Below are 71,258 nucleotides of genomic sequence, written 5' to 3'. Positions count from 1 at the left end.
TGTAGTCATTGTCATAAGCCTGGACACACTCGTGATATATGTTATATTTTACATGGTCCACAACCCAGTTATGATCCTATTGTTCTAAAGGAATATAATGAGTTCCTTCGAAATCGCGCAAGTAAACAGACATCTCCACCAGTAGCATATGGTGCTCAACCTAATCAACCATCCAATAATGCTTATATTGCTCGGACAGAATATGATGAGTTCCTTCAGTATCGTGCAAATAAGCAAACGTCTCCACAAGTAGTTTCGGTTGCACAACATGATGTCTCTGTTGCGGGTAATTCTTTTGCTTGTGTGTCGCAACCTAGTACTCTTGGAACATGGGTCATGGACACTGGGGCTTCTGATCATATCTCTGGTAATAAATCACTTTTATCCGATATTGTTTATTCACAATCTCTGCCAGCTATTACTTTAGCCAATGGGATCCAAACCAAACCAAAAGGGGTTGGAAAAGCCAAACCCCTATCTTCTGTCACCCTAGACTCTGTTCTTTATGTCCCTGGTTCTCCTTTTAATCTAGCATCTGTTAGTCGTTTGACGAAAGCCCTACATTGTAGCATAACTTTTTTAGATGATTTTATTCTCATGCAGGACCGCAGTACGGGACAAATGATTGGAACAGGACATGAATCACAAGGCCTTTACTATCTTACCTCTTCAAATTCCTTAGCAGCATACTCCGTTACTAGATCCCCAGATTTAATTCACAAACGTTTGGGACATCCGAGTCTATCCAAACTGCAAAAGATGGTGCCTAGTTTGTCTAGTTTATCCACATTAGATTGTGAGTCGTGTCAACTTGGGAAACACACTCGCGCTACGTTTTCTCGTAGTACTGAGGGTCGTTCAGAGTCTATTTTTTCATTAGTTCATTCTGATATTTGGGGTCCTAGTAAAGTCAGTTCCACCTTAGGATTTCGTTATTTTGTTAGTTTCATTGATGATTATTCAAAATGTACTTGGGTTTTCTTAATGAAAGATCGTTCTGAGTTATTTTCTATTTTCAAAAGTTTCTTTGCTGAAATACAAAATCAGTTTGGTGTTTCTATTCGTACTTTTCGTAGTGATAATGCCTTAGAATACTTATCCTCCCAATTTCAGGAGTTTATGACTCACCAAGGCATTATTCACCAGACTACTTGTCCATACACCCCTCAACAAAATGGTGTAGCTGAAAGAAAAAATCGGCATCTTATTGAGACCTCTCGTACTCTTCTCCTTGAATCCAATGTTCCACTGTGTTTTTGGGGAGATGCAGTTCTTACGTCTTGTTATTTGATAAATAGAATGCCCTCTTCTTCTATTCAGAATCAGGTTCCCCATTCCATACTGTTTCCTCAGTCACATCTCTATCCTATCCCTCCTCGTGTCTTTGGGAGCACATGCTTTGTTCATAACTTAGCCCCAGGAAAAGATAAATTAGCTCCTCGTGCCCTCAAATGTGTCTTTCTTGGTTACTCTCGAGTCCAAAAAGGGTATCGTTGTTATTCACATGATCTTCATCGATACCTTATGTCCGCTGATGTTACATTTTTTGAGTCTCAGCCTTACTATACATCTTCTGATCATCCCGATGTCTCTATGGTCTTACCCATACCTCAGGTTTTACCTGTGCCAACCTTTGAGGAATCTACGGTTACTTCTACATCTCCAGTTGTAGTGCCACCACTACTAACTTATCATCGCCGTCCACGTCCAACCCTAGTCCCAGATGATTCATGTCATGCGCCAGACCCTGCTCCTACTGCGGACTTGCCTCCTCCTAGCCAACCGCTTGCACTTCAAAAAGGTATACGATCCACTCGAAATACTAACCCACATTATACCTTCTTAAGTTATCATCGTCTATCATCACCCCATTATGCATTTGTGTCGTCTTTGTCCTCTATTTCCATTCCTAAGACTACAGGTGAAGCACTTTCTCATTCTGGATGGAGGCAGGCTATGGTTGATGAGATGTCTGCTTTACATAAGAGTGGTACTTGGGAGTGTCTCCCTTCCTGCAGGTAAATCTACTGTTGGTTGTCGTTGGGTTTATGCAGTCAAAATTGGTCCAGACGGTCAGGTTGATCGACTTAAGGCTCGCCTTATTGCCAAAGGGTATACTCAGATATTTGGGCTAGATTATAGTGACACTTTCGCTCCTGTGGCTAAAATTGCATCTGTTCGTCTTTTTCTATCTATGGCTGCCGTTCGTCATTGCCCTCTTCATCAGTTGGACATTAAGAATGTTTTTCTGCATGGTGATCTTTAGGAAGAAGACTATATGGAGCAACCACCTAGTTTTGTTGCTCAGGGGGAGTCTAGTAGCCTTGTATGTCGATTGCGCAGGTCACTCTATGGTCTAAAACAGTCTCCTCGAGCTTGGTTCGGGAAGTTTAGCACAGTAATTCAGGAGTTTGGCATGACTCGTAGTGGAGCTGATCACTCTGTGTTTTATCGGCATTCTGCACCAAGTCGATGTATCTATTTGGCTGTTTACGTTGATGATATTGTTATCACCGGTAATGATCAAGATGGTATCACCGAGTTGAAGCAACATCTCTTTAAGCACTTCCAAACTAAAGACCTTGGCAGATTGAAGTATTTTCTAGGTATTGAGGTTGCTCAGTCTAGATCAGGTATTGTTATTTCTCAACGCAAGTATGCCTTAGATATTCTTGAGGAGACAGGAATGATGGGATGTAGACCTGTTGACACTCCTATGGATCCGAATGTTAAACTCCTTCCAGGACAGGGTGAGCCACTTAGTAATCCTGAAAGGTATAGACGACTTGTTGGAAAGTTGAATTATCTCACAGTGACTAGACCTGACATCTCTTTTCCTGTGAGTGTTGTAAGTCAGTTTATGACTTCCCCTTGTGATAGTCATTGGGAAGCAGTTGTTCGTATTNTTTGAGATACAGCTGTTCAGGTTTTGGTGATCTTAGTAGCTTGTGTATAACAGCAGCTGCACTGTCCGCCTTTCCTTCAATCTTCTCCATAATCACGTCTTTATCATAGCCCAAGTCGTGAAAAGAATCAAGACCAATAAAAGCTGCATCCATGACCATTTCATGTTACAATTTCTAAGATGCATTTAATATGTCTAAAAAGAATTTAAGACAGTCTGTTGCTAATTAGGTATCACTATTCAACAAGTAACCACATGATCTCTTTCAATTTAACAGATTGTGAAATTGCAAGACTAGTTATAGCACCAGGAACAGAAAGTAAGGAGAAGTTCGGGGAGAACTCCAGAGACATAAGGAGCAGAAAAGAAATGTCAGGACTACATTTAAACCATCCAAACTGAAGTAACAGAAACTTGCAAGAGTTGCACCATCATCAATTTTTTCTTTTTTCTTTCATTGACCCTCTTCTTAAAATAAGTTAATAACTAGTTTTTCTCCTTGAAAATTGAAACATTGACTTGAAATTGCCAGAGAGATGACAACATGGACCTGGTGCCAGCAATCAATATTCCTACTCTTTGGTTCACTTCTTTCACTCACATTCACACTACGCAATCCTATAGCCATAATAATTACGCAGAGTTAAATCAGAAAAAAAAAACACTACTTCAAATACCTCACCTCTATTAGCCACTTCAAAGGCTTACCTTATAAATGAATAAACTTCCTTTCTGGTATTTGTCTTATTTCTTATACAATTATAGACAGTCTGTGTTTAGTCCAGAAGATAGTTTAAAAGAAATGCAGCCTTCTCTGTAAAATCTAAAAGGTTAAGTTCTACAAATTATACACATGTTGCTCTAGAAACTGGCAAGAGATCACAGAAAAACCTTCAAATGATGATCAAATCAGGATGATTCAGCATTTATCAGAAATCCCCGATATATTATAGAGTATTCTTTTGAAAATTAATGCAGAACTTTGATCATACATAAAATAAAGAAGACAATGTGTAAGAACAAGAGCATCTACAATGTCAACATGCTATGAAACTTCCCACTTCAATTATCGTTTTCAATAATCAGTTGCAAAAAGAAAAAACAATATTGAAATCTTTTAAATTACACTTTATGGAAAGTCACAGTCAGTTTAATAGATTTTTCGGTGAATATTTGACAGTGCTGCATTAACACCATATTAATTTGTAGAGACAAAGAGAAAGCAAGCAAATATAGCAGAATATATAACAGATATGCAATCTCCGCAAATAGTAATCTTTAGGTTACAAGGTTCAAGATCATGATTCAAAGAAGAAGTTACCACTGCCTTTTGCATGCGTCCCTGGAATTTGAAAAATATTAAACATAAAGAAGAGATAATAAGTTAAGAGATGGTTACATGTCAAGATATCTCTAATTAACACGTTTAGATCGTGGCATCTAATGCAAACATGCCAAGCAGTTGGTTTGAAATAGGCATGGTTCATGATGCACATAACATTGTTTTTTGATTTCATGTGCCAGTTGAAAAATTTCCGGACTACATAAAGCCAAACCACTGCAGCAACACAGTAGCATGACAGAATCTTGATAACTATTATAGAAAGCTGAAGGCATGAGGTGTAGACAGTAATGTAGCATACACGCATCAGATGAATTAATACCTCCCAAGTTGGACATCTCAAGCTCAATATTTGATTGCTTAATATTAAGTGACTCCACATTTGCATCGCATTGTCTGATGCATAGCCCATATCTGCAAATATCATCCCCAAGTTTCTGTCGAGAAACACACTCAAGTTTAGTGACAGTCTACATAGCAGTAAATGCAGCAATGAGAGATAGCGAATAAGCCAAAAAAGAAAGATAGATATGTGTCATTCATGCAGGACCTGCTGCTACTTCTAGTCCTTCTATTACTAATATTACTACATCAACTACTACTACTACTACGTGGAACAAAAGCCAAAGACACTTATAGCACTTGGAGACATACATTAAAATGATCGGCCAGATCCATCAAAAGATGTGTTCCAACCTTCACACATTCAAAAAAAGACCATTCTTCCCTCCACCAAAGAAAAGAATATTAATGGTCTTGTGAGACTATCATTTTGATACAAAAACACATACCTGTAGTCTGTCTTTCAGATCCATGGAAGCACATGAATCGTTGAAGATCATTATTCTTCCATCAAAGGTGTTATGACACACCGTCTCTGGCCCTTTACCATTTGAATCCTCAAGAAGCAGAATCTCTTTCTTGGGACTTCTAGGTTGGGTAAGTTCATGTGTACGGATTACAGTTTTCTCAACATGCACCTGCAGATAGAAGTATGAGGCCGTGATACCAGAAAAATAAAAAGGTAAGTCACCTAGAATACAACCTCTATGCTTGTCTGCAGCTCGTGGAAACGAGAGTGACTGGCTACAAAGCAGAAAAACCCTTCGTTATCTGGAAGAGGGATAGAGCGGACAATGCAGCGTCCACGATGGAAGCTGTATCTTACATTGTCTTCTTCCCTCAATGAGTCCTGCCTTATCAGAAGGGTATGAGAGTGGCCATCTTCCACTTCACTATCGATATCTTCATCCACTTCACCAGCAGAATTTATAACCTCAAAAACAACATCTTCCAAATGAGAACCAGCAGCACAAACTTCAGGTACCTGATGTAGGTTGGGTGCACTTTAATTATTAAACCATTTTATCATTACCATAACAAACAAACAGTTCTCTATCCCATAATTTTTGTCCATCTTTGAGACTTCAAATTCTTAAAGAGACATGATTCAAAATGTCAAGAAACTGAAAAGCCAAGTAATTTCCAGTTTCAAAGATTGAGAAATTAAATGTTATTGGCTCCACTCTTCTGTATGTTAAGGGAAATGCAAGAAAGCAAAAAACTCGTGCAAAGTTTGTGACACAGAGAAGTTGAACTATTGGCAAAACATATAGGATATGAGGAGGAGTATTGACAAACCTTGGATGCAACTCGCAACGATCTCCTATCAGTTTGGAACTCTTTCTTGAAAACTACTTCATCGCCAGACAAAACAGAAAGGGAAACTGTGGATAGAAAATATAGGTTAAAAGACTGGGGACCATATTATCTAGATATTCTTCAAACACCACTTTCTCCACTCTTTCATTGCCCACCAAAATAAAGGGCCTTAACACAGATATGGAAAAAACAAGTTGTGGTCTTGTGGATACTTATTGGTAACTCCATCTTTGTTCTGCAAAGTACATAATTCAAGAGGTTTAAAAGTCGATAAAAAAAAGTTATTGGTTAAAGGGCAGGGGACCATATGATCTAGCTATTCTTCACACACCACTTTCTCCACAACATCACTGCCACCAATACAGAGAGACCTTAATACAGCTATGGAAAAAAAAAAATACTAAAGTGGATCCTTAATGAGAGCTCCCTGTTGGTTCTGCAAAGTACATAATTCAAAAGGATTAAAGGTCTTCCTTTTCAAAGGTTATTCCCAAAACACATTGGCTATTGTCTCCTTGTAAGTTCTTGGGCAATCTCCACCCTCATGAGATCTATTTTTAGGGTAGAGGCCCAAGGTCCAATTTCTTAACATGGAAACAGAGCCACACTATGTTGTCCATGCTCGATTTCCAGCCGCCAGTGTGTGTATGTGTTAAGTGTCCTAAATTGGTAGAGAAAATGAGTTGTTGTTTCTTTCTATGATCTTGGATAATCCTCACCTCATGGCCTAGTTTTTGGGATTGAGTTAGACCCAATGTCAATTTTAACAGTTCCACTAAGAAGTTCCAGTCAGTATAGACAACTGGAGTTACTGCAGAAGCNACCAATACAGAGAGACCTTAATACAGCTATGGAAAAAAAAAATACTAAAGTGGATCCTTAATGATAGCTCCCTGTTGGTTCTGCAAAGTACATAATTCAAAAGGATTAAAGGTCTTCCTTTTCAAAGGTTATTCCCAAAACACATTGGCTATTGTCTCCTTGTAAGTTCTTGGGCAATCTCCACCCTCATGAGATCTATTTTTAGGGTAGAGGCCCAAGGTCCAATTTCTTAACATGGAAACAGAGCCACGCTATGTTGTCCATGCTTGATTTCCAGCCGCCAGTGTGTGTATGTGTTAAGTGTCCTAAATTGGTAGAGAAAATGAGTTGTTGTTTCTTTCTATGATCTTGGATAATCCTCACCTCATGGCCTAGTTTTTGGGATTGAGTTAGACCCAATGTCAATTTTAACAGTTCCACTAAGAAGTTCCAGTCAGTATAGACAACTGGAGTTACTGCAGAAGCAAGGTTACCAGCACTCAGCACATTGCTATGCAGTAATACTGTTAGCCTGATATACTTTATGCCACCACAAAAAAGTTATGCAGAAGATGAATCTTTGTACATGACAGTAGATAATAAACACAAAACCTTTATTACTGCAACATTGACGTATGTTGAAGTACATACCAAGTTTACCATACCCTGCTGTTACTTTCAAGGTTCCACTAAGGTTTACACACCCATGATCATCAACCTACATCACGAAATCTAATGAATGTAAACAACTTGAAAGTTGAAAATAGCAAAATAATATGGAAATAAACAAGTTTAAAAGACCTTAGACATCAAAAATCAATTGGCATGAACCAAGCCACCAACCCAAATAAAGGGGCATTAACTAATCCACGTGACTCAAGGTGTAATATTTAAAATCTTTTGTGCGTCTATGTGCAAACGAACAAGTATACAAGTTACATAGCACAATAGATGGTACAGCTAGAATAATTCCTAATTGGCTCAGACCTCTTTGAAGATATCTACTTTTTTAATTTTAGCTAAGCCCCAAAAATAAATTTATAAAGGAACCATACCAAACCCAATAACACCTTGATTGGTCTTAAACCAATTATATTGTGATAGGTCAAACTTGAAAAGAGTGATTCCCGATTTTTGGACTTTTTTTGACAAAAAAGTTGAATACATTAGTCATCTTCAAACAATAAACATTTCTCTCCAAGTATCATCATATAAGGTCCCCGCTTATCAATGGGCATTTGAACATTGATAAGTTACGAAGTGAGACCATGGTCTCCAATGAAATTTGTCTGGCAATGATTAAACTAATTAAAGCATAAATTAGGAAGAGAACATTATGCTTATCATCTGTAGTTTTATTTCTTAATACATCTGAATTTTTGAAACTTCTTGTCAGCTCAGAAGTATGAGACACTTTGAAATGACCCCAAAACACAAATCTCGATGTACATAATCAGATCGAACAAGTCAAATAGGAAAGGCAATATTTCTCACTCTTCAAATTGCTAAAAAGATGGTAATAAATGAAGAAAAGAAAGTGTAGACTATCTTCTTAAATGTGATTTTCCCTCTAACAAACTAGAACAATGGATGTGACAACCCAAAAGAAAAAGAAAACCACCTTATAAAAAGAATCTCCTTTATCTAGTAAATGTAATCCTTCCAGCGTCAGCTTGATGTGCTCATCTTTTCTCATATGGTTACCATATTTGTCAAATGTCTGTATCAAATAAAATAAAATAATAATATACAACAAGACAAAATGCAAGCAAAGAAAAAGAGCTACCAGGAAAGCCTACTGGAGCTACATACACTAATAAACCAGAAAACAAGAATAAACAAGTGGGACATGCGAGATTTTTTCCCTTCAGAAAAGAAGTGAACAAGATATTATTGATTATCAAGCAGCTGTTAAGTTAGCTATTGTTGCTGTCAGCAGCAACAAGCATATGGTCTTTTTCATATCGTACACAGTCATTGATTGATTCTTGTGATGCAAGATTGCCATTGTTCCGATCAACATTGATGTATAATTAAGAAAACATGCAGTATGCTGATGCAAAATGATACAATTGGTTGATTTGTACAGATTTGCTTAGAGAATCGCACTTTATAAACTCTGTCAAGGAAGACAAACAGGCAAGTAATAAGCAAGATAATTAAGACGGCCACACTGATTCCAGTGAGCAGAAGACTAAGTTCAAAACCGAACTGATCAATCCTATTCTTGTGAGATCCTTTACCATTTTCAGGTCCCATTAGTTTCGGTTAATATCAATCCTGTAGTAATTATTAGAGGATATAGCAATGCTCATTGACAAACATATGGGACACTATAATACGTAGATTAAAATCAAGGATTACTGTATGTACATTTCATGGGAAAAAAGGAAGACTGTATTGACCTTTCAGGGAAAAAAGTAAGGGTGACTATATAATGCACTATCAAGGAATGCTTACCGGTCACAATGAACTTATGTCAAACTGTCATACAGGGAAGCAAAAAGTGGAGTCACTAGAGCTTGCTTCGAGCAGCTTTGGTCCACATGTGGTTGCTTTTTGTGTTAAACCACTACCACAAATATCATATCCTTTAAAGAAGGAGAAAGGAATTTGCACTCTTCATTTAAACTCAACACAGAGATGCAACATAAAAGTAATCATCATATTATACTTCTCATCAAAACCTTAAAAACAGGCACTAGGTTTATTCCATCATAACTCTTTTGCAATATTCAACATTCTCCAAGATGATTGGACCACCAAAGACATCAAAAAATCCAATCTTCTGGTACTAGCTTTGTCTTCTTTGGCTTCCTGATTTTACTATCCTATACCAGACCTTTATTTTCTAAAAATAAATTGCATATTGTACATCTTTTTTTAAATGGTACCCTCTTTTCTCTCTATTCCAAAAAAAATCTAATAATACACTTGCGAAAAAAATTCTGTTATTATACTTCTCGAGGACACAAAACGATACTGTAGTTAACAGTGCTTTTCACAATTTCAAGCATGAAAGGATTTTAAAGAACTATTCACTGGAACATAGATCTGTGTCTTGATAGAAATGATGAAATTTGCTTCATGTGACACTCGAATACACCTTATGGTGATAGTAAGATATTGAATTAAAATATAATTAAACAGACCTCAAGAGCAAGCTCCTTAAGTACCATCCCAGGAACCAATTTCTTGCCAAAATCTACAGGACGCAGAAGGATACGTTGCAATGGTCCTGGAATAACTGTGAACGGAGGGAAAATAAATAAGAAATAACAGAATGTTATATATCCCAAATAATGGACAACAAGATAGGATTAACTACCTGCACATGGAATAGCTACAAAAAATGGATCCTCCTTTGAATTTATATGTAATGTAGCTTTATAACTTGGTCGAATCATATCCAAATCACTACTTTCAATGGTTACATTCTGTAGAGTGGAAATTTTTGACACAATTATTCATTCAAGAAGATTTGTTAGGTGTATTGAAGAGGACACGAAGCAGGAACATAAAACGTCACCTTAAACTTCATGGTATATCTGTCATGTGTAATACATTGGTCATAACTGCATTCGGATGAAATAGCTCTGCCGCCAGAACTTAACTTCATCTCTATCTCTGTCTGCGACTTGAATGGTATACGATTGCAGAATCTATCACAACAAGCAACACTGAAAACCTCTGGAAAACAAGAACCAACCCTGCCAAAGATACACATTTGGACAAAATCAAACATAACTTTGACAAGAAGGAGCAAGACTTGCTTATAAACAGGTGAAAGAAATAGTCAGCTTGTCCGAGAAAAAACCAGATGCTGATTCTCAATTTCTAATAAATAAGATACTTAAGGTAAATGGAGGTTCTCTCTCTTTCTTTTGTCTTTTATATACAGATCTGTACACATCTTATGTGTATATATGAACACTCTCTCTCTCTCTCTTCCACTGCACCGACGTCCTGCTTCTTCTTCTTCGTCACCAATCAGCGCCGGTCAGCGAAGCTCCGATCAGCAAGCAGCCGCCAAAACCAGCCGGCAACCGGGCGCCGGCCAGAAGGCATCACGAGGACCAGTTCCGATCGGCGAGCTTCGAGCTCCTTTCTTCTGTTCGCCGTTGCTCCGGTGAGGACGAAAACAACTAACAGGACCTCCAGCTGCCCTGAACAGCGACCGGCGAGCAGCCAACTCCGGCGAAGGCAAGGCATCCACCGGCGAGACTGACCAGATCTGGCCGGAAAAGCCCAAAGACCACCGGAATCCNTCTCGCTTGTTCTTGGTTTTGATGTACTTGAGCTGAGGGTCTCTCGGAAACAGCCTCTCTACCTCTACGAGGTAGTGGCAGGGTCTGCGTACACTCCACCCTCCCCAGACCCCACCTAGTGGGATTTCACTGGGTATGTTGTTGTTGTTGTAAGGTAAATGGAGAAAGAAATAAATGTTGCACGAAGCTCTTAAGTCGTGCTGAATAATTGGTGTACAAGTTTATCCAAAATAGCTTCACAAACATTAGAAGGAGGCATAATTAAGAAAACAGCTCAAACATCCTGCTGATGATTATGAAACTACTTTGTGATTTAACTATGACACGATTAGTTTCTATTTCCTATACATCTCACAGCTTGATAAAGTTCTTAATGGACTAAATGAAAATCGATTAATTCATAGACTGAATGCATAACAATTAAGAGAAATGAGCATTCAATATTGTTGAAATCCTAAAATTTAACAAAAGTCTCTTCTCTTACAGCTAAAACAATATATGAAGCAATTCAGAAATTCAGTATATAAAGAGGTCTTGAGTTCTAATCTCACTACCAACCATCAAGAAAAATATTTCTATGTGCTTAGCCCAAGGAAAAGAATCAGCCAAACAAGCATGTTGAAGAACTAAAATAAACAAATAAAAGAGACATATCTTTTTACCTCTCTTTTGCTTTTATCAGTCTAGACATTTCTCTGTTTACAGAAAATAGCATATTTTGTTGATTTAATGCAGGGTGACTAATTACTTTCTCTGTCCTTCAGATGATGTTTCCTTATAATTTCAAGCTTAAGAATTGTATGAAAATAAAGAACATCAAAGATATCTCATGTACATATGACAATCTTATGACTCGGTGATGGACATTTTTTCATTTTGCACAACTTATATAAGAAGTTCATTTAGACTTGAGAGCCCCACCTTACACTGTGTGTACTCTTCCCATCACTTACAAGTTCCCAACTAGCAGCCTCAGACAATGCTTTCACGCGCACTTCTTTTACAGAAATTGTACGACTTTCTATCTGAAAAGAAGAGATCCAACCGCAAGGAAAATCAAGTGAAATACATTATTCCGTATATATTAAAATGGAGATATGCAGATCATATAACTTACAAGAGAAAATCGAAATAGATAAATGCCTGCTTTCTGAAAAAGATTTGGTGACTTCTTCTTCAGGGGGAATATATATAAACCATGAAATCCTTTAAGCGATGAAGGATTCAATTGCCCAGAGTAAATATGTCGTTCTTTCTCATTCTCATCTGCTTTAAATTTTATCTCTAGAGTCATCTCAAAATTTTCTTTCATGATGTATTTCTGATCCAGATTTTTGGATGCAGTAACAGAACTAAAAGAAGCAGGACGAACAACTGCAGTAATCTCCTCTGGAGGTTCATGTCCAGCATCAACATCCTGAGGTAGCGCCTGCCATTGCAACCAAATGAAGCAATTCAATAAAAACATATTAATATGTGGTACAATCTAAGATCATACACAGCTGAAATTTGATCAATTTCGAAGATATTCAAAGCATTAAGCACAGGAAACTTAGAAGGAAATGGAGAAACATGCTCCACTTGATACACACGCACAACAATTTCTACTAGGCTGAATAAGATGAAACCCTGTAGACCTGTTCAGGTTAATTTCGATAAGTGAAAAGACTACATAATCTGACTTGGATCCCAAGTAGATGTAGTAAACGAATCTATAGAGTACGATAAACGAAAATTAGCAACTAATCAGAGGATCACCTATGTCAGTTGGTACTTTATGTGCAAACGATCGGGAGAGGATGTGGATCACCTTTGATTACATTGTCAGGTTGCTTCAAGGTTATAGTGGGTGATTCTTAGATGGGTTGGACAACTGTGGATTATGCTGGGGACAATAAAGGACGCTTTGTTCAGTGGGACATTGTATTAGCTTTCATGTGGGTAGTGAGGAGAGAAAGAAAAAGAAGAGATTTTGAAGGAATTGAACATGAATTTGTACATGAATAATAGCCCTCATTTCTTTTTTGGTGCATACATGAGATTCCCATCTGTACAATGATTGGATGTCTATTGTAGAGAACAATTTATTTTTGTAGGTTCCTTTTTTGGTTGGTATATATCTTATATACAAGAGTTTGTAGCTTTTATTAATGAAATTAGTCCTTGATTTTCAAAAAAAAGGACGAAAAATAAACAAGTGGTTAGAAGAAGCAAGCTGTTTTGTTAACTAACCCCCTTAATGTCCAATTCCTGACATTGCTCGGCATCCAATATATCAATTGATGATGGAGTGGTTTTCTCTTGGTGTTTCAAAATTTGGTTCTCCCAATCTGTATTATCAACAGCTAAGCACTGCAAAAGATGACATTAATTCTTCAGGAAAGATGGACTTGTAGAGAGAAAGAAAGAGAGAGAGAGAAAGAGAAACATAATTGAGCAACAGAAAATATGATAACCTTTCCAGCGTCAATCACACTAATCGGCAAAGATTTTGAATCACGGATTTCAAAGCAAGCACATCCTTTATCAAATGTGAGGCGACAACCACTCTCAGCAGGGACATGTAATGGCCTGTAAATGACATGGTAAAGACAATTTTTAAGGTAACACTGGTTGAAGGAGGGAAACACACCATGAAAAGTAGTGGTATCAGGTATGAAATATAAGGAGTGAATTGCAAACCTGCAGATGATTCGAGCCTCCCCTGAAACATATTGAGAAAAATGTTACAACACCAAGCCAATGTCAACAGATAGTACCAGTAGAAACTAAGCTAGCGTTTGGGCATAGATTTCCAAATATTTTTGACAAATATTATTTGGGTGAAATTTGGATGAAATCTCACCATGTGTTTGGCCGTAGTATTTGGGAAACATATTTCATTTTTTTTAAGAAATATGATTTATACCCACAAGTTTTACAACCCATCATCACTTCCACAACAAATCTATTGGATCTTCGTTGCAACAAATAACAAGTAGTGTCCGTGACATTGAAGGAATGCGGTAGTTCAGAAAGTGCAATAAGCATCATTCCATAAATTGTGCAGTAGACAAAGCACATGACTTTGTTAACCTGAATCGATTGTTCATCTTTCCATCACTGCTTTGGTGTTTACGTAGAAAATTATGTAATACAACACAAACAACTACTGTAGAGGATGTTTTTGTAAAAGATAAAAGTTTGGTGTAGAATTTGAATTTTTAAAAGCTCCCAAATAATGAGATTTAGCCCAAACACTAGTTTTTTCTAGTATTTGAGAATTTGGGTTATTTGCCAAAAATATTTGTCAAATAATGACAAATAGTATGGACAAACACTATTTGTCAAATTCTACTTGGAAAATCTATGGCCAANTTCCACAACAAATCATTTGGATCTTCGTTGCAACAAATAACAAGTAGTGTCCATGACATTGAAGGAATGTGGTAGTTCGGAAAGTGCAATAAGCATCATTCCATATATCGTGCAGTGGACGAAGCACCTGAATCGATTGTTCATCATTTCATCACTGCTTTGGTGTTTACGTAGAAAATTATGTAATACAACGCAAACAACTACTGTAGAGGATGGTTTTGTAAAAGATAAAAGTTTGGTGTAGAATTTGAATTTTTAAAAGCTCCCAAATAATGAGATTTAGCCCAAACACTAGTTTTTTCTAGTATTTGAGAATTTGGGTTATTTGCCAAAAATATTTGTCAAATAATGACAAATAGTATGGACAAACACTATTTGTCAAATTTTACTTGGAAAATCTATGGCCAAACAGGTCCTAATTACCAACCCACAGGATTAAGCATACAAAAGGGCATGCTTCATGAACCATATAAAACTTACCGCCTGAGTCCCCCTGCCATCCTTCAAGGATAATAAATTCCAATGTGGCGAAAATGTTGTTCTTATGGAAACCCCTACAAGCTCCCTTCAAAATTTTAATCTTTTGCCCTGCTTTCCAAGTTATGCCTTTCCTCTGGAAAGCCTTATGAATTCTTAGAACTAAAAGACAAAAACAGGGAAACAACAATGAGTATCAATTGTAACTGAATCACAATCTTATATAAGGTTGTAAGAATTTATCATAAGGTTCCCTATTTTGTTTTTCAATCTATACCATCTGCAGAAACGCCAAGCTCTTTCTTGTGTGAAGGGCCAATTACAAAAGTAGGTTGATCCTCTCCACAGTCAATCTCCTCGTCATAGCGATCATGCATCTGAAACAGCCAGTCCTGATATAGCTTCTCCAATTGCAAGAGAGATAACTTCTTCCCATCTTTGGATATCTCAATAGAAACATCTAAAAAGGATTTGAAACATAAAGGACAGAAACCTCATTGCATAATTGTGGGATATCATTTCAACAGTGCGCAACAAACCATAAGTCATTACCATTCTCTTTATCCGAAGGCTTGTTGCCAAAGTTCCTTAATGCAATGGTGCAAGGATGGTGATGTGCTAAGTCAGTCTGGTAAAATGCATAGAGAAGATTTCATCAGATAAAAAAATATATATGGTTGTCCGCAAGGTTGTCCTAGATAAATAGAAGTAGGTGAACGAGCAACAATACCAAATGCACGTTGAGTATGAACTTGATAATTTCTGGTGGTGTTAAAAAAATCAGACCAAAGATGTTGGGAATAGAAAAAATTTGACTTCCTAAGGAACTATTACTTGCATATTTTGAATTCTCTAGTCTACAGAACAAGTATTTCTACTGTTTTCCACATAGTTAGTTCCTCCCTTGATATATAGACATGTATATAAATATTCTCATTTTGAGTTCCAGGAAGTGAGTTTCTGTTTGTACACGTGCAATAAAATCCTCAGTCAAGTCGTCAGAATGCATTTAAGAAAGTTGTCTTGTACCTTTGACGGTGTTGGGTTGAAACCAGCATCGGTTTCTGCAAGCAGAATATTGCTCTGTGATGCTTGGAAAAATGACAAAGCAATTGCTTATTCATTAATAAGAGAGCACTTGTTTGGTACAAATGGTTTTATACCTATGAAGCATTTTACTCTAAAGCAGCATCTCTTCAGGACTTCAGCCCTATCACTTTTTCTTAGCTTTGGTTCCATAAAGGGAAGCCAAGACTGAAAGAAACAAAGCAGAAAATATAGTTGACATTTTTTAAGCTTGAGGGCATAATAAAAATAAGGAGAAAAAGTTAAAGATTGGGCAACAAGACAAAGGCAAGTGGTTCATATAGAATAACACAATATACACTGATTCTAGTAAATGACATAAATATAGGCACACATGTTCTTTCTTTCAAAAGTTGGAGAAATATTATCATGAAGGTATTCTTTGGCAGACTGTGTAGTGACGGAATACAAGACTGGCGAATTATAATTTGTAAAGTATGAATAACAGAAAGATTCTGATCTTACCCAACGAGCATCTGGAAGTAGACGACCCAACCGACGGACAGAAACATGGCTGAAAGTTTCAAAATTCTCGGTAATTCCATACCCATCTGCCTCTAGGTTTTCCAATATCACCTCAATACTCTCTTTACCCTGCAATCAAAAGCATGCAACATCCTTCAAAATGTTTCAAGAGCAGGCTCTTCTTTTTCTTATAAAGTGTAGTATCTGTATGACATCAAAAAGAAATTTCAAGGTTCAATGACACATAACAGAACTATACAATATAGTTTTACCTGCACCATCGGAAAATAAACACACCTCAGGCGAGCATGTGCTTCGAAGGAAGATTTTGTTCCTGAGAAAATTTATCTCAGACTATATAATGCACTATGATAACAGGATTTGAGAAAAATACTTGACAGGTGTTTGTCGTGACAAATGATGCACATGTTACCTGAACCAACTTTCAAACCATTGCTATCCTTTACATGAAAGCTAAGTTGCATTACAAACTCTGGACCATTGCAGGACAGTAAGTTTGTGGTTGCCACCTCTCCACCTTCAATTTCAGCTAAATTAGTGCCATTGACCTGCGAATTTGCATAAGCGGAAAAATCTGCTTAAAAAGAAAGAGATTGTCTACTAGAACAATAATTGGCAAAGGGTACTCTGATTGAGATTTCCCCAAAAATATTAGAATTTGCTTTAATAAAATTGGTAAAAGAAGCTCTGATTGAGATTTCCAAGAGATTTGACCAGCATACCACTTATTTTGTGGTGATAAGAAAACAAACAATTCATAAGTTATGACAGAAACATAAATAGTAGCTAAAAATTCTCACTCAAATGATCGTTTTCCTATTTATATGATCAGTAAAGCTTATCTCTAAGACTCCATGAAAAAGGACCAGGGGCAACTCTTATTGAAATTCATTGAATATTAAAAAAAAGAGAACAGCTACAAGCATCAGTTAGAAAGAAAACAACTAGGAAATGCCACATCTGCTTAGACAACTAATTATGTAACAGACAGAATTGAATTTCTTACCAGAAAAAGATCCTTAAGAAATTAGGTATTGATTTCCTTTCCTTTTTAGAACATGTATCACATAGTTATTTAAACATCAATAGCTCAAGTTGGGTTCTCTCTCAAACTCTCTTCTTTCTCACAGAATAATGGACGAAATGAGGAACAAAGCAGTAAGATAATGGAAAGAACAGGTACTGAGGAAGAGGATCAACTTGGCCAACGTAATTCACAAGTAACAAGATTGGTTCACGACATGCAAGATCAACACACAACCAAAATACCAAATGATAATGTGGCATGCCAACATAAGAGGTCATGATGAAAAATAAATTCCACATTGGAAGACATTTACACTACAGCTCATTTTTCAACTTTCAGAAAAGACCCGAAAAAGAAACCCTCAACAAGATATAGACATTAACAATGCCAGAAAAAGGTGATGTTTAAGTTGAGGAGTGTAAAAACACATCCATTGAGGAACTCGATGTGATGAATTATAGGAAAAAGAAGCTCCACATTAATTTTAAAGATGAGACGTAGTTCGATGCAATCATGTATGTAATAGGTATACTAAAGTCCAAGGGGAGATTTAAGGTGATTCTCAACAAATAGCAATTAATCATCTGATACTGATTGGTTCCTGGTTTTCCAACAAGAACACCAAAAATATAAAGGAGTTCCTGAAGTGTACAAAAGTGTCTGGCGTCTGTTTGCCTTTACAAAGACATCAACTGCAGGGATTAATAAAATTATCCCTGGGTTACAACAACATATAGACACTGCACCTGGGAAATTTTAGTAGCTCTGTTGGTTGGCTATCTAAACTTTCACATTGTTGGTGAGAGTGCGATTCCCCGCCTTGGTGTCTCCTCTCCCCCATTTTCCCTTCCCCTACCCCTTTTAAAAAATAAAATAAATATAGATACTATACCTGAAACTCAATAGGCATCACAGTTTTTCCTGTTTTTGATACTTCATCGCACTGCCCAAAGAAATAATAATGAATAAGATACAAAAGGGTAGATGGCACAGGATAAATCTTGTAAAGGCAGAGATTATCATCACATCACCACATGCACCAGACTATGCTACCATCATCAGCTACAATGTTTGTTGATCCACAAACCATTTTATGTGACCTTCCAGCTCTCTAATGATTGTCATCTAACTAAAATAATAGTTATACAATGACTATTTGACATTAAATTCTGGAAATGAATTCTGAAAGTCTGAACAATAACAACTACTATTATTCCTCAGTGCCAATCAGTTGGGTAGAGACCAAAGTTTGACAAGGTCAAGTAAATTCGATACCTGCAAAGTTCATATACTAACAGTAGGAAATTTGTAGTAGCATACACTGAGCAAAATCCAAATAAGAGAAAAGGAGTGTGAACTGTGTAATACAGCAATGCCTGTTCGAAGGGGTATTACAAAAGTTCGAGTACAAATGGAATAGGTAATAAGCAAAAGAAACGAAAAATGATGCTTAAAGCAACAAGTAATAATTTCAAAATTGCAATACCCGGACCCCCATATATACACACACACACACACACACACACACAATGTTATGAATCAACTTTGAAAGTAAATAACTGAATTGGTCAAGGGGCTGCTACCTCTTAAACCAACTTATCAGAAAAACTCTATAAGCCACTAACCTGTATATACGGGAAGTATATATCTTTCAGTTTGTATTGTAATTTCTGTACGCTTTCGCTTCTCATCTTTGGATAAAAAATTTCAACCTGTCAATAACGTTAGCAACAACTGTGTTCAAAGCTCATCATTTATACTTTCACTAACAATTCCATACCATGTTTGAAACTGATTTCATGGAAGTATTATCATATACCAAAACAACTAAGCATTTAAAACATCAAAATGCTAAGAGAAGCCTAAAGCCCTAAACCATAAACCTTTAACGGTAATAGACATTTGTTATTCATAAAAATAATTTGGACAACACCACAATAACAACCCATATAAAAAAACAATTTAATAAAAGGTATGATTATTCAGTGACTTGAGAAAGGCTCAGTATATGGATACAACCTACCATAACACAATCAAGAACCCATACAGGTTGCAAGAGAAAGTATCTATTAGGATATCAATCATATCAAGCTAAATGTTAGGATGGGAAATGAACTCAAAATTGACTTCATAGGAAGTCAGTCCAAAAATCTACTGTGTAGGAAGATGATACTAAAGAACTTCAATAATCAAAAGATCAGCAAGAGTCCAGAAGAATATTTTACTTTAGTGAAGCTACCATCAACTGAGTCTCTTAGTTCATCTTCCAAGGGGTCTCTAACATTTCCATCAGTCTAAATGAAAGAATATATAAACGTAAGAAGATAAGATAAAGAGATAGAACTTATACTAGCAAAAGAAGCAAATGATAAGAAGAGAGTAATATTAAACAATGATGAGTACCCTCCAAGTTTGTTGAGACGAAGAACAGCGGAGCAAAGAATCTCTCTCAAGATGTAACACGAATACTTTCTTACACTCCTTTGTCTTTGACGAAACTGAGGCTCCTCTACAGAAAAGGCAGCATGAAAACAAGTAAGTCCTTGCTTTTTGTCTAAAATGAAGTCATTCTAAACTTTAGCAAGACATACCGTCCTAAATGCATAGATGCAATAGGCCCTCCATAACCAAACATACCAAAGTAAGGCTGTAAAAGCAACCACCATATCAGATAACATATAAGCAAAAGTCAACCAAGAGGATAAAGAAACTGCTAGATATAGAAACAAAATATTGTTGGATTCCCAGTTTGCTGGTTGGATGAATTAAGAATCACATTATACAAGGTAAAAGCAGCAGTGGTTTCTATTAAGAGAGAAGGAGCATCTGTAGAGAAAAGAGACTAAAAAGGAAGACAGAATTAGTATAAGTTGGTAAGTTTTCAAAAATATATCAAGAGGCATAGTTATATATTCCATTTAAATACTTGTAATCATCTTGCTGCCTTTTTCTTTCTCCCTATAAAAGACTATTAATTTATGTCTTTCTACTATTGATGGCTAGTGACTATGAATTCAGTTTTTGCCTCCAATAGGTAAACTTGCAACAGAATTATGCAAAGACTAGTGTTTTCTATGGGTTAATTTCACCACCTTCAAATTGACATATAAATTTCCAGAGAATTTCTCACAGCTATTGTAATATAAGCTTTACAATGAACACAATTGCAAAGTAAACTAATATCAAAGTGGCATTTGAAAAAGGTATCTACTGATAACTCATTAGCAGATGACTCGTAATAACACCAAGGAACTTCAAGTAGAGGCTGCTCTTCGTTAGAAATAACTAGAAACTCCAATAAATATATCTGAACTAATATAGCCTAAACAGTGATTGTCATTATGTGATTTTTGCCAAAACTGGTGCAATTTTTTGTATAAATACCCATCCTATTGATCAAGGGAAAGCCAGTCTTCGAAAACAAAGAATTTGAAGACACTATACCTAATGGTAAAAAATGAACATATTCATTGATCATTCAAGGTTTTCTGAATCCAATTCAAAATCGATATTATCTCCTGTTACTTTATTCATTTTTGTTCAAAACATTCATGAGATAACATACAGGATACTTCACATTGCCAAATTGCAGGGGAATGACAAGACCAAAATCAAACATGAGTTCATTGATATGTAACTGCTTGTCTCTTAGTTCAGGCTGGAACGGTTTCTAGCATAGAGATTTAAAAACTCAACAAAAACCGCAGAAAATAAATATCTAGTGCTGCATATTTGAAACGTATTTCTAATAAAGATCTTTTGACTACAGCTAAGCAAACTGTGTATTGGAATGATGCAACAACCGTTAAGTATGGAGGTTTTCCTCCTATGCCTCTGTCTCTCGATAATCTATGAAGAGAAGCTCCCATTTTTCCCCTGAAACACATACAGCAACACGTAATTGAAAACCACAAAAGTGCAGTAAAATACAGTAGCAGTAGAAGAACTTACGACGTAATTTAAGAAAGCAACATCACTTTGCCAAGATGGTTTTAAGATAGAAATAAAGAGAGAATTGAATAGTTGCAGTTAAGGTGAAAATTAATAAAATACATGCAGCTTTTCACTGCACCAACTTTTCAGATCTATTTATCGGATTTGCAGCCAATACAAACTTGGGATACACGGTATCAGTACTACAGAAGTGTTTACATCTCTCATCGCATTGTCAAAGAAGTCACAATTTCTTTTGATATCCTTTTTTCAAAAACAAAAAAGAAAGATTGTCATTAAGCGCATATCTATAACCAGTTGTGTTCCTTCAATTCACGACAAGTTCTTTCAAAACAAAATGATAAGCATCAGAACAAATATACCCAACATGAACTTCTTTTTTTAGTAAGTGCAGATAGACCTAACATATGCAAATAGCAGAAACAAAAACAGGCCTGATTTTTCTGAAGTTATTATTAAAAGTACGACATATGAAAGCAAAACAATCTATCAATATATGAGAGAGATCGTAAGGCATCATAAGCAATGATCTAAACCAGTCGAAGAAGAGAGAAATTGAGGCCATTCAGAGGAATAGATGTTCATCCATATAACTTAAAACTTGAACCATCCAAGACAGATTTCTAGTATTTTAGTGCCAACCTCAAGAGGAAACGCTTATGCAACCCATAAGATAATATCATCATAATGTAGCTCTTAAGTTCACTGATGCTTTAATAATTTTGATAACTAACAAGATCCCAGTTATAACAGAGAAAAGAAATTACCATTTCACTATAGAGTTTTCAGCACTTCCATCCATTCCAAGGCCTGTGTCAAATATTGTAATCCTGCTCTTAGTTAGCTCTAGACTGCAAAATAAGAGATATAGTGGACAGTTTCAGGGGAGTATGAAACACGAGCTACAGGTAAATACAAAGAAACAGCCGTAGGTGCCATTCGATACAACACATTATTACACAAGTGAAAGCAGGTAAAAAGAAAGAGAAGTAGGACCAAACAGGAGCAATAACAGGATATCCAATCTTACTAAGTTGTAGGATTACAAATAACTAGAATAGCCGAGCTAAGCAACTACTGTCAACAGCAGGTCAAACAAATAAATGTGAGTACATGCAGAACACTATAAGAATATACCTGCACTATAAGAGTAAATTTAACTAAAGAGAGACAAAAAAGAGGCAAGTATCTAACTTTCCAAATATTCAATTATACATCCTTGGAATTCATTGTTATGCTAAAAAACAAAAGGGTCATTTAGTTAAGAAGTTAAATGAAGCATGAACTGAATTGAATAAGAAAAATTGGAAGCATCCTGTACAGGTAATATCCCAAGAGAGAATGGATATTGTTGACAAGGCACACTTACAAGGTATTAAAATGATCAGAAAAGTGAGTTCAAAGTTTCTTGGGGAAATAAATTAATCAATTTCAGGAAAGATTGATGTGTACTTAATTTACTTTCAAAAGATCGGGACACAAACAAGATGACACGTTAAAGAAAAGAGTTTATTTCTGCATGTCGGGATCGCCATTTTAAGAGAAAACTTGACAATCATTCCCCTAATGAAAAATATACATGAATAACCTCAAGTATATTTTGGCATCAGGGAGAAAAATCCTATTTCTCAATTTAACTCAAAAATATGGCTTGTCTTTTTTAAATTAAATTTCCTGACTTGGAGAGACATCAATAACAAACTTCCAACTGAAGACAAAATAGCAAGACTTGGAATTAACATTGTTTCCATTTGTTGTTGTTGTGCAGGCACCAATAGAAGAGCAACAGGAGAATCGGCTGAGCACATTTTCTTCTCTGGATACTTTGCTGAACAGATTTGGAGCTTCTATGCAAGAGGTCTAGGCATCAACCCTAGGACAACATCACTGAGGAGCCTTCTCTACTCCTTCTGGAAATATAAATGCAAGTACTCCATAGCTTCGTAAACCACTAAGATAATGCCCCCTATTATTATGTGGGAACTGTGGAGATCCAGATGGGGAGTCAAGTATGAAGATGAAAAACTCTCGATGCATAAATCTATCACTTTGATCAACCCCAGTATCATCCAACACTCCAAACTACAGTTCCCTAAAATTTCCTTCCCTATAATTGGCCCAGCTTTATTCACCTCTTGGGTCTTAAACTGATGGAGACCATCTCTACTACTGTCAAATGAGAAAAACTCCTACATCCTTTTGTCAAACTTAATACTGATAGTTCATGCATAGAAGGAAATTGCGGAGGAGGGCAGTGAAAGACAAGGAAGGCAAGGTGATTATGGCGTTTTGTATACCTTTGGAAGAGGTGATAGCAACTGGGTAGAAGCCAATGCATTCTTGTTTGGTCTTAACTGGTGCATTCAAAATGATCACCCTAGGATCATAGGGGAAACTGATTCCCTCTTTCTTCAGAGTTGTATTCAAGGCAACTGGCAAAGCCCTTGGAAAATTGAAGACACAATTAGTAAGATCAAGTTTTTGCTGGACACTCACCATATCCATACGACCATACCACTCACTGCATGAGGGAAGCTAACAAGGTTGCTGACAAGCTAGCGTCCCTGAGTCACAAGAGTGGAAACAATTGTATCTACACTAAGTATAGCTCCTTACCTAGACAAATCATAGGCCTAGTTAACATCGACAGATGGCAAATACCATCTTTTAGAGTCAGGAAGAGAAACCATGGTGTTATCATCTTTGATCCGCCATGAAGAAACAACTCTATTGCCACTTGTGTCCGCCCAATCTTTTGCTTATTAGCCTAAAAGGCTAACATATACAATATATACTGAAGAAGACCAGGCCTAGTCCTCCTTCTTCCTCTGTATCCTCTTTGACCGTGGCAATACAATCATNCCCTTGGAAGATTGAAGACACAATTAGTAAGATCAAGTTTTTTGCTGGACACTCACCATATCCATACCACTCACTGCATGAGGGAAGCTAACAAGGTTGCTGACAAGCTAGCATCCCTGAGTCACAAGAGTGGAAACAATTGTATCTACACTACGTATAGCTCCTTACCTAGACAAATCATAGGCCTAGTTAACATTGACAGATGGCAAATACCATCTTTTAGAGTCAGGAAGAGAAACCATGGTGCTATCATCTTTGATCCGCCATGAAGAAACAACTCTATTGCCACTTGTGTCCGCCCAATCTTTTGCTTATTAGCCTAAAAGGCTAACATATACAATATATACTGAAGAAGACCAGGCCTAGTCCTCCTTCTTCCTCTGTATCCTCTTTGACCGTGGCAATACAATCATGACTCTTTTTTTGTTTTTAAAAAACAAGTATATTTTGGCATCTTTCGAAAAAAGAAATTAGTCTTTAGCGAATATACACCATCTCAGGACTTTAATAACTTGCAATTTAAGAATTTGAATTGATTATAGGCTTTCTTGAGCTATCCAACTACGAAATTCCTTACCTTATTAATCTTCTCTGGTCTGTAGACTTAGACCATACTGCCTGCAATGAATTATCCTGATACACCATTGAAATGAAGTTAATGCTTAAAATGATCCACATAAATAGAGAAAGTTATACAATTAATCGGAAAAATAAAAGTTATACGCAAAAGATGCTTACGATCAAATCCGCCAGTGCAGTTTCAAATGTATACTCTTCAGGCAGTTCCTTCAACAAATCAGTATCTGGTGTAAGGTCCCACATATTCTGCAAAGTGAAAGCGTACACTCAGCTACATAAATTCTTAACACAACATATATTCTTGAATAGCATTCCACCAACCTCATATTTATCTGCTTCAGCTGAACCATCCTGTATAGAAAATGCAAGTTAAAACAAAACAACAAATGGGAAAACTTACTAACAAAACAATTGAGAAATCAAAAACACAGAAGACTTTACATACACAGAGCCTTATCATATGAGACTTGTTGGATTTAAACTTTCTGAAATCCAACATCTTCGTTATCCTGTTCTCAAAAGCATCTACAAAATGCAAATCCTTGCTAGTCCAATTAATCTGTCTTTTAGGCTTAGGTGACTCTGTTCTTCGCCCAAGATTTTGGTATTCTCGCCTCACTAAAATAACAAAATCCTCAACAGGCATTTCACCAGGTGGTCCAGGTACTTGCAACTCTAAAGTTATTCCATTAGGCAACAGAACCCGAAAATAAAAAACTCTTCCTTCATTAGTACCCACTTCTTCATCTGAATCAACTTGGATTCTTAAAACCCTAGATGACTTCCTTCTCGGCGTTTCAGCCGAAAAATCTTCACGCTGCCTTTTACTCGACCTGCCACATAACAAAAACAAATACTAGTAAAACTTGATCAACCTTAAACAAAGTGAAATCATCTTAGTTTTTCAGTTCTTCCTATACAAGAAAAAAATAAAAAATAACACGAACATACATATAACGAAAATGGAAGGAATTAAACATCAATGAAGCAAAATGAACGGAATTTAAGCCGGAAAACGGGAAAAAGAAGAGATTTTGACTGATGATTTGACTTGAGTCTATATGGATGTTTACTACACGTATGCATGGAAAATGAGATCGATGTATATGAAATTTTTTGTTGTATATATACATATATGTGAAAGAAATCTTTGATTTATGAGACTTACATTTTTATCTTCCGTTGAAGCTAGCGGCAAATGGCGATTTGCAGAAAATGGATACCGGAAAGCTTCACAGAGAAGAAATTGAAAATAAATGGGGTTTGAGTTTTGGGAAAAATGGAGAAGGAATAGCGAAAGACTGAGAAGTGTGGGTAGTTTATACTATCATGCATCAAAACAGGCCTGAGGAGCTATACTGTCCAGGTTGCACAGTACATCTCCATTTTGTCCCATCTGGCGCTGTGAAGAATATTTACTAATATTAGTAGTTTTTTTTTTAATATACGGTGAGCTAGCGTTTAATTATAGATTTTGAAAATTTTAAATTTCAAAAATTAATATTAAATTTATTTTTAGTGTAATTCACTTTTACTAATTAAAATTCAAAAGTTTTTTTGAAGTGAAATGCACATCCAAACTTATTTTTGAGTTTCAAAATTTATGATCAAACGAAAGCTATATCAAGCACGATTAGCGTTTGTGTTCTTGTAAATATAAGGGTATCCGTTTGGTTTGAGGAAATATAAAAAGTTAAATAGTCAATAGATTACTTTTAAGAAAAGTTACTGTATCATTTATGATTGAACTAAATAGTAATCAATAACTAAGGATTGTAATGATGAGTTATTTTGAATATAAAATGATTTTTTAACTTATTATAAAAATAAATAATATAAAATAAATTACAATGTACACCCTCCATTTCTATTTATATGTTACCATTTTCAATGTCACGTTCCTTAAAAAACTAGGTAAGTTCACTATTGTACTTTTATATAGTAATATTTTTTTGAAGTCAAGTTTTCGATAAATGAACATAAATTAATTTATTTTGATTAAATAAATTGACCAATTAACATAAAAATTAATCATTTAGTTTTCTCATGTTGGCCAAATATATATTTTCAATAATCAAGGTTAATAACTCTCAAACGTAAAATAAAAAGAATAGTGTTATTTATACATTGATTTTGTGAATTGACAAATATTAAGAAACATCTAATGACAGATAAATAAGAACGGAGGGAGTAGCAGAAAACCTAAAACACAATTCCAACCATTGTAATAGGTGTGACGCCCTTTCTTTTTCTTAGTCGGTGTTGGAAAAAAATCATCTTATTATAATTTGAAATAATTTAACTTTAAAATTTCTTTTTTAACCTTAATAAAACCATTTATAACTATACATAAATATTGTGTCAAATCAAATGGTGTCACGTGAAATAGGACGGGAAGAGTCTGGAGAGACTATAAAGTTAAAAGAACTCGACGTGTCCGGAAACGATCTTATGCCACGTGTCCTATAGTCATTTGGAACTCTTGGCGTTAAAAGTGTGAGTTGGAAAAAAAAAATGTAAAGTGGGGCCACAGGTAATCTGAGCTGTCAAAACTGACACGTTGATGGACACAGTCCGCTTTTGGCGTATCAGCTTCTCTCATGATTTTAGTCTGTACGTACGTTTCTCCTTCTGTAAAATTTATTACACATCTCCATTTTATATTTATAATATTTTTTTGGTTTTATTGATCTCAATCGAAAGGAGTCGTTTGGCAGTTGATTAAAGTTATGCATATATTAATAATTTAAGAATTAATTATAAATGAACTGATGTATTAGATAAGAGAAGTGGAGGTTATGTATTAGAATATAAGGCTAGAAGGGAATCGAGGGATAGAGTAATTGTGTAGAAGGTTAGTGTTTGTCGTAGGATTAGTTGTGTCCTTATAGTTCTTGTCATGTGTTGTTTATTGTGTTTCGATTATCATATTATTTTTGTTGTTACTATTTTGGTTCTTATGCTTTCTCTATTGTATTCTTCTTCTTCTACTTGTATTTGATACACTTGAATCAAAGGTCTTTCGAAAATAATTTTTCTACCTCTACGAAATAGTGGTAAAGTTGAGTATATTTAATCCTCTTCGGACCACTCTTTATGAGATGAAGTAATATTTGTAATCATGACAATTAGATGAAGCTTACAAGCTATCCCATCAATTTGTCTTGGTATTCACAACGTACAGATTTTCAGTCAATTTTTTTTAATTAGACTTGCAAAAACAAATTTCTACACAAATATCAGAAATGGAAATAAAATCAAACACAAAAAAATACTATCCTTTTACGCAAATCACCCAATAATTTCTCATTTATCTAGCTGGAGAATGTGTACATCAACTTAAAGGTTCTTTTCTATGATCACCAGTCACCACATGCATGATTAAAGCATTATAATTAATTTTTAATGTCACTATAAGTCTAATAAATATTCAGTAACAAGTCATACAAGACAAAATAATTAATGCTTTTAAAACTCATTACCTCCCACAAAAGGCAATTGTCACTACCCAACTATGACATTAATGTTTTCCATGGAAAACTTTTCCTAAGAAAACATTGTTTTGAAAAATAAATGAGTTTTTTTTATGGCTTAAATTTAACTTATATACACAAATAATATTAGATAAAAAAAATTCACTATGAGATTAAGAGAAAATTAATATCCAGCAATAATCTCTCTAAAAAAGTGAGATTCGTTTCTTAAAAATAGAACAAGTACTTGATACAACAAGAAAAAATAACATGATTATATAGTAGAGTCATAAGGGGTACTTCGACTTTTTGTCCTACATGTTACTTTATAGAGAGTGAAACCGTTCTAGTTGGATTTACCTTTGGGCTTAAATGTCGATTCAAAGAACTAGTTGATAAAAATTATTTACGTTGTCGATGAACATTAATTAAACCCCATTGTTCCTTTTGTCTCAATCCAACCTATTTGCTTCCCAAAAAGCCAAACTGGTACCAAAGCAGCATCATCCTCATCCTCATCATCATCAAATGGTTGTGCCTTTGTGAATTCTTGTGTGTCCACTTCATGATCATCAATAGTTTCTTCTTGTTCATGATGATTGAGTGCTAAATTCATTGGCATACCATCAATATTCTTAACCACATCAATTACAAAGGCATTGCAATTCTCTTTTGTTCCATTCTTGAATTCACACAAGTTGAAAACGATTGTATCTTTTGCTCGTAGACCTTTATCTTTCACAAACTTATTCCAACCTTTTGTGAAAACAAAACTTTGACTACTTTTCCAATAACAATACCTAAACTTCCATAATCTCCTCAAGGTATCATAAAAGATCATCTCCTCGTCTTGGATTTGGGGAAAATACTTTGTTGCATATTTCTTTGGAATCACAAGCCTATTAAGCTTTCCAACGTCACTTGGAGTTAGCTCTTTCTGAAAAAGCTGTTTGTAGGAGAATTCAGCATTACCCTATAAGCAATATTGAAATCATGAAATCTAACAAGAGGAGTAAAAAAAAATAACACAAAATGTTATACCTATAAAGCTACATTAAGAGTATTCAACAATATATACATGCATTAGACCTATTTACACCAAGAGGTTAAAAATATCCATCTATCAAGTTATTTGCCTTATTTCTAGATTGTAGATTAAGTTATACGGTATGTATACATCTTTATATGTTATAGCATGCAATTATAGAATTTCATATTTTAAGAAGGCTTACTTGTATCCTTTAGATATTCTTGTAGGTGACCTGATAATATACAAAATATTTTACACTGATGTGTATATAATTTAAACTCTTACGAATTTTTGAACTTCATGTGGAATGTTACCAAAAAATATCTCTAGAGTGACATGCAACAATAACATGTATACCCAATGTAATTTCATAAATAGGATTCGAAAACCAGTGTGTACACTTACCTTACCCTACAAGGTAGAAGAATTATTTTCAATAGAACCCAACTCAAGGTTAAAAAGCAGTTCAGAAAAAAAAACCAAAAGGGTGAAGAAGTCAAGACAAGAAGCTAAAGAAAACAAGACAAAATATACTAAAAATGGAACAAGTACTATCACAAAGTAATACGATAATGTAAGTGCTAGAAATAGTAAATAGTGATAGAAATGGAATAATAAGAAACTCTCAGAGTAATACTACAACTACCAATATAAAAGGCTAAGTGAGGTAACTCTACTTAACTAACCTTTTATTCTGATCCGTATCCTCCATAATCTTTATCTAGTATGATGACATGATAGCCTAAAAAGTACCATATATGTATATAAATTCAAAGATATTTTTTTTTTCTACTTGCATAGTACATTATTGTTTTCTTACCTCATTCACTTTTTGTAAGGTTTTCAAAGATTGAAAATGATCTTCAAATTTCTCTTTCAAATACTCATCAAACCTTGAAGTATAAGAACCTTCTTTGATCATTCTTAGAATATCATCAGTTGAAAATTGTGTCTGAAAATTAGGTTCTTGAATTGTGGAATTTGTCCAAGACAAATTTCTATGTGAATGATCTGGTCCAAGAAGTCTAATAGCAGCACTATCATAAGCCATTGCTGCTTCAGTTTCAGTTTTGAAAGTACCAAGCCAAATTCTTTGATGATTTGCATATATTTGAGCTCCCCAATGACCATTATTTTGCCCTACAACACCTTTGAATTTTGAACCTGAAATGCAAGCTTTTCCCTCACGTGCATTAATGTTTCGCTTTTTCGGTAATAGATGATTGCTTGCACTTGAATCACAATCACCAACCGTTACGTTGGTCGTGCTTGATATTAAGTTCGTTTCGTCTTCCATAAATCCTGAAAAAAAATTAAAAAATATTTTTTAAAAAAAAAATTGTGAAAATATTAGAGATTGATTTCAAAAGTTAATTGTTCAAATACAAAGATCGGAAAATGAAAGTAATAATATTAACCATGACTCCATGAACAACAATAACATATTGAGTACAATTTCACAAGTTGAGTATTCTAAAAAGAATAGTGTGTACGCAGATCTTACCTCTCATAGAAACTCAGATCAAAGACAAGTATATCAAAGTAGAACATAAGTGATGACAAAATACTAAAAATAGCATGATAAAGCATTCTGGAAAGAAAAATAAACTACAACATATAATAATACTATAATTGAAGTATAAGAAATAACATATAGTAACATAAATTGAAGTTTCGTCCAACGTTCACCTTCTTCAGTGATCAAGTTAAAACATTCAAAGTCGACCTACCACCTTTCTCAACGAAAAAATAATCCTAGACAACGCTCAAATCTCTACTAATATATGCTATAAATTTATCTTCATCGTCTCCTTCATAACCTCATATATAAAAATACTTATTTCTCAGTCTCAAGACAAGTGTTTATATATCCATTTAAACTATTTGTCTTCATTTAGGATTATCAAAAAAATTTACTATCAAAAACGAATTCCAATCTCTAGATTATCACAAGATACTTTTGTCAAACACCATACTAAATGTAAATGCATCTATAACGTTCAACCTTAATTACAAGTAGTTAGTAGATATAAAATCAACTTAAAATTAATTATTTTGTTGACGAAAAAATTAAACAACTGACAGTAATCATGATAATATCATCTACTTACAAATTACAATAAACACATTATCAGATCGTTAATCTACCCCAGTTTAATTATTGTCAATTATATACGTTTTGTATAATTAAGTAGCCCCAAAAAATAAAGATTCACAAACATATTTTTTCACTAAAAAAACTTTTAAATCATGGCTACAAATAAACAAGTATTATTCTAAACGAAATCCACTAATTTCTAATTATCTGGAAACACATAATACCATACTATTTCGAAATCAACTAATTTCTAAGTACTAATTACTTGAAAAAAAAAATCATGTTTTCATATAAGGATTTAAACCAGTTTTCTTTTTCTCCAAAATAAATAGAAACAAAATTCATGTGAAAAAAATATTAGGAGAATGAACAAGTAACAAACCTGATTATCTCAAGTACTAACAACAAGAAGCTACGTGAATTTCACAAAACCAAAAAATTATTCTTATGATGATAGAAGACCTAAAAGAACAATATATATCTCTTTTAATTTTATATAATTATACCATATAGATTGTAGTTAATTATGGATAATTAATCAATTCAAAAGTTAAATTCGTAATTGATGGAACTTCCAAACTTGTATATGGTATGTTTCCTTGTTATTCATAGCTCAATATTTTCGAATATCTTCTTTTTATATAAAAGAATATTTGAACAAAAAAAAATGGTAAATAAGTTTACCAGAAATTGGAACCAAATAAAAGTCAGAATTTCATTTTCTTTTTATATTATTAAAAAGAATTGCATTCAACAGTCGAACTAGCTCCCAGGGGGACCAAATATGAACCAAAATTAAAATAAAATCATAATTGTCTTTTTAGTCATATATATTGTCTTAAAATACTAGTACAATTGTTTCATAAATAATTTAACTCATCATTGTAGGATATTTAGCAAACTAAAAGGGCAAATACTGCTTCATCCAATTAGAGAAGCCTGCCCTATTATTGTCCAATATTCTCTATTTTATCATTTTGGAATGAAGGTTAATTCTGAGGCGAATTTAGAATTTTAAACTTGTGAATTTTCACTAATATATAATAATAATCGTATAAAAATACACTTAAACAAAGCGCTTTAGGGGCCCTTTTCTTGTCGTGGGATCAACCACCCGTTTAGTTATGAATTTTCATCAAAAGATACTTGTAAGTCTAAATATAATTTTTAATATAATTACATAATCTATTGTAACGACAGTGGGTTCATGCGAATCCACACTACATAAAAAATGATCATTAGCGGCAATTAATTCTTAATTGTCGCTAAATATGTATTTTTAGCGGCAATTAACACTCTTTGTATATGTCCCTAAAGCCTTTAGCGACATTGATTCTAATGACACTTAACTAATGTCAGTAAAGACTTTAACACTCTTTATTAATGTCAATATTTATTGCCGCTAAAAATTGGTTTGAATATGAGTTATGATGGGATAAGTTATGTTAAGATTAGTTATGATGGGATAAGTTGTCCTGAGATTATTTCTTATTGAGTGTTTGGCTTGTTGTATTCAAAATAATATATATTGATAAATTTTAAGAACAAGTTGTTTGTTTACAAAATTACCTTCACTTTATTTAAACTTTTTAATTTTTTCTTTGCGAGCTTTAAAAAATATTATTATACATGGTATTAAAAATAATGTAAATATACATAGATGTACAAAATGATGTATAAAAAGGATTTAAAGGGATATTGTAACGACCCGGAAAATGATAGAGTGAAACTAGAGCCTCACATGTGAGTTTGGAGTCGAGAACTTAATGAAATGGTTATAATTGAATTTGACCCAAAAAGTTCTTAAAATGTGCTTCGGAAGTTACCGGAAACTTGTTTAGCTGTATATAAAAAGATCCGTTTTGTTTTTCGAGAATCCGACTTCATATTCTTGTTTAGGGGGTCAAATTGAGTGGGAAATGGGTCTAACCCAAATTTTAGAGCAACCGTATCAAAATCCGAAATTTCCAAGTGAAGCCTTTTTCGAGGGTCTACTTTGGAGGGTCATATCTCCTATCACACAAATAATTGGGTGGCCCATAACATATCCATGGAAAGCCCTTTGAGTTAGCTACCTAACACACTTCGTTTCACCTCATTCGGAGTTCCGACGAAGAAGTTATGCCCATTTTCGTAAAATCTGTCCGGCACGAAATGTAAATTTCCAGTGACCGAAATTACTGTTCACCCGCCTGTTGGACCATTTTTTTTTCAAAGGACATATATTATTTCCTAGAAATTATAAAACCCTTTTGACCAAAATTCTTCCATTTAAATCACTCCAATTAGGAAGAAAAAAGAAACCCTCTCTCTCTCAAAAAAAAAAACTCTCTCAAAACCCCATGGAAGCTCAAGGTGAAAGATGGAGCTAGGGTGGATGGTGGCTGCTGATTTCTTCTCTAATTTCGTTTGGTTCTTGAAGAATAAAGTATGGGGACTCTTCATCTTTGATTCCTTCTTCAATCAAAGAGTCAATCCAAAAGATTTCAAAAGTTGTTCAAAAACTCAAAATCCTAATTTCGATTCTAGCATGGGTTCTTGCATTAAATGTTTTTTTTAATGATGATTTATGTTATTATTGATGGTTTTAAGAAAGGAAATTCCATGAACCCATGTCTTTGCAAGTTTCCTANAATAGTTATCGAAAATAAAAGAATGTTGAATTTTTTGATAGGATTAGACTTTTGATTATTCCTTTAATTACTATATTTTAAAAAATAATTAGCATATATATTAGGAATTACTTTTGCATATATTATCCAATAACTAAAAAATGGTATGTCACGTTGATAAATATATTAATAATTAGTACTATTTGACAGTTAATTTTTTTTTTCTTAATTAGGAATCATACCAGAGAGAAAAATAAAACAAGAGTATAACAAAGAACAACCCAATGATATCCATTTATTTAGCTAATTATTTTCTAGTTATATATATTACCAACACATCTGAAATACGCCTTATGACAAGTAACAACGATAAAATTATTTTTGTATGTTATTAGAATTGTGGAATTATATATATTTTACTTGAATTTTTTTATATTTATTTATTTCCTTATTTATAATTTTTGTTCATTTATGCATATGGAAACCTTTTCTCTTACCAAACAAACTTCAACCACTCAAATTCACTTTACTTTTAAATTAATAATTAATGTGTAAAAAAGAAATTATGCTATTTATGCTATATATAAAGGAATAATTAAGGTGAAAAGTGGTTATCACAAAGCTTAATTTGAACAAACAATCATGAGATTATTAAGGAAGGTGCACCATAAAAAGCTTCTATTTTCTCCTAATATTTCAACAAATGTCACTTTAAATGCAAGCAAAAAACTCTCATCTCATCTACCTAATTAATAATATTAATCACACCTTTAATTTTTTTATCCATTTCAGCTCCAACAATCCCCTGTAATTTAATTAATGTTAATTAATTAAGATCCCTAAATATAAGTGTATGGAGTATTTGATATTTCACTCATGCTTTGTCTAAAACTGCATAATTTACATTGTTCTAGTTCATTAAGTACATGTAGTGAATAGATCGATGGTTAGGCAAATTAAGTAATTAACAAATGATAGGAGTTACTAATGAACAAAATACAATAATTTACATAATTTGTATGTCATTATCACACGCCCGTGAACCTTCTAATTAGACAATTGTACTCCTTGCTCAACTTGTATGTTAGTTATTGTTTTCGTGTTCGATGTTCATGCTGACCTCTGATTAATTTAGATTACGCCACGTAAGTAAGACTCGTTTAAGGAGACACACTTCATAACAAGATTTTTTTTCAAATCTCAGGACTTGAACGCGAGACTTGTAATTGAAAATAAAGAAATCTTATTCATCCCATCACAACACTCGTGCTCAACTTGTATGTAATCAATAGTTGGACTGTCTTGTTTCAGCAGGCACTACACCTGACTCCCATTAAGGTATGTAATCTTTTGGTGCAACATTAAACTATGTAAGTCTCAACATATATATATATATATAGTCTTCTTTATTTATCAATTAAAAAAAAGTACTCACACCCAACCTTGTGACCTATCAGGCATCAGCTAATGAAACTTGTAAAGATTACATTTGATCATGATTCAAATTTCAACAAAGACAAAAATACTAAATAATTTTTTTCTACACCATTGTTATGAAAAAAATTACAATAAGGACGTCCAAAAATGCATCTCTTTTAATTTTTCCATATTTAGTTGGTTGAATTATTTTTTTAAAATATTTTCTCTAATCATTAAAAATTTTAAAAAAAAACTTTCCAAGAAGGAAACAAAAAAAAAAAATTCCATAAATAATCGAAATACGCTCGAACTAAATCGAACACCATGTTACTAGAAAGAGAGAAAAATTACAATAAATGAATATTAAGTGCTTATATATATTATTCAGGAGGAACCAATGAATGTCCAAAGACCCGTGAATAGGGGCAAAAATAGTGTAAAAGATACTCGTCCATTTCAATTTATTTATCTTATAGTATTTTTTTTATAGTCCATTTAAAACTTAAAATAACATTTTTTTAACAGCTCTTTTTAAGAACATTTTGATACATTTGACATATGATTTAAAAATGTTCTTTATTTTGTCAAATTTTGCGCCAAGTCAAAATAAGACAAACATATTGAAACGGAGGGATTATACGTAATTAAGAAGGCTACTTTAGTGAGGCCAACTGTTTGTTTGTAGTAATAAAAGAGGAGAGTAGTATTGTTTGTATATATATGGGCTAAACAATTGGAAAGGTACTCTTCTTGATCTGACTCCGTGAGAATGATAAATACTAACGGCAAAATAAGCAGGTTTGCACTTACTACTCTTTTTATTATCACCAAACTATTTTTCTTTCTTTCTTTCTTCTTCAGTAGGTTACTTGGGAAAGTTCTGTTTTTTTGTTGTCTTGATGGTTATGATCTGCTGAATGTGTGTGTTTTTTGTGACAGAAAGGTCAATTCTTTTGGCTGAATATGGGCAAGAAAGGAAGTGGTTGGTTTTCATCTGTGAAGAAAGTTTTTAAACAGTCTCCTAAAGATTCACCAGACAAGAAGGTTAGCTTTTTTCTTTCACATCTTATGCAGGGGTAAGGGGTTCATTCGAACACCTCGTATATATGTTTAATCTACTTGACTTCTTCGTTTTTCATATCTTAAACATCATTAGTGAAAATTCTGACTCTGTACTCGTCTTATGATCTTCAAGATCAATACAGAGAAAAAGAAGAACAAAAACAGAATTTTGATATCACTAGAATATATTTTAGAGCAAGATATTACATGTTTAGTTAGTTCCTAGTTGATTTTCAGTATTATGATCCAAATTACCATTGATTTGTTCTTGTCTTATGTTGATCCATGGTAATTGTTGTTCCCTAAAAGAGGATTTATTTACTATTAATAAGACAAATGCCAATGATAGCAATATTATAGTTACACTAGCTTCTCTTGCTCTGTGTCATTTTATGGTATCTTTTGATAAAATCTGTTATTTTATTTGGAGAAACATGATCCGTGAGAATTCATGTAGGGTGCTGAAGCATAGTTATTATTGTTACGACAAAGTCTATCGTACATCAAAAGCTGCAATCCATAGGCTTTTTCCTCTTCAAGAAATAAATTGCATAGTTATTTACTCAATTTTTGGTTACTACTGGTCCCCCTTACACCAAATGAGTTCATGACCTTTAGCTTTCACTCCACCTATATTTTCCCCACCTATATTCATAATTACATGTGCTGCTTACGTTACTTCTCCATCATGACTCACTACCATCACTCTGATGTTACAATCTCTTGTCAAAAAAAAATCATATCTCGAGTCTTTAATGTTAATTAAGCGATAATTAATGGCACGATGACCGAGGTGGTTTAATTGTTGTATCATTTTTTTTCAGAAGGAAACATTAGACAGCAAATGGCAGCAACCTGAACCTCCTGAAGTTGTGTCACTTGAACATTTTCCAGCAGGGAGTTCTCCAGATCTTATTAGTAATGGAGGGAGCAACGTTGATTCATCGTCTACTGTAGCTGAGGATCATAACCATGCCATTGCTGTTGCAGCTGCCACGGCTGCAGCAGCTGAGGCAGCTGTTGCAGCTGCTCACGCGGCTGCCAAAGTCGTCAGATTAGCTGGTGGCTATGGCCGCGTGCAGTCTACAGAGGAAAGGGCTGCCACGCTTATTCAGTCATACTACAGGGGATATCTGGTAAAATAAAATCCTAGACAAATTTTTGTTTATGTAATCTGTTACTCAATTTTATCTCAATAATCTTTAATTTTACTGATTTTGTAGGCAAGACGAGCTTTGCGTGCTCTGAAAGGATTGGTGAGGCTACAAGCACTAGTGAGAGGACATAATGTGCGAAAACAAGCACAAATGACAATGAGATGTATGCAAGCATTAGTACGTGTTCAGGGCAGAGTACGAGCAAGGAGGCTCCAGTTAGTCCAGGAGAGGCTAGAGAGCAAGCTAGAAGAAGCACGAAGACACGCTGCTGAAGAACAACAACACAAGCACACCAGCCCCATCAAGAAGTCAGGGGCAGAAGGTTGGGATAACAGGAACCAAAGCATGGACAAAATCCAAGAAAGCAGTAGGAGAAAATTCGATGCTGAAATGAAAAGGGAAAGAGCTCTTGCTTATGCCTTTGCCTATCAGGTTAGCTATTCCCTTATCGACCTAACTTACTAAAATCGTTGATTTCTCAGATGGTTGCTCAACTAATAGGTATTATCTCAGAAAGTCACTTTTCTGGAATAACTATTAGTAGTTGAGTGACGACCATCTGAGAAATCAACTCCTTACTAAAATGAATTATAAATTTTAGTCAATTGATAAGTTCTAATGTTGTGGTACTATTGTCATTGGTGTTGACAGCAAAAGCAACAACAACTATTGCACATTGATCCACATGGTGAGGACGCTGAATTTTTTGGAAATGAGCGCGAAAAGTCACAATGGGGTTGGAGTTGGCTGGAGCGATGGATGGCTTCTCAACCATATCAATACTCAAGACACATTGTGCCAAGAGACAGCTCCTATGTGACACCTTCCACAACAAGTGACATGTCTGAAAAGACAGTTGAAATGGACCTAATCACCGGGCCATTGGACTCGGAGACCATCAACTCAGCCCGTCACACTTTTGATCAAGCTGAAACAAGCCCATACTCAGCCCGGAAGGTTGGTCACTCAAAATTTGATAATGTCCCTAGCTACATGACCCCAACTAAGTCTGCAAAAGCCAAGGTGAGGAATCAAGGCCTTGTTAAGCATCGTAGCCCACCAGCAGCCCAATGGAATGCATCGAAAAGGAAGGGGGCACACTATGGTTTGGGCCTTGAATCAAGTTCAGGGGCAAGTACAACAGCAATCTATCAAGCCTCAAGAAGCCCAAGCCCAAAAACTAGCGCGAATCGCAGTAGTGGACATGCTAATAAATGGATGGCAACTTACAGTCCGGAATCAAGTGGCGATGATCGGGCTTCACCATTAGGACCACATCCCTGGAGATATAATTTTAGTTGATTTTTTTTTTTTGGTGGTAAATAAAGTACTGATAAAAAATGCTGTTGCTGTGTGCTAATAGCTTATTGTTTTTGTTTCTGTATCCTATTTTGAATTTAAGTTGGATGGTTAAATATATATGAAGTTTGAGTTTTTGCAATGGATGTAATATATGATAAATGTAATCTTGTTTGGAATTAAGACGTAGTTTTTATTGTTGAAGTGTATGACAAGTTTAATACTACTTACTCTTTCAATCTTGAAGCATTTCAAAATATTTTAAATCCTTTGATAAATGACATATTACTTTTAAGGAATTCAAATTCATCTAACTATCAGAATTGTAAACTCTCATTTGATACTTTTCTATCATTTTAATTACATCAATAGTTTCTTTGGTCGCTATTTTTTTTTTTAATTACAGAGCTGTTTGCATAAATTTGTGTGCACTTCATTTCATGGGGTACTTATTAACTTTCACCAGCAACTACATCGAGTAACTCTATTCACCAAAACTTACCATTAAACATCAAAGTTTCGAATTAAATCCTAACACAGTTGAGGATTACCGGAAAAAGATTGCAAGTTGGAACATTTTGTTTTGAGAACAAACTGTTTTACTCGTCAAAAAGTAATACTACTTACTAATTAAAACTAAAAAGGTACTTAATTAATTTAGGGTATACGTCAAATGTGAAAGCTATATGTGTTTTCTCATAGCTTTGTGAATTAGAGAGGAAGGAAGGAATCAACTTTTCACCATTAATTGGACCAAAAATTTGGTTCTATATATATGGCTTTAGGAGAAAGCAAAGGGAAATGAATATTTAAGATGAGTAGGTAAAACTTAAAGTGATTACAATAAATCATATCAACTTTCATGGTGAAGCAATTTAATAAAGTAAAAATATGTATTAATTCATCATGTGTTTGAGTGAATAAAGTTTACATGCAATATCATAAATTTATTACTTTCTCAGTTTTAAAAAGAATCAGGATATTTTTCTTTTTAGTCTATTTTTTTAAAAATGATTTTTTTTTCTTTGGCAATAATTTAATTTCAGCTTTTCAGTCGACATGTTTAAGACCACAAGATTAAATGACATTTTGGTACATTTGACATAAATTTAATCTAAGACCACAACATTAAAAAATAGTTTTTATTTTCCTAAACTCCATACCAAATCAAACCAGGTTATTTTTAAAAAAATATATAAATGTCAAGTGCAAATAAACTAGATAAAAACAATAAAATGTTGTTTTAGTCAGGATCAAACCATGGTCGTGTGGACAGTCGCACTACAAACTGCCCTTTTATGCTTTCAATGGGGTACTAATAGTTATATTTAGTTTCTTTTAGTTTGTTAAAATAGATATACATATATATATATAATTTTTTTTTCAAATTAACAAATATAGGTGCATCCCCACCTATACATGTGATCCGCCTCTGGTCTTAAGACCTTGAAACTCTAACCATACAAGAACAAACAAAAATTGAATTCAGGTGAGAAAGTTTTCTTATTTTCTTCGTAAGCTTCCAAAATTAATAATTACACTTCAATTTTAAATAATTAAAAAACTAAAACATAGTGCTAAATAAATCTTGCCAGCCATATTTATCCAATTAAATTCATCTCAACCAAAATCATGCAAAATAAAATAAAATTCCTCACGTAACAAAATAAACTTTCTTATGGTCTTTTTAACTACTGCGTGAAAAATAAATTTAAGCAAAGAGTAATTAATGTTTTGATGAAAAATTCATGCAACAGCCTTTATTTTGAGGACTCTATTTATACCTTAATAATCTATCAGTGATTGTTAATGGATTACCTTCTGTTTTGGATAGTTGTTACCTATATTGTATTTATATTTTAGTGTATTATTAACTTAAATACATTTTTTGTTTTAATTGTTACCGAAAATTTATTATTGTTAAATTCGTCGTTATATAGTAAAAAAAAAATACTGTAATATTTTATATAATCATCCGATCAATTTAGTGTAATTGTGTTGTGTTACCATAAATTTATTTCCTCATTTCGTATTTGATTATTATCTAATAATCTTGATTTAGTCCTTTATCCTACATTTTTATAATAGTTCTACCATATATTTTACTTTTTTGAAAGGATTGTTGTACATTTTACTAATATGACATTAGATAACAATGAAAACAATATAACCTATCCATACATTATATTCATTAAAACAGAACATCACAATACTATAAGAAAACACAATCAGCAACTCAATGCCTTTAAAAATGAGGCCTCCGTTTAGACCCCCAAATTTGGAGGTCCCAATTTTATTTTAGTAAAATGAGTTTTTTTTAATAAAAAAATTATACTATATCTTTTAATTTATTTGTCTTTTTTTAGTTCGTTTCAAAACATTAAAGAATGTTTTTTTTTTGTCAATTTTTAAATTTAGCTTCTACATGATGTGCTTAAGATCACAAGATTAAAAAATACATCTATATATATAGTTTAAGACCATAGATAAAAAAAAAAATAAAGATTTTTATTTTAAAAAAAATATAACTTTGCATCTCAGAAATTAAAAAAAATTTAGAAGTTTGGACATGCAATATAGAATTTTTGTGTTGTATATTTTCTCATAAACATAAGAATCCCATGAGTTTATTAAAACAACCCCAATTGTTTATTCAATCTTATCAAATAAACAAAAATTTATAAAATCGCATAATAAATTATTATAAAACTATTTGTACTTCTCCACTTAATTGTTTCATCCAACTTTAATTCAATAAAAAAATTGAACATAAATTGTGGTGTACTAATCTTTAATATAATTCTCCCACCTGGTACATACAATCTTGTCACGTTGAACTTGCATTTCTTGATCATATGACCGAGAAGACGAACCGACATTGTCACTTTGAGCCATTTGTTGGTCAATATCATTCACAACTATATTTTCATGCTCATAGACCATAAATATTTCATCACCCATTTGGTATCATCGCAAATAATTATGTAACACTGTACAAATTATGAAAATTTTCACTCGTGTGTTAATATCATATGATTCATGCCTTGTTTCACTTGTGTGCAATTGCACATTTTCAGTGCATTAATTTCGTGCTAAATCAAACATATTGGAAGTAGTGATTATCAAACATACATCACCAATTTTGTCCCTTTTCATATTAAATTGTTTTAAACATTTTCATATGTAGCCGAAAGAAAAGTTTTTATTATTATGAAAAACCAAAAAAGTATTACTCCCTCCGTTTGTATTTATATTCACCAAATCAATTTTTACTTTATCATTTATATTCACCAAATTGAAAGCAATAATAAATTTTAAAAAGTAATGATGTGATTATTAATTTTTTTTACATATGAAATAAATGTTTAGTAGATATAATGTGGGGTTGTTTTAACAAAATATAAATTTGTGGGTCCAATTTTTGTATTAAAAAAATCCCAATATCATTTTTGAAGAATATGGTATTCCATCTCATGATATGAAATCCCGAGATGGAATCAGTGTGAAATCTCATGTTCAAACGTTGATTCCATCTCACAATTTCATATCATGATATGATATCGCATGATCAAACACCTACTTAGACTATGTCAACCTATCAAATATCCAACTGTATTTTTCATCTCACGATTTCATATCGTGATATAATATCGTATGACCAAACACCTACTTAGTAAATTACAATTTCAAAAAAAGAAAGATAAAAAGCAGTAGCAGCAACATGTACTAATATTTATAATCCACTAAAATTCATATGGATATTACATTATTCTTTTTTTGAATTATCATTCTATATTATAATTTTTTATATTGTTTATGCTAAAATAATATAACATGAGTGGCAGAGGTGACCGGTTAGATTTTCACGGGATATTTATACGGCCCCGTGATAGTGAAATCCCCACTTGTCGCTTTGCAAGATTTTTCGCGCTAACTGTCCATTTACATACTCCCAAACAAAACAGAACTTTCCCAAATACTAAAACGATGTCGTTCTGAGTATCTGTCCACCTCTTTCTAGGTACTTGTGTTCTTCATCAGATCCTATACTAGTACTGTAGTAGTAGAATATCAATATAGAATGAGTGTTTCATTTTCACTTTTTTTTCACTTTTTCAGATTTTCTATATTGAAAGATTTTGTCTTTACATGATTCTTGATTTTACAGCAGGTGTCAATACCAAATGGGGTCTCTGCAAACACCCACAAATCTTAGCAATAAGTCATGTTTATGTGTGTCAGGGAGAGTTGTGAAGGGTTTGAGGGTAGAAAGACAAGTGGGGTTGGGATTTTCTTGGTTGTTGAAGGGACGAAGAAACAGAAAGGTTCAATCTTTGTGTGTTACAAGTAGTGTTTCAGATGGTTCATCAATTGCTGAAAATAAGAAAGTGTCAGAAGGGCTTCTTTTGGGTGCTGAGAGAGATGGTTCTGGCTCTGTTGTTGGTTTTCAATTGATTCCACATTCTGGTACTGCCCCTTTTTGTTTTCTTGAATTTGAAGTTAACATTCAGTAATTTTTTTGTATTTAATTTTATCCGGATATGGTTTTCAAGTTGCTCTAATTAGTGAAAATCTGTTTTTTAAGATATCATAATTCATAGTTTCCTATTTGATTATACAATGCCCCATGCTGCCAATTTTAGTAACAACCTCAACTTCTACGAATAATGGATGGTTATTAGAAGCTTTGCTCAATGGATATAGTTACACTGTATTTTGTAGTTTGTCAAATGCTCACTCGCTCTTCTGATGGCTAAAGTGATCATATGACTTTGTTTACGGCTTTATGCTGAAGTTTGTATCTGATGAAGCGAACAGAGGCTGGGAACACTTAGCTTTTTAATCACACTATATGAGCTCTGTCCAAGTGTTCGGGATGATGTTAGAATTCAACTATATGGTTATGGTAAATTCCTATTGTTTAAACTTTTGGATCAGCATCTCTCATAGTAATTTGATTTTTAGAGGGTAAGCATGATAGCTGAGAGTTAGATGAGTTGGCCTTCAAGATGACAGAAAGAATACTCAGACTATTTGATGTTTGTGGTGAGGTTCTGGAACTTTACTTAATTGACTAGTTAATTTATCATCCAAAAGAAAGTACTCAACCAGCTTCTTGTTTTAGTGGATTTCCACTCTGTGATACTGATGTTTGTTAGTGCTTACATGCTTCAAACTTGTTTATGCTTGTTGATTCTATTGCTGGTGAAAGACTTATGTGATTGGGGATAATGGGAGCATGAGCTTGACAGGACTCATGACATTGCCTTTGTATGTGTCCATTTATCTTTTGGTAGTTTTTCTCTGTGTCCATTGTATGAAGCTGAAGATAGTTTTTTTAAAAAAATATATAAGATAAATTTATATGAAGAAACACCTGGAGTTTAAACTCATTTACTGAATTTATTTAGGCTTGTTACTAATTGCTTATACACCTGATGTATCTCTGTGCCAAAATATGTAACGGTAGTGCTTACATTCTAGTTTTTTAAATTTCTTTTTCTAGTTTTGCCTTCAAAGAAAATAAAAATGGTGCACACTCAATTCAGTTGCAGGAGATGCAACAATGGTAGAATCTCATGATATTGTAGCCAATGATAGAGATGACTTGAGTGAGGATACTGAGGAGATGGAGGAAACCCCAATCAAATTAACTTTCAATATCATTTTTGTTACTGCTGAAGCAGCTCCATATTCTAAGACTGGTGGATTAGGAGATGTTTGTGGTTCTTTGCCAATGGCACTAGCTGCTCGGGGTCATCGTGTAATGGTCGTTTCACCTAGGTATTTGAATGGAGGTCCTTCGGATGAAAAGTATGCCAATGCTGTTGACCTTGATGTGCGGGCCACTGTCCATTGCTTTGGTGGTGCACAGGAAGTAGCCTTCTACCATGAATACAGGGAAGGTGTTGATTGGGTCCGTACATTTTCTTTTCCCATACTTATTTTTTAATTATTATTTCTGGATAAAGTGCTTGGTGGTATATTCTTCAGTTTTATATTTGCTCCTCTCTCGCCCCCTTTCCGAAATAGTGTAAAAAGAAGTGCTTCGAATCATTGCTATTTGACTCGGACCTGTTCTAAAAAAGTCGAGGTATTTTGAATTGTTTGTTGACACGGACAAAGTAATGATTAACTGGCTGCATCAAGCAAAGGACTGTCTGACTGAAGGATGATGTTTGCAAACAACTTAAATTTCACTGTTATTTGGACATCAACTTGACCGACTCAAGGATGATTTCAAACAACTTAAAGCTAACTATGGTTGTTTGGATGTCAGCCTACTTTAATTGATAAAATTAGTTGTATATGTCTGTTTTTTAATTTAATAGAAATGTTTCTTCTTAAGTACATAGTTATGATTTAGTGGTGAAGTACACTGCTCTTGCTATCAGGTATTTGTGGACCACTCTTCTTACTGCAGACCTGGAACGCCATATGGTGATATTTATGGTGCATTTGGTGATAATCAGGTAATATATTACTCTTTTTCATGCATGATGATCACATCTCTATATGGTTTAATGTGATGGCTAGTGATAATACTTCCTTATCTTTTTGGTAAGCAGTTTCGCTTCACTTTGCTTTCTCACGCAGCATGTGAAGCGCCATTGGTTCTTCCACTGGGAGGGTTCACTTATGGAGAGAAGTGCTTGTTTCTCGCTAATGATTGGCACGCTGCCCTGGTTCCTTTGTATGTTAACAAAATATTCTGACTTATTTATATTTTTGATGTACCCTATTTTGATCTTTAACTGAACGCCGAGCATCTCGATGCTACTTTTGCTTGTGACATTCTTAACATTCTTACAATAACACTTTTTAGAGAAGTTCCTTACAAGGGTGTAATCTGTAGATGTATAGCTATACATCAAAAATTAAAGATATAGATTCATAATGCATTGCACAATAGTGCTTGTGTGTCAGTATTGCAGATGTTGTTATCAATTTTATGTTGCACTTTCTGCAGTTCACCTTTCATCACAAAGTTCTTTAGCCTTCTGATAAACTATAAGGTAATGTATTAATACACTTTTCTGAAAATTAAAAGAAAAATAAAAATCATAGTACATTAGTATTCATCAGTTCTGTGAAAATTGAAAGGCTTTCATGTTTAGGTATTCATATTGTGAGAAGCTGGTTACTACGACTGACTGCCATTTGATTGTTCTGCTTATTTTGTAAGGGCCATACTTGAGTGATAGGTTATTATTTGGTCCTCTAATGAGAATTTTTTTTACACACTATCATCTAACTATGCCAGTCACACTATATCATAAGTAGCCTTGGAAACAGCTTCCCTCCATTCACCTGCAGCACCTAACGTTCTGCGAAATAGCTTAATTCTGGTTGTCTGTGCTTTTGACTACTTTTGACCAGTTTATGATAGAATCCTTTTGCTGATCTTCAAGTGTTCTCGGTGCAGACTTTTAGCGGCCAAGTATCGTCCTTATGGTGTTTACAAGGATGCTCGTAGTATTGTCGCAATACACAACATTGCTCATCAGGTACTTTCCTAGTTTACTTCTTCCTGTTTCTGTGACATTGTGTTATGGCTAGCAGTAAGTTTTGCATCTGTTTAATGTCTCCTGGGATCCACTGTATTTGGAGGTATAATGACTCTACGTAACAGGCTTATATTGTCTGGTCAAACTGTGAGATCCTCATGGTTTTCTTTCTGAGCCATTTAATTCTTAATCATCACAATGTCAGTATTGTTGGCTTGAATTTGATGTCTTTAATCACTCTACTCGTTCACTTCCTGAATCTGTAAGTGAATCTACTAGAACATGGGATAAACTCTGATAGAATATGAATAGGTTTATACAATCCTATTAGAATAGAAATAGGTTTATACAATCCTATTAGAATAGGAATTGGAATAGAAATAGAAATAGGAATACTAAATAGTATCCTATTTGATAAAGGATTGTATTCTAGGGTCTATAAATAGGGTCTCAATGTAATAATGTAGACACAACAACAATTCAATAATATTCTTTTCCTATATTTCTCACAAACTCAAATTGTTTAATTCTTGGTTCACAAAGCTGTGATTTGATTTCAATAATATTCTTTTCCTATATTTCTCACAAACTCAAATTGTTTAATTCTTGGTTCACAAAGCTGTGATTTGATTTAAGATTCTCAATTTCTGGGGAGTGGTTGCTCCAGGAAGGCAGGAATATGAATGTATCTCATTCGGTGGATATGTCATGTTTGGAACTCAAATCTTCTGTTTGATTAACAATTTCAAGATGCTTTCCATTTGGAGGAAAGTTAAAAGTGAAAATGAACATTCTCCCTGGTGATTGTAAATTGGCTTTAGATTATCAGTTCCTTTTTTAAAAAAACCTCAAGGTTGGGGTGTGGTTGACCTTATGGATGCCTTTTGACATTAAGATCATATTGGTTTCTAACTGCATGAGATGTAAACTTTGCATGTAAATATGTTTGCTCGAAATTTCCGTCTTATTTACGGTTATAGGGTCAAGTGGGTCGGAATTTCCAAATGAATCAGTTGCTCTAGAAACTAATCAAATGACCATGATGGATGGTTTCTGTGTCATACTAAGAGACCCCGACTCCAGTTTGTATCCATCAAGGGTTGCAGCAGGCAAATCTTGTTAGGTCAGTTTCATATTTTTGGATTTATTCTGATTGGTTTAGAAGTAGAAAGTTAGTGGATGATGAGAGGTGGATCCATACTCCATATTTATGGTCTCATTGCTTGTTGGTAGTTAATCATTTACCTTGTATTTGGTCTATCCCAACCTTATCTGATGATCTCCGTGGTTCATAATTAATCATTATTTGTGTGATTGAATAGTCCCGTCTGCAACTTAAGTTATGCACTGGTTTGTATTGAAGTAATCTGCATCTTGAGGTTATCAGTGTTTGACATGGTCATAGATTGTCTCTTGTTTGATATTTTGCATAGGGAGTGGAGCCTGCAGTAACCTACAATAATTTGGGTTTGCCTCCACAATGGTATGGAGCAGTTGAATGGATATTTCCCACATGGGCAAGGGCGCATGCGCTTGACACTGGTGAAACAGTGAACGTTTTGAAAGGGGCAATAGCAGTTGCTGATCGGATACTGACAGTTAGCCAGGTCAATACAGAAATTTTCACTTCTGTATACTAGTCGAAGAATATTCGGAAGCATATCACTGATTATGGTTCATAAATTTCTATTTCGTTGCGAGATAATCTACATGACATCATGATAAATTGTTGAACATTGTTATTGAGTATATAAAAATATTGCATTAGTCCTCTCTTCCTATTTTTCTTTTTGTAGTTACTTCTCCTTTTCTAAATTTTTGTTTTGGTGGCAGGGATACTCATGGGAAATAACAACTCCTGAAGGGGGATATGGGTTACATCAGCTGTTGAGCAGTAGACAGTCTGTTCTTAATGGTATGCGTGTTAGATGATTCCTTTTGAGCGCTTTCTGATATTCTTCTTTTCCTCTTACTCGAATTGTAATTTGGTAGGATATATGTTGATTGACGAGGCTTATGTACCAGCATTAGCTTCATTTCTATTCAAGTCCTAACTTTTGTTAAAACATGACCAGAGCCAAGGCTAATTGTATTAATGACCTTCACCATGCATTTCTGTTGTCTCTGAACTTTAGAAATTACTAGTTAATCTATCTCTACTTTTATGCAGGAATTACTAATGGAATAGATGTTAATGATTGGAACCCGTCGACAGATGAGCATATTGCTTCGCATTACTCTATCAATGACCTCTCCGGAAAGGTAATTAAGCTTCTAAGTTTCACAATTTTGCAAATTAAGTGATAAAGTGCAGCTAGAGAAAAGGACTATTAGCCTATTTGGCCAATCTTCCATAAATTGCTTATTTTGGGAAGTGTTTTTTATTAGAAGTACTTTTGGAGAATAGTAGTTTGTATTTGGCTAATCAATTTGAAAAAAGCCTTGGTCAATATTAGAGCAGTAATTTGTGCTTGACAAAGGTTCCAATAGTGCTTCGAGGGGAAAAACTATTTTTTTCTTCCAACTTCAGCTACTACTCAAAAGTCAAAAGCACAGCTTGGCTGAACAGACAATACGTCTACAAAAGCTTCTTAACTGCTGCGAAATTCAATCCAAATGAGGGTTCCTCTAGAGGATTGTCCATAATCCATTAAAAGGGAACAGTCCAAAGGATATCATAGCATTTACTTACTTTTCATGTTTATTCTACATGCAGTTGTGCACAAACTCTCTTTTTCTCTGTTCTCTACATACCGCTGCTTAAATTGTCTCTGCTAACTTTCCATTTAATTATACAGGTTCAGTGCAAGACTGATCTGCAAAAGGAACTGGGCCTTCCAATTCGACCCGATTGTCCGCTGGTGAGAGTATCGTTGACTTCTTTGAATTGTGAAGAAAATTTCTTCCCTCTCTAACCAAAATGTGAAACTTCAACAATGCAGATTGGATTTATTGGAAGGCTGGACTACCAGAAAGGTGTTGACATAATCCTGTCAGCAATTCCAGAACTTATGCAGAATGATGTCCAAGTTGTACGTTCCACCCACATCTTTTTTTAAAGATCATTATTAATGCGGCATTTTTGAGTCTGATTGATAAACATAGGAAGATCATACGAAGATCCTAGTCTTTTGTCTTTCCAATGGTTCATAACTGTATTCACCTTAGGGCTTGGTTTATTGAAATTTCTTTCCTTGAGATTGTTTATGACAATTATGTTTTCCCTTCTTGTTTTACTATGCACCTTGGATCTACAATTCTCTTCCTTCATGCCCCCTTGCTTAGTAATTAATTGATGACCGAACTTTTAACGTGGTGTGTTTTAATTGAAATTTAATTATACAGTTTATCATACAGTGCATCGAGAGATTTCCTAAAAGGTAACTGAACATTTTGAACTCCAACTAGGTAGGCAGAACTTCTGAAATGGGTAGGGAACCAGAATTCAAAGTTCAGGTTATCTTTATAAGAATTATCCTAATTCTGTTCATCATGTCATGAAAAATTGTTCATTTGAATGTTGCAAATCATATTATTGTATTCAGGAATAGTTCTGGACCATATGTTTGTTCATCCTATTTTTCTAGGATAAGTGTTCTGCAAGATGTTTTTTTAATTGAGTTTATTATCTATTCCTTATTCAGGTAATGCTTGGATCTGGTGAGAAACAATATGAAGACTGGATGAGACATACAGAAAATCTTTTTAAAGACAAATTTCGTGCTTGGGTCGGATTTAATGTTCCAGTTTCTCATAGGATAACAGCAGGGTAATCCTGAATTTTAGATGGTCTTATGGCGGATTTAAATGCTCACTGTATTTATTAGGCTGACTTATCATGTTGTGCTCTGCAGATGCGACATACTATTGATGCCCTCAAGATTCGAACCATGTGGCTTAAACCAATTGTATGCAATGAGATATGGCACCATACCTATTGTTCATAGCACGGGGGGCCTAAGAGTGAGTTGATTTTCATTAATAGAAATGACTTTTCAAATGAAAAAGTTCATGCTTTAAAACTCTCTTCCTTATCTTTAGGACACAGTGAAGGATTTTAATCCATATGCTCAAGAAGGAAAAGGTGAAGGTACCGGGTATGTGTCTTTTCTTTGAAATGCTGTTGGTTTTGTAACTGGAAATATAATTTCTGTGCGAGCTCAGAAATCCTGCTTATACATAGAATCACATTACTCAACTAGCCTTTCCTGCTTCTTCATTTTTAAGGCTAGATTGTCCTTCTAGAACGGAAATATATGGAGACTAAGAATGTTAAGCTTGATAGCTTTGGACTTGCCTTGGGCTGCAAATCCACTATACCAAGTTACCAACTTTTTTCCCTTGAATTCAAGTAGGGTTGTTAATGTCCATATAAAGAGGTCAATTATCTAGTTGGAGTTAGAAGTATATATGTTACTATTGTCAATAATTAGGCTCTGATCCTTCTTGGAGCTTGGTTCTTATTATTAAATACATAAATGGAAAACTGTAATCGTAACATTTACCCATTAAGAGATGCAAGAATATTTTCCATTCCTGTTGCTGAATTTTTATGCACTTGTGTCAACTTTCCGTTGATAGTATCCAATTGATGTTACTATTTTTGAAAAATAACAGGTGGACATTTTCTCCTCTAACGAGTGAAAAGTTGCTTGATGTAAGTTTCCTCATTATCGATTGATGGTTTCAAACGTTTGTCAAATTATTCCTGATGTGGTTCTTGTTTTTACCTACTCTTTTTAACATAGAAATGCATGTTGTTTATTCTGTTTCCTTGTTCTTTTCGTTATTTATATGTTCCGTACAAGCAGTCACTGATTTGTTAGTTTGTGTTTTCTTGTTTGATTGGGGATAAACCGAGACACATAATGCTCATTGGTGTTTAGGTGGGAGGAGGGGTGTTTGAAGTCCTTTCATCATTGATGCCAGTTGAATACAGATGTAGATATCATCTATTTTTACTGTTATTTGCACTGCTTGCAGACACTGAAGCTGGCGATCGGGACTTATACAGAACATAAGTCATCTTGGGAGGGATTGATGAAGAGAGGTATGGGAAGGGACTATTCCTGGGAAAATGCAGCCATTCAATACGAGCAAGTTTTCACCTGGGTCTTTATGGATCCTCCATATGTCAGATGATTTATCAAGAAAGATTGCAAACGGGATACATCATTAAACTATACGCGGAGCTTTTGGTGCTATTAGCTACTGTCATTGGGCGCGGAATGTTTGTGGTTCTTTCTGATTCAGAGAGATCAAGTTAGTTCCAAAGACATGTAGCCTGTCCCTGTCTGTGACAGAGTAAAACTACAAAGGCAATTAGAAACCACCAAGAACTGGCTCCTTTGGGAGAAGAGTGGAAATATGTAAAAAAGAATTTTGAGTTTAATGTCAATTGATTAATTGTTCTCATTTTTTTTAAAAAAACATCTCATACAATATTTAAAATTGATCATGATTGATGATTAGCTTGAGTTAATGGCTTCATTTATATTGACAATTGATATGATGACTAATGAGATACTTATATTAGTCAAATTGAACATGATTAGCTTGAGTAGATACTGATCTGCTTACAAATATTTTCCAACTTTTAATTTTAGTTAGATACAATAATTGAACGTGTTAATTAATTAAATAAACTCATTTTTTGGTGGGCGTGGTTTAAAATTATTTCATGTTATGTTAGGTTTTGTACTGATAAAAGAAAATGTTAGGTTTTGGGAATAACGACTCATGGCCACTTCAAAGGGCCACTATTTCCTCATGTTAATCAGCGAATAGGATTTGATTTTGCGGTCATTTGCACGATTTTAAGCACAAATTACATAGTGTAAAGACATAACTTAAATTTTACCGAAACTTATATCGAGTGAATTAAATTGTAAATCACGCAAAAAAATTGATTGATTTTGGGAAGGGTGAGTTGTATGGTTATGGGGAAGTACCCCACTGGTCCACTGACCCATATCTCTTTGTACTTTGCTCATTGGATTCATCACATAAAGAAACAATCCATCAAAACAATATAAAATTCCAAAAGTAAAAGGGCCATCCCAATCCCAAAAGAGTATGTAAAGGGTTAGTGAGATGTAAGTGGACACATGGGGAGGCAAGTGAAACTCAAAAAATAATAATTGAGAATTGGTTGTTGTGTCGGTTGATTTTGTCCCACATCGATAGCACAGAGAGAGAAGGAAGTAGAGGACGATTATAAAATTTGGAGGAGGGGACAATGGAAAGGTTATCTTTGCGCTTGGGGCAATGACGCAGCTAGTGAGGTTCTAACCGAGGCGCGTCTATTGCTGGTTGAAAACTATTTCCAAACCCCCTCTTCGGCCTGGGTTCGCCTGTGGCCGTCGAGAATTTTTGAAAGGGCTTCCCTAACGGGTTTAGCCCAACAATTCTAGTTCAAATTTTGATGTGATTTGTGAACTTGTTTCATAATTATATTTTTTTTGTTTTATGCAATACTAGTAAAATTATTTACGCATTTAATATTATAAAATTTATTGATTATTAAAACTCAAACACTAGATAAATGGTTCATTATTATTCTTCAATCAAATTTTTCATTTGATTTTATAATTTATCATTTATCCTTCAATTAAATCTTTAATTTGATTTTATAATTTGTCTTTTAGCCACCAAGAAGTGTTACTATATGATATTTTTTAAAAATTAGATGAACATCAACATGAGATATTCAATTTTCTCATAAATAAATAATCTTTATATGTACTAAACAATAACTTTACAGAAACATAAACAACAAAGTTTAAAACATGTATTCAAAAACAACAATTAATATCATAAGCATAAATTAATGACTATAAAAAAATATATCAGGATCTATAACAATAGAATGAAATACAATGGAAAAAATTGAGCCCACTGAATGCACAGTGTTCCCTTAAGGAAATTATTCCTCTCTATTACCGAGGTTTAAAGGAATAGATCCTCTCAGGATGAAACGATTTTATTCACAAGTGTATTGATACAAAAATAATGGTGTCAGTGAGCCACTCAACAGAAGCAAAGTACACGAATATTTAATTGTGCAGAAGAAGAAGTTCAGAATTTTTATTATTTTAAAATGAGAGAAAATCCCTTTATTTATAGACAACAAAGGGTAGTATGAAAAAATGTTTATTGTGCCATATCGAAAATGTCACAACTTTTTGGAAAAGTTGCAATCCTTCGAAAAGGTCACAACCTTTCATAAAAGTCACAATTTTTTTATAAAAGTCGCAACTCTTCATATAATTTACAACTTTTCATAAACGTCACATCTTTTAATGAAATGGGAAGGCTATTTTTGAAAATAAATAAATTTTAAAGGAAATTCTAACTTGTGGTGGCGCTATGTAGGCGGGCCTGAGTTCTCTTTTATATAAATATATCATTAGTTGACTATTTTTTCATTCATTGAATATTTAATTAATCACCCTTTTACTCTTTCTTAATTACTTGTCCATTTTTTAATTTCATTTTACTAAAAACATAAGATTTTTAAAGTTTTTACTTTTTCAAAGTAATTAATTGAGAGTATAGTAGGTAAAAAGAAATTGTTGGACAAGTAATTAGGGACAGATGAAGTATTTTGTATGGTGCTTAAAAATAAAAAATAAGTAAATAATTTTATTGTGTGAATTTTTCAAATAAATGTGAACACTTTAAAAATAATTAATTGGTAATCATATTTAATGATTTTTTTCTTGATTTAGTAAGCTAGATAATTATTTTTAGTATAATGATCAACTAATATAGGACAAAGAGAGTATAAACAACTTATTATTGTGTAATAATATGATACTAATTGTTAACATCAGGAGATTAATTGTTTAACCTCAGTGAAATTGAATTGGTGTGTACCAATTTGGGTTAAGATTGATGTAATTATTTGTCGAGCATTTAACAAAACTCACACCATTCATTTCAAATAGAATTTGTCAGCACACATGGGCAGTCTCACCTATAGACTATGCTTTAATTTAAAGACTAAACGTATAATTGAAGGTTAAAATAGTGTGATTTAGTAATTTCCTCCATATTTTATAGTTGAGGAGCCAAGTGCCGCATACGAATGGGCTGTGCAATATTCTCTTCAAAGCGGAAATTATATAAAAAATAATTGAAAAGCTTTTAACTTTGTAATTAAATAATTAATAAGTGTATGTACTCATTCGGTCATTATGTTGTTCATGATTTGCAGTATCGAAGAGAAAATAATAACACGGAAATTTCTACTAAAGTATGAGTTACTTTGATTTTTGATTGCTTGTATGAAGTACTCCAAGATAAAGACATAGAAAAAAGTTGTACAAGCTTTGCCAAAGCGATTCAGGGGCAACGTTGTAACATAGTGTTAAACGATCTCCATTTTTATATAGTATTTGCAGTCATATAAGAGCAAGTCAGGTGCAATTCAATCCTTATTCCTAGCAATGGGAAAGAGGAGGGTCAGAGACCTATACAAAGTGGGATTCTATTAAAATTTGGAAGCGCACTAGCTTGGCTGGCCTAGAGTGGTTAAGTGGGTTGTTTAGTGTTGTTTTCGAATGTCTAAAAATGCTTGAAAATGAAGGTGGAGTACAATAATTTTTGTTGTGTAGCAACTATGATAATAATCAGAATTGTGACAACAATAGAAGTACCAAGATTTCAAACAACCATGAAGGTTTGGGGGAGGGGGATAGAGATTAGGGTGCGGAGGGATGTGTCAATTATTGAGAATCAATTTGGATTTAGGCGGTCAACCGCAGAGAAGAGATAAATAGAGTGGTATAGGAAAAGAAAGAGAGACTTACACATGATGTTCATTGACTTAGAAAAAAATTCTAACAAAGTTTTTAAAGGAGGTTCAATAAAGATGTATAAAGGCTAAAAACGTACTTATGACATACATTAGGGGATTAAGATCACGTACGAGAGGGGGTAAAGACCCAAGTGAGGACAATATGTGAATATTCAAAACACTTCACATACATGATAAGGTTGCACCAGAAGTCAACTCTTAGCCTATTTTTATTTGTCTTGGTAATAGATGAAGAGACGGGACATATAAAAAGAGATTGCCATGGTATAATGTGTATGTTATTTGTGAATGAAATAGTGTTGATTGACGATTCATGAAATGAAAATAACGACAAGTTATAGGTTTGGATACATATCTTGGAGTCTAAAGGGTTCAAATCTCAAGAAAGGGACTTGGGTTCAGGGTCGAGTCTTTTTTCGGGTCTTGAGGTTAGGGTCTCAAGTCTCGAGGTCGCGTATTAAGGTAGTGTTCAGGTCACGAAGTCAATTCAATGGTCGGCTCTTGAGGTTGTGGTCAGTGTCATGGGCAGGGGTTGAGGTTCAGTTTCTGGATCAGATCTCGAGGTTGAACTAAATATAGATGATGACTTATATTTTTCAAGTGTACGTTACTAGAAGAATAGTATAATTTATAATTCACTAAACTATTTATATTTAATAAATATTTCTTGTGAGTTTGAAACATTATAAGAAAATGAATATAAGTCTATCGTTAAAGAAAACATATAAATTTTACTCATATGGATTAAAAAAAAAAATCAACAAAATAAATGCTAAGTTTTGTTATATTTAACTCAATTTGATTAAAATATTTAAAACATTATCCTCATTAATTTTATTTTGCTTTTCAGCAAAATCCAGTCAAACTGAACCATGAACATTTTGGTTTACAGCGACGGATGATTGACATTTCTTTATCTTCAACTCGAAATCTCATGTTTGAATTTATGAGAATGAAAATAATTCTTTTGGGAGTGTCCCCTTGAATCCTACAATGCATGAATTTTACTTTAATTGAACCATAGTACAAATATCAAATTTGGTGAAAAATAAAAAAATGGAGAAATTTCATAAATATGTATAGATTATACAGACCGTAACTTTAATTTACTTATTAGCAATTTATAGCTATTGTTATTATTTAGTATATTTGTATTCGATGTATGTGTTAACTTAAATTTGTTGTATCAACATATACGGTCTCGTCGGATGCAATCAGCCAATCACGTATGCATTCACTCAATTTTATCATATCAATGCAAATAATCGTATTGGATACAATACGATATATTATATGCGTATGCTTAATAAGTTATACTCTCATATAGTTGCGTTGAATATAGTCATGATAAATTGTTTAAAGCACTCAAAAGGTAATTATGTTTGATAATTTTGTGAAATTATGCTTATAGTGTATTTTACCAAAAAAATAAAAATAAAATTGGGTACCAATTAGTTTTGGGAGTAGAATGCAAATGGAAATAAAAAACTACCAAAAAGAGATTTTTTAAAAAGATTTTAGTGTAATTCCATCCTTTTTTTTTTCCTTTTCTGAATAATCTAATTCCTTATTTGTGGGATAAATAAAAGTTTGGTTACAGGTTGTTCTCTCTCCATCTCTTTCTCTCTCTCCACGGCCGAGAGAACAATCCTTGTTTTTCCCTTTTCTCCCAAACCCTAACTCTCCTTCATCAAGAATCTTCAATCAAATCTCTATCTTTCTCTTTTCTTGATTTCTATCTTTTTCTTTTTTTTTTGTTACAGATTTCATTACATTTTCTTCTTTCAGATTTCTGATTGATGAATCTTTCAAATCTGGTTGAGATTTGGATGTTTGTTTCATTTGGATGACCTAAATGATGATTCCAGATCCGAATTTGGTCTATTACTCTTGTGTTGCAAAAGGAACAACTATCCTTGCTGAAATCAATTCAAAAGATGCCGATCTTGGATCCCTAGCTTTGAAATGCCTTGAAAAGACTCCTCCTTTGCATACCTTTTTCTCTCATACTATCCGAAACAGGACATATATGTTCCTGATAGAAAACCCATATGTGTTTTTCGCCATATTCGATGAAAAAATTGATAAATCGGATGGTCTTGCGTTTCTCAAAGGGGTTGAAGGGGCGTTTCGTGGAGTGATTGAGAGATCTTCTGGGAAGAAGCGTTTGGATAAATTGAATTCGCATTGTTTTCAGGGAGAGTTGAATCCTGTTTTTCATCAGCTGTTGGATTCAAGTATTGTGGATGAGGGTTCTAATTCCCCGAGGAGTGAGCTGGATCATGGACGAAGCGCGAGTTTGGATTCTGTTAAAGGGAAGAAAATTGGGTCAATGCCATTGCTTGCTGATGCTGCTAGTAGCTTGAAGCTAAAAAAGAAGAGGTTTTTCGGGCAGTTTAAGAAGAGGAATGATGAGATGTGTGAGAAGAGAGTGGATGTTTCGGATGATGGGATCAGATTGAGCAGAGATTTTTCAGTTGTTATGCAAAAGAATGGATTGATTCATGGAGAAGGAGGGCATCAAAAAGCTAAGAAAGTTTGGAAGAAACAAGTTTGGGTTGTCTTGTCATTGGATTTAATAGTCTGCACCATTTTGTTCATAATTTGGTTGTGTGTTTGCAGGGGCTTCAAATGCATCGATGCTTGATTGATATTGATACTACTTATGTTGTGTGTTTTTGCATCTATCCCTACGATAGATGTTTTCCACTGAATTGGATACATTACATTCTGGAGGATTAAATGCTTCATGTGTTGTGTTCACCGTTCTCACTCGAGCTACTTCTGTCAAATTTGAAGTCTTTTTCTCAGTATGGGGCCGATTTGATTTGTTTCTAAGCAACTTTTTATTAATGTGATGTTTTTAAGTTGTGCATTCTGTGGATATTATGACATATGCAAACTTTTCTTTTTAAGATATTTGTGTTATCTTTGCAGATAACCACTATAAATTGTATGATACTTGCTGGTAAAAAAGGGGAAATGATTTCTTTCTTTCCATGTAATCTATGTATTAACTTTCATCTGTACCCCAAAGATAATGACAACCAGGATTTGAACTATTATGGAAGTGTTGTTCCATTTATGTGATTGTTTTTCTTGTCAAATGAAGCATTGTTTCTACAGTGAACATTGTAAAATTCGTTGAAAGTAACCTGTAGTTTTGACTTTCCCATTTATGTTACATCAAAGGGAAAACAAAATGTGAATGAATTTGGAATGACAGAAGTTTTCATGAAGCAGACATTTTCTGTGATTGAGAGGCTGCTCTTGTTTCTTGGTTCTTTCTTTTGCAGATTCAATAGTAGCGATTGGACGTGATTGTAATGTTATGGTGTTTTTGAAGCTTCTAAATACAATTCTCTCCAGCTTTTTTGGAGTTTTGAACAACGAGAATCAATGTTCACTTGATGGTATGTGCAATTTAGTGGAGGTTTCAGTTTTCTACTATTTGAATGTACTTTGAATGAAAAAGTGCAAACTGCATATGCATTATATAGTAGTCTATCAAACAATATTTGATTATACAATCGAAATTGGAATCTGATACAATGGTTGCCTTGCACTTTTGGGCCTTGCTGAGTTATTAGGCATCACTTCCATTCTTGTTATTTGAACGGAATCTGTCCATAAGAGAGCTTAGTGAGTTACTTTTTCTACAGCAAGTCACAATTTGTTTGTAGGATATGGCGCTTCTCTAGATAGTTGATGATGTGATTCAAGATTGTTATTTGCTATAAATTCCTCTTTGTTGTATCAGCTACTGTCATGCTGGAGAGATCAATTCTCAAATGGTCTCATACAGCTTGCTTTAGGGTTGGATTATCTTCATGGGTGTTTACAGATGCCAAAGTTGCAAAACTAGTGATACTTCAACATGTGTAATTGGCTTTTTAAATTTCGCATCAAGGTTTTATTGGCTTTGCTTTGTTGGCTTCAAGTTTCTCAAAACTATGCTCATATATTTCCGCTACCTTCTTGCGCACACGCGACACATTCATTCTGATACCTGCTTGGTGTTATCTTAAATGGTTTCTCATACTCCCAGCAGAAATAAGGTGGATGGTTTATAACCTTAGAGGAGAAAAAGTTTGTGAGTTTTCTCTGTTTGTCCTTTTACACGAAAATGCAGATCTTATATGACTACAAATATCAAATTCTGTCGTCCTGTCTAGGATGATGAGTTGGATCTCAATTATATTTCTGTGAGTAGGGTCATACTTGCATATTCAAGGCCATTGTTCCTTAATGTTGAGCTCGTAAAAATTCATAAACTTCAAATTCTTATCATCATATCATGTGAGTTAATACATATTTTCTGTAAATTTAACTGCAAAGTAATGGGCTTAACTTTTAGAGATGAAGGATTGTCATTTGGTGGGATGGCCAGGCCCAAGCACACAACTTGGACCACATAGGGACTCGAAATCTAAAAAAATTGAACTGATTTGGTGGGGTGCGCCAGGCCCGTGCAATAGTGCAACGCATGGGCGACGCTTGAGAGCCTAGGTAGCAAGCTACCTTGATAGACTCTCCCCCTTAAAAAATTGAGTTAATATCGTGTGGATCGATGATCCACATATCAGATATTAAACTGATAAGAACAGATACTACACTTGATCTTAGCCAAAAGGCCGAGAAAGGTATGCTTTGAAACGTGGCCTGTTTGGAATTTTATAGTAGCCTACAGATTCCTTGTTACACACCGTGAAGATGTGGGAGTTCTGGACAAACGCACCACATTTACTAGAAAATTAAATTTGTTTTTATACATGTAGCTATTTGAAAGAGAAAATATGTTTAGAATCAGTTTAAATTGACTTATTTTAAGTTTGTACATCAAAATAGTTTTAAGAACGTTTGTGGTGTTTGGGTAAGACTAGAAAATGTCTTTAAGCACTTATATATATGCCAAAATAACAAAAATTCATCGATTAGAAATCCTTACTTATGATTATTGGCTTTATAAGCCCATTCGAATAGGCTTTTATTGTGTTCTTTTCCCTCTCTCGAGCAAGCCGTTCAACATTCTGAATTTTACATTCCTTAGAGTGTCGCCTGATATGGTGTCTATTATCATAAAAGGTTATGGTGTGATGTATAAGATCTCTCTACAATTTCGAGTTTGAACTTTGAGTATAGAAAAAATAATTCTTATAAGGTGCACCTCTCCCTTTAATGTGTCTTGCGTAGCATGAATTTGGATTAATTGAACTTCAATGCAGATGCAGAATCGAATGAGAAACAAAAAATATCCATGGTTATAATAGATTATTATTTTTTGCATAAACTTTTCCCGCTTCCCTATAGTTAAGTTGAATAAAGCATAAGAGAAGATAAGATTAGAATAAAACACTTCAAAGTCATGACAAAGAGTCTTTGCCTAATTCTTGGTGAACATTATACGTTGCTGGTGGGAGATAGGAGAAATTTCATGAAATTAGTCGAAGTGTGCGTAAACTAATCCAACTGCTATGATTATCAAAAGAAAAAAAATCATGATAAAGTGTCAACTAAATTCGAAAATGAATGTTACTCTACAGCCCATATAAATGATGTACCAAAACCTTGCTAAGTTTTTGAATCGTTTAATACCATAACATTGCTTAAGTCCAACACTAACTCCTAGATCTTATTAAAGACATGATCTTAAATATATAGGAAAATACAGAGATTGAAAATTAAGGTTAAAGATTAATAGAGAATTAAATTATCTAGTTAGCTTCCCAGTTTGTTGTTATCACTCTCTTACTAGTTTATGTTTTCATATTATTTCCTTTACCTTATATATCGTAGTATTTGTTGTTACAATTCTCTTTTTCATTGTTTTCAATATGACTTTTTTGCTATTGTAATTGCTTTACAGACCTATTTCTCATATGCATTACTTGAGTCAATATTTATTGAAAACAATCTACCTACCTTCATAAAATAGGACTAAGGTTGTGTACATGTTACCCTTCCAGACTTCACTAATTGTGAGATTACACTTGATATGTTGTTGACAATTTTCTTACGGTCACAAATTCACTTATTGCAATTTTTTGTGACGGTTTATGATGATGAGTTGGATCTAAAGGTATGAAAAGGGTAAAAGCATACATTGCATATTCAAGGCCATTGTTTTTTAAAGTTGAGCTCATTAGTTGCCATCAGTCATTAAACCTATAGATGTCCTAGTCCCTATAGTCGAATAACAAGTCGTTATAACAACTCATAAACTTCAAATTCTGAATCTGCCTTATATTATCCTCCTAACATTGTTTCGTCGTAATTGGAGCCTCTTATAGGGTAAATGACCTTGCCAAGAATAGCATCTGCACATCATAGAGGTTATATCTGTAAATTTTGAACTGCGAAAATGTCGTTTTTTTAGGATTAGAAATAAATGGACTTTTAGAGACGGAACATTGTGGATACTGAATTACATATCTGAGGAGATTTTAGTTCCATCCTTTGAAAGAGTTCTGGAGATTGAGAATTGTGAGTGTACACATGCATACCTACGTTATGTGTATCAAAACTTAAATTGATGTCTTACCCTCTTTGATGCAAGAGAACTTTGAATATTAGATGTCCGAAAGCGTTTTGAAGATTGAGAAAACGAAACTCAAATTGATGACTTGCCCTTTTAATCAAAATTGTACCGGAACTCAAATAAATATCCTACCCTCTTTGATGCAATAAAAATTTGAACACAACTTGCATTAACTCACTATTTAAAAATAAATTTGCTGTGAGCAATTTGGGCCATAATGGGCTACAAGAGCTAAAAATTTTGAACTGATTTGGTGGGGTGCGCCAGGCCCGTGCAATAGTGCAACGCATGGGCGACGCTTGAGAGCCCAGGTAGCAAGCTACCTTGATGGACTCTCCCCCTTAAAAAATTGAGTTAATATCGTGTGAATCAATAATCCACATATCAGATATTAAACTGATAAGAACAGATACTACACTTGATCTTAGCCAAAAGGCCGAGAAAGGTATGCTTTTAAACGTGGCCTGTTTGGAATTTTATAGGAGCCTACAGATTCCTTGTTACTCAGTCTCTGTGACGATGTGGGAGTTCTGGACAAACGCATCACATTTGCTAGAAAATCAAATTTATTTTTTACATGTAGTTATTTGAAAGAAAAAGAGCTTGTTTAGATTGGTTTATTTTAAGTGTTTTAAACCACTTTTGTAGCGTTTGGAATAAGATTGAAAATATTTTTAAACATTTATTTTTATGTCAATAACAAAAATAAGTTGAATTCTTTACTTATGACCTTTGGCTTATAAATTCACCCACACAGGCTCTTATTGTGGTTTTTTCCCTCTCCCGAGCAACATGTTCAAAATTCTTAATTTTAGTTACATTCCATAAAGTGTCTCTCGGTATGATGTTTATTATATTACTAAAGGTTGTGGTGAGAAGGATCGATAACATCTTTCTACGGTCTCGAGTTTGAATTCTGAGTATATAAAAATTAATTCTTATAAGGTGCACTTCTCACTTTAATGAGTCTTGTGTGGCATGAATTTGAATTAATCGAACTTTAATGCGGATGTGAAATGAATGAGAAACAAACAAATATCCATGGTTATCATAGATTTTATATATATATAAACTTTCCTTACCTCCAATAGCTAAGTTGAATAAAGCATAGGAGAAGTTTAGATTTTAGAATAAAACACTTTAAAGTCATGACAAAGAGTATTTGTCTAATTCTTGGTGAACAGTACAGGAGATAGGAAAAATTTTATGAAATTAGTCGAGATGTATGTAAATTGACTCGAACATCATGATTATCAAAGAAAATAAAGAGTCTCAACTAAATTCGACAATGAATGTTATTCTATCCCCATATCAACGTTATACCAAAACCTAGATAAGTTTTTGAATCGTTTAATAATTAATACCACAGCATTGCTTAAGTCCAACACTAACTCCTAGATCTAATTTAACCAAATTTGGTGCATGTTGTTCCTCCTATATTGGTCCTACACAGAGAGAGTGGGTGATGGAAATTGATTGATGGTTAAGTACTGAATACGAATGTAAAAAATAATTAGTTGATAAACCACAAGAAAAGACCACACAAGATATATATGTGACACAGGTATTTGTCATGACACGTTTACAATTTATCAAAGACATGATCCTAAATAGAAAGATATAGAGGTCGAGAATTAAGAATGAAGATTAGTAGGTAATCGTTGTCTAGTTGTTGTTGTTATTGTTCTCATCTTCATTGTTTTCAACATGACTTTTTTCGTTACTATAATTGCTTTACACATCTATTTCTCATAGGTGTTACTTGAGTTGAGGATTTTATCGAAAATTATGGTTCTACCTAGTAAATCGTCATTCATTCCACCCTTCCAAACTCCACTAATAATTATGAGATTATATTGGATATATCGTTGTCTATTGTTAACAAATTTCTTACTGTCACAAATTCACTTATATGCAATTTTTTGTGACAGATTTATATCTCCATCAAAAAAAAATTTAGGAAAATTCAGATATCAAATGTTTAAAAATGTACGACTAGCTGATTTGGTACGCAATCTTACTAATTTCAAGAAAATAAGGTGACATGTTATTTACATCAAAATAAATAATTCAATTATCAAAATTACAAATTAAAATAAGATCACATCTTTCTGGATTAGATTTAAGTTACAGATATTTATTTGGCAATAACAGAGTAATTTTTTTGTTTTATCTTTCCACAAGTATTTTGCTCAATAAAACTAAAATGCCTGCACTAACAATGAAGGGTAAATCACATAAATATGCTATATTAAAAAAATATTTACCATCTATGACAATATAACTTTTTAAACTTAGTATAACATTTTTTTGGAATTGAAAATGTTGTACAATTTATCTTCTCTTCGCTTCCTCCTCTTCTTTTTTTTATTCTTCTTCTTTGTTTCTTTCTCCGTCATTTTTCTTCTTCTTCTTTTTGTTCTTTTTCTTCTTCTTTAAAATTTTCATTTAATTAACTATCCTCAAATTAATATTTGCTCATATTTTACTATCTTTACTCAAGACACATGACGAGAAGAGGAATAGAAAAACTATAAATTTGTATAGAAATATGTTTTCAAGCAGAAATTTCAAATCTCTAAAATTACAGCGGTAAGAGTTCACCATTGATAGTCATCATAAAGCTTCAAATTTTAGATTCATTATTTGAATTTTACGAATTTGCAATTAGTTTGGATAGGTTGTTACTACTAATAATTGAAAATGACGTTTGTAGTTTATATCTCAATTTTGAGAGGGTTTGGTTAAGTTTATAATTGGTAACACACTTATACTACATTTATAATACATGCACATTACATTTTTAATACATATTGCAACTATCACTCATGTTCTTAATGATACAAACCAAAATAATTTATAAGACACATATAGTACATGTTTTATTCAAAAATAATACAAGTTTAATTCAGTTTATCTTGTCTTTCGTTAGTTACGTTTTTCATTTATTCTTAATTTTCTCTTCTAATTCACCTTTAATACTATGTAATACACTTTTAATGCAAATTTAAATCATTTTGTAGTTTATTATTTGTTACTATTAGATTACTTGTTTAATTCATTATTGATATAAGTTTAATTCACTTTATAGATCATTGTCTGGTCTTTCATCGGTTACATTTTTTATTCATGCTTAATTCTCTCTTCTAATTCAACTTTAATATTTGTGTAATGCAAGTTAATTCATTTTTCAGTTTATTGGTTAATTTGTTACGATTGAATTACTTGTTTAATTCATTATTGATACAAGTTTTATTCAGTTTACAGATCACAAAATGCTCTTTCGTATGCTACATTTTGCATTCATGCTTAATTCGCTTCTAATTCAACTTTAATATGTGTGTAATACATTTTTAATTCAAGTTTAATTCATTTTGCAGTTTATTATGTTTCTTCATTTGTTACGATTAATTACTTGTCTAATTCATTATTGATAAATATTTTTTTCAGTCTACGAATCATTGACTGCTCTTTTGGTTGCTACATTTTGCATTCATATTTATTTCTCTTCTAATTCAATTTTAATTCAAATTTAATTCAAGTTTAATTCATTTTGTAGTTTATTGGTGATGCGTAGAAAAAAAACATGACTAATCTGGTCATGCTGATTTACTTCAATTTATAAGACATGTATAATATATGTTTATTCATTAACAATATATTTATAATACATTTTGCAGACTTCACTCTCTTTTTAGTGATCCCAATCAAATTATTTATAATACACTTATAATACATGCATAATACATTTTTAATGCATATTGCAGACATCATTCCAATTTAGTACAATCTTTAAAAACAACATACATAATAACTTTTAGGGGCTAATTTTTTATAAGAGCTACATATCCGTTAACGTTTATTTTGATCCATATCATTTCTTGTACCACATTAAATATTGAAGGATCAACAACTTAAATATCATTATAGTGGCTGACAACATAATTTCCAGGGACAGATAGAGAAAGAATGAGCTCAAGATTTTCTTCTCCCTTTAGAGACATAACGAATTGAATTTGTGGTTCAAGATTGTGGATCTTTCAATTGTAGCTGTAAAATATTGATACCTTGCACAGAGAGAATAAAAAAGGAGAAAGAAGAGAGAGAGAAAAAGGAGAAAGAGGCGAGAGAGAAACATAAAACAAATAAATACATAATATTGTTATATATTGATATAAATGGTAATAATTAGAAAGTATACTTAAAATAAGTAATTGTTTTTTAAAAGGGATCCACCCAAGTAATTAATCCAACAATGAATCCAATTAAAGCCTGTAAATTGTGTCTCATGGCCCAGTGGGCCAATTAACACTGACGGCCCAACGCCCATGTACCATCTCCCTCGTCACTCGACAGGGTTATTTGCACTTTTGCTCAAGTCGGTTTTTAATTTTTGTCCATTAAAGTAAAAAAATAAAAATAAAATTATGAGTCATAAATTTATATTTTTGTATATAATATCTTGCGTCCATAAAGAAGTTGTGTCTCACTAGATATTAGTTTGATTGTAAGAATAAAAATTAAAAAAATATATCATTTAAAGAACAAATTGTGCAATTAATAGCCTTAGAAATGTTATTATTGGATGAGTTGGCCAATGGCCAATAATAACAAGAAGGAACAACACAAATTAGACTTGTAAAATGAAACAAAAGAGCTTCTTTTTTTTTTGTTGAGAAAGTTAATTTTTTTACTCAGGCAAGGCGAGAGAAGGGGAGCACGTATAGATGATAAGCAAGCCATAAGCAGAGGCATGAGTCTCCTTTTAAGTTTTAAAGAATGATAAATTTATTCGAATGGCTGGATTGATTTGTGACAATAGTAATGACATTTCTTTCCAAGTAAATTTTATATATACTTTGAGTATTTTGAAACTTTAATGAATCATATATATATATATATATATATATATATATATATTGTGTCGAAATTGTTAATTTCAAATAAATACATCATTAAAGGGATAAATTCGTCCTTGCTTCCATCTTACCAAAAATGTCATATCTCATACGAAGTACATTTGAATTAACTTTATAAAACAATAATTTTGTTGAAGTGGACAGAAGATCTTCTATGATCTTAGTGTCAAATTAGAAAAATCACTTGATTTTCTAATCCAAAAGATAAATCTCAGTTGAACTCCTCTTGTTTTTTTTTCTTTCCCTTTGGCCTTTTGTGAATTTTAGTGTCCTGTTTTATTTTAGGCCATTTTATGAAATGCCATATTATTTGTTAAATGTCTGAGCTTCAATTCGAGCACTTATAATAAGGAAAGTTTATCACAAGGCTTAAAAAGAGAAAATGGTCTAAAACCCTCTCAATCTATACTCGAAATCTCAATTACACATTTTAACTTTATGGGTGTCTTATTACCCCCTGAACTTCATATTTCTTTATTTTCTACACACTTAAACACTGACCTGTCATAGGAGGTGAGAACACCTTAAATTTTGACGGAAATTTTCTCTTTCTCCAATGGTCATCTTCCCCACCATTAAATAAACCATTGTTTCTTCTTCCCCACCATTAACCCTTGTTCTTTGTATAAAAAATTCACGATTTTCTCTCAAAAATAGGTAGGGTTTAGTTGTTTATGTTCATTTCTACTTCAAACCTTGAATTTAGGGTTTGTAATCTGCTCTAATTTCTTATTTAGGTCTCTAATTTGAATTTTGAATTTTCTCAAAATTCATCAAAAAATGGCAAATGAAAACTTGAAAGGATGATTTTTGGGTTTTTTTATGTTTTAGGAGGTAAATGGGGGAAAAACAGGAATTGGGAGTTGAAGAGGCAAGGGACCCGGCGCATGCAATCACGTTGGACTATGTATTTGATTTATGTGTTGAGGTCAGCATTTAAGTGTGCAGAAAATAGAGAAATATGAAGTTCAGGGGGTAATAGAACACCCTTGAAGTTGAAGTGTGTAGTTGGGATTTCGGATATAGGTTGGGGGTGTTTTAGACCATTTTCTCGGCTTAAAAATAGAGCACTTCTTGATAATGTAAGCTTACCATTTGAAATAATCAAAATCATAAAGCTTCATACATCGAAGTATAATTTTTAAGAATCACATAGTGTAAGAGTGAAATTACCTCCAATCCCTACTTTTTTTCTAATGACATAAGTTACGTGTTTTTAAGGCCATCTGGATACATAACTAATTGGGCAGATATATTATTGTTGATACATCAACTACCGTCTGTTAAGCGTAATAAGGGGAGAAATTTGAAAATCAAATTCAGATCCCATGATTGACGCTTTTCAGTTTCACATTATTATCAATTATCCACTGACAGAGCATACCAGATCCAAAACAATTGAAAATTCAAATCTCCTCTCCATGTTCTTCGTTTAGCTAATTTTAATAGCGAAAATGAATTAATATCTAGATTAGTTTTCTTTTTTCTTCAAGAAAGACGACGAGGGCGGTTATATGCCAGATGGGAAGGCAATATTTGAAGTTAAATGGTCGAGTGCAACTATGGCTAATGAAGTGTCTGCATTAGTGACAATGCCACTCGACACTGTGAAAACAAGCTTACAAGTATTATATGATAATTGTTGTAGTAGTAGTTCATTCAGTAGTAGATAATTTCATAAAATACATAATGAATATTTTGATTTTAATGAGGTATTCAGGAATCTGGGAATAACGAGGTTAGTTATGAATGATACAAAAGTGAAGGAATCGTCGTTGGTGAAAATATTTCATTCATCAACTTAATTTCAGCCATTGCGGCAGAATTGAATATTAATGCATTAAGAAAAAAAATTGAGATATGATACATGGTATAAGATAATTCTTCTCCATTGATTAATAGGAATGATATGGGAGTAAAGTTGTACGTCGAGGTAAAGAAACATGAGGTTGGATACCTCAGTTGGAAATCTGATACATTACGTTGTTTCTACATCTGGAGAAATTATGTGTGTCGAAGGTTCAGAAAAAATACTAAAACTCTTGGTATGGATATGTAAGTCATGATACATTAGTAGTAAATGAAGAACGTGTATATTAATTTTGTGAGTTATGATGTATTCATTATTTTGTATCTGATTGTATATGATACATGTAACAAAGGGATTAACAATTGAGTTGTATCAGATACATTTATATAATGAACGTATGTATATGACTGATTTGTATTAAATGTATCAGGTTAATATTGTGTATCTAGTAGACAATATTAATAATGTATCAATTAAGATGTATAAAGTACTTGTAGTAATCAAGAAAAAATGCGGATGATACATTAATTTTTTCATCTTTATGTGTCAATGGTGTATCTGACAAAATAATTTGTGACATGTTGTGTTTAAAAAAATCAAATTTGAATGTATCACATTCTAATAAAGAGTTTATGTGTATGTGATACATAAGTGTTTACTGTATATACATTGTTGTGACTCATATCTATTGTATCATATACATTATGTCATAACTAATGAGTTCTTTATAATGACATTTGAATCAAAAGAGTTATGAATCTGATACTTATCTTTATGACATCTAATTATATAATGTGAATGTTTTAAGTATCAGATGATGTGTTATGTATCAAGATCACTATAATTAAAACACAAAATATAAGAATTTACATGATATAATTAAGAACAAATATATTCAAATTCAGACATAATATGAAATAATTTTTAGAGTAACACTCTAAAACTTAAGTAAGATTGTCTTAAACAAAAAAAGAAACAAAACATCAAAGGGTGTCTATTTATTGATACGTAATCACTATTCGACATTAACGAAATCATCTTGTTGTGGTGGAGTAAAGCAACCTTTGACCTTTGGAGGATCATCTTTATCACTAAAATAGCGTGACTTAGCCTTTTCAGTACCGTATCTCCATAATAATGTTTCAGATCTTGTGCGAAGATAATCAGCTCGAAAACTATTTGATGGGATGCTGATTTCGATACTAAGGAACTTAGCAAAAACAACTACAAAAAGTAAATCATCATGAGAAACATGTCAAGTTAATCATATGATACATAATTGTAACTACAAAGTATCTTAATGTTTAGTTGATACATAATGATAAAAAAGAGTAACTAATGTTCAATACAAATTGATTATCTATAAAATCTGACATATATTTATATTTGATACTAAATGCCCACTAGTTGAACATGATACAAAAATTGTCCAACACTTAAACATGATACAAATAATGAATTCCAGTTAAATTAGTAACTTGTAATGTATCTTATGTGTGTATTTGATACATTTAAGTAAATTTTGTGTATCTGATACACACTCTAATAGTGCAAGTTTTGAATGATACAACAATGAATATTATTTTTGAATCAATAACTTCACATAATTACAACAACTCCACACATGATACAAAACTGTCCGCTACTATTGAACATTATTTTTATATCAATAATTTCAAAAAATTACAACAACTTCTCGAATAATGAATAATATTAGTATACTTTACATAAATACCATAGTGTAAGACCCTACATTACATCTTATCAATTAATTTGATACACGATGCTTTATCTATAGAATAATAAGATTTATGTATCAAGTGTATTTATTGAGTAATGTGTACATGCACATAATCTTCTAATTTAAATAAGTCTGAATAAAAATTAAACACTACAGATACATAACAACAATTGATACATGGTAAATTATACAATTTGAACACGATATATTGAGCATGATGAAATTGTAATGTATCATAATGTTGAAAAGAAAACATTATACATTAATTTAAGAAAATAAAAATAACTAGATACATTAAAAATTTGAATCCATGTATATAAAAAAAAGATGAATAAGAAGAAATCGAAAAAAATCTAGCAATCTGATCTGCTTCTCCTTCTCCTTCTCAACATATCGATAATGTATCAGATTGTTGCTGCATTTGTGGTAGTCCATGGGATGCACAATAAAAACCTTGCCAATACATTGTCATAGCAAGTCTATCCGCACCGACATTTTAGAGGAGGACGAGATGGACCCCAAGATCTCATATTAGTATTAGAAGAATTTAGATGAGTAACCCCAATACTAAATGAAGGGGCCTGGCCCATATGTATTAGGAAAAAATCTGGGAAAAAAATGGAAGAAGACAACAATGGAGAAGACAAAATCCTACCTGTTCACATGTTTGAAATTGATCGACTTGAGAGAGAATCTTTTTGAAAATCAAATTAATTTGAAAATTGTAACTGCTAAAAATGTGGAGTGAATTTAGGGAGAAAAAAGAGGAGTAGTACACGTGAGTTTTGACTGATGGATCTATGTATCTGAAAGTTTTAAGAATTGAAAGAAATAAGGAATTTATGAAATATTTCAAAAAGGTAGGGAAAAATAGAGAATAAGATAAGTAAAGTTGTGTATATAAGTAATTTATCCTACATCAAATGGTATAAATGAAATTTATTTTCTCTTTTTTTTTTTTTTTT

The 71,258-nt window shown here is 33.4% G+C and overlaps 3 protein-coding genes and 3 non-coding genes across 8 annotated transcripts; 4 read left to right on the top strand and 2 right to left on the bottom strand.

Moving 5' to 3' along the window:
• Positions 1-36,122: 36,122 nt before the first annotated feature.
• LOC125857880 (protein IQ-DOMAIN 21) lies at positions 36,123-39,145 on the top strand. Of its 2 annotated transcripts, XM_049537533.1 has the most exons (5): positions 36,123-36,236; positions 36,378-36,482; positions 37,325-37,636; positions 37,724-38,089; positions 38,309-39,145. In XM_049537533.1, exons 2-5 carry the CDS (start codon positions 36,402-36,404, stop codon positions 38,957-38,959), a joined length of 1,410 nt encoding a protein of 469 aa, XP_049393490.1. In that variant the 5' UTR covers positions 36,123-36,236; positions 36,378-36,401; the 3' UTR covers positions 38,960-39,145. The 2 variants fall into 2 exon arrangements, with proteins under 2 accessions (XP_049393490.1, XP_049393491.1); XM_049537534.1 differs by lacking the exon at positions 36,123-36,236 and having other exon boundaries at positions 36,247-36,482.
• Positions 39,146-43,005: 3,860 nt separating this feature from the next.
• LOC125857877 (soluble starch synthase 1, chloroplastic/amyloplastic) lies at positions 43,006-51,932 on the top strand. 2 transcript variants are annotated; one of them, XM_049537528.1, is made up of 15 exons: positions 43,006-43,423; positions 44,506-44,873; positions 45,352-45,429; positions 45,526-45,650; positions 46,383-46,464; positions 47,898-48,071; positions 48,298-48,379; positions 48,635-48,726; positions 49,263-49,325; positions 49,407-49,496; positions 50,109-50,233; positions 50,319-50,427; positions 50,506-50,561; positions 51,082-51,121; positions 51,448-51,932. In XM_049537528.1, the coding sequence occupies exons 1-15, from the start codon at positions 43,141-43,143 to the stop codon at positions 51,604-51,606; spliced, it is 1,926 nt and encodes a 641-aa protein (XP_049393485.1). In that variant the 5' UTR covers positions 43,006-43,140; the 3' UTR covers positions 51,607-51,932. The 2 variants fall into 2 exon arrangements, with proteins under 2 accessions (XP_049393485.1, XP_049393486.1); XM_049537529.1 differs by having other exon boundaries at positions 43,014-43,423; positions 44,512-44,873.
• A 781-nt stretch (positions 51,933-52,713) lies between these two features.
• On the top strand, positions 52,714-52,865 carry LOC125861081 (U4 spliceosomal RNA). The gene has a single exon (XR_007445945.1). It is a non-coding gene; the product is annotated as a U4 spliceosomal RNA (small nuclear RNA).
• Positions 52,866-56,898: 4,033 nt separating this feature from the next.
• Positions 56,899-58,350, top strand: LOC125857888 (phytolongin Phyl2.2). Its single transcript, XM_049537547.1, has one exon. It carries the CDS (start codon positions 57,141-57,143, stop codon positions 57,930-57,932), a length of 792 nt encoding a protein of 263 aa, XP_049393504.1. The 5' UTR covers positions 56,899-57,140; the 3' UTR covers positions 57,933-58,350.
• A 1,386-nt stretch (positions 58,351-59,736) lies between these two features.
• Positions 59,737-59,932, bottom strand: LOC125861077 (U2 spliceosomal RNA). Its single transcript, XR_007445942.1, has one exon. It is a non-coding gene; the product is annotated as a U2 spliceosomal RNA (small nuclear RNA).
• A 2,144-nt stretch (positions 59,933-62,076) lies between these two features.
• LOC125861078 (U2 spliceosomal RNA) lies at positions 62,077-62,272 on the bottom strand. Its single transcript, XR_007445943.1, has one exon. It is a non-coding gene; the product is annotated as a U2 spliceosomal RNA (small nuclear RNA).
• Positions 62,273-71,258: the final 8,986 nt, after the last annotated feature.

This window comes from Solanum stenotomum, chromosome 3 (genome assembly GCF_019186545.1).
Source record: "Solanum stenotomum isolate F172 chromosome 3, ASM1918654v1, whole genome shotgun sequence".
NCBI classification, from domain to species: Eukaryota; Viridiplantae; Streptophyta; class Magnoliopsida; order Solanales; family Solanaceae; genus Solanum; species Solanum stenotomum.
The sequence above is the reverse complement of the archived record's forward strand: the minus strand, read 5'-3'. Positions and strand labels throughout refer to the sequence as shown.

What these genes read in the sequence shown, in the direction of transcription:
- LOC125857888 (XM_049537547.1), top strand. Translation starts at nt 57,141, where the DNA reads ATGATGATTCCAGATCCGAATTTGGTCTATTACTCTTGTGTTGCAAAA.
- LOC125857880 (XM_049537533.1), top strand. Translation starts at nt 36,402, where the DNA reads ATGGGCAAGAAAGGAAGTGGTTGGTTTTCATCTGTGAAGAAAGTTTTT. An exon ending in AAGATTCACCAGACAAGAAG is followed by an intron (nt 36,483 to 37,324) that starts GTTAGCTTTTTT and finishes ATTTTTTTTCAG; the next exon opens with AAGGAAACATTAGACAGCAA. An exon ending in CATACTACAGGGGATATCTG is followed by an intron (nt 37,637 to 37,723) that starts GTAAAATAAAAT and finishes CTGATTTTGTAG; the next exon opens with GCAAGACGAGCTTTGCGTGC.
- LOC125857877 (XM_049537528.1), top strand. Translation starts at nt 43,141, where the DNA reads ATGGGGTCTCTGCAAACACCCACAAATCTTAGCAATAAGTCATGTTTA. An exon ending in TTCGACCCGATTGTCCGCTG is followed by an intron (nt 49,326 to 49,406) that starts GTGAGAGTATCG and finishes TCAACAATGCAG; the next exon opens with ATTGGATTTATTGGAAGGCT. An exon ending in ATAGCACGGGGGGCCTAAGA is followed by an intron (nt 50,428 to 50,505) that starts GTGAGTTGATTT and finishes CCTTATCTTTAG; the next exon opens with GACACAGTGAAGGATTTTAA.